The sequence below is a fragment of the Dipodomys ordii genome, unplaced genomic scaffold (assembly GCF_000151885.1).
Source record: "Dipodomys ordii isolate 6190 unplaced genomic scaffold, Dord_2.0 Scaffold227, whole genome shotgun sequence".
Taxonomy (NCBI): domain Eukaryota; kingdom Metazoa; phylum Chordata; class Mammalia; order Rodentia; family Heteromyidae; genus Dipodomys; species Dipodomys ordii.
The window spans coordinates 1547786-1619874 of NW_012267443.1; the positions used below are offsets into that span (position 1 = coordinate 1547786).

A 72089-nucleotide genomic window follows, 5' to 3' on the forward strand; every position below is an offset into this window, starting at 1 on the left:
GTCTTCCAGCATTACTTCTCTCTCTCTCTCTCCCTCTCTCCTCTTTTCTTCTCTCTCTCACTCACACACACACACACACACACACACACACACACACACACAAATAGAGCAGTTCCTGTACCATGTACCATCTGTGCATGTATTGAGGCTTATTCATGCACACAATGCTCTTTGAGATGCCTTACATACCTCATTTCATTTCATTCCCAATGGACCTTAGATGTCAGATATTCAATAATACTTAAGCATATAAACTGAAGGCTAGGGAAGTAGCTCAGTGGTCAAGTGATTGATTAGCATTGGAAAGGACTGTAGTTCAATTTCCAGCATTGCAAGAAAAATAAAATAAATGAAACAGAAAAGCATCTGACATTTAGGTTAAGTTTGGCTCAAGTTTACAAAACCAATAAATGGCACAATCAAGATGAAAGTCCACACCACTGGATCACACAGTCATTATGTGTTCCCCAAACCTCACTGTGGTACTAACACTAGGAGCACTGATTCACTTAGAAACAATGTGCTGATGGCCAGGCTTTCCCTAATGGATCATCTCCAGAGTCTATCATTGTCCATCTGACTCCGTCAGTCTTGGGACATCCAGAGGCCCTGGAGAATTGTGATTATGTCTAGGCTCCTATAAACCATTCATTGTTTAAACACTGCCATGTTGAGAACTGTAGTAGTTCTAAAAACCCAAATTTTGAATTTTGTTTCTATACTGTCATTCTCTGATGCTGTGGATAATAATCTTTGTGTGTGTATGTGTGCATATGTTTCTCTGTGTGTATGTTTGGGGTGGTGGTGGTGGTGGAATGCGTGCCTGACCTGGGATTTGTCCCTGATCTTTTTGTTTGTCAAGATTACAACCTCTACCATTTGAGCCACAGCTCCACTTCTGGATCTTTTTAGTGGTTAATTAGTGATTAGGGTCTTGTGGACTTTCTCCTGGATTTTTCTTCCCAGGTTGGCTTCAAACCATGATCCTCAGAGCTCAATCTCCTGTGTAGCTGGAAATACAGGTATAGGACTGCAGCACCCAGCTAACTTTATTCCTTTTTAATGTAATTAAAATTGGTTACTTTAGATATTTAAAAAGATATAAGAATCAATTAATCAATATGATTAGAGTTTTCTATATGAGAAGGGTTAACTAGAATCACATATATATATATATATATATATATATGTATTCAGATCTCAAACTCCTGAACTGTCCATTTATTTAGGTGTAGAAGAAGAATTGATGTAATGGTAAAGGCAATTATCTAGTTCTAAGAATCATGAAAATGAACATATTCACACACTCTGGAAAGCAGGATGGCGATTCCTCAAAAGACTTAACAGAGCTTCCCTATGACATAGCAATTCCATTCCTGAGAATTTATCAAATGGACCACAAAGAAGGCCACACAAATGCTACCATCACAACCATGTTCATTGCAGTATTGTTACTGTAACCATCATTTTGAATCCATATGCACTCGGTGTACTAATGGATCCAGAAAATGTAGTATACATACAGAATGGAGTTCTACTCATCCATCAGAAAGGACGATATTGTACCATTTATAAGGAAATGGAAATGGGGAAAATATATTAAGTGAAATAAGCCAGACCCAAAGAAACATAGGTTTCATGGTTCCCTTCATTTGTGATAACTAGAATGGGCCTATAAATCTACAATGGTTAATGAAAAAAGAAAATACACTGGGATATAAATTATAGAGGTCTCCAGGCATTCACACAAAGTGAGACCAAAGGAGTATATTCTTTAGAGAGGAACACAAAGATGCAATAGCTGTGTGCATCTGATTGTATAAAATAATATTTATAGAAATGAACTCCAGGAAATGGAAACAAAAGTTTTTTTTCTTTGTTGCTGTTTTTGTTTTCTTCTCCTTTTGGCTATTTGTTCATTGATCTGTCTTTGGGAGGGTAGGGGAAGCAGAGAAATGGTAAGACAAATGCTGAAAAATTGCAGCTGTGATACACACTAGACACTATGTTGAAAATGAACTATACAACTTGTGGTTGGGAACAGGAGGGAAAACTTGGAGAGAAAGAGAAGGGGTGACATTGTTGATAAGAAATGTACTCCTTATCTGACTTATATAACTGTAAGCCCTCTGTGCATTACCTTTATAATAACAATAACAATGTATAAAAATAGCATAAATGAATACAATATAATTTAAAAATCATGAAAACATTTTGAAGTTATAAAGTACCTTTTACAGAATAATATCATAATTAATTACCACAAAAATTATAAGATTGGAAAAGCATAATTTTGGTAATAATAATAATATTCTTTGGTTCACCAGGTTGCTTCTTCATGATTCAAGCCCTTTCATCATTTAGTCCACTCAGTCCAAAATCCCTGACTAGTAATGGTGATGACAGTAACAGAGACAGCAATATTCATAATAAAATATTTTCTGTCTACCATGCTCTGTTCTGTTTGGCTATATTAACAATTTAACCCTCAGAACAATCATATAGAAGCTGTTAAAGAGGCAACATGATTAACCCATGTTGCAAATAAGAAAAGTAAGGCGTGGAGTAAATGTGTCATTTTCCTCTCATTATGGGTTATTAATCTGAAGAAATCTTATCTGAAGATTGGAACTAGGATATAAGCCCAGGCAGACATGCATTGCAGGTAAAACTCTGAGCATTGAACAGTAATTACAGATAGCAGCTTCTTCTCCTATAGATAGGGCACAGTATTCCTTTTAGGCACTACCTCTGAGGTTTACATTTCAAAAACAATGAGCCAATCACTGGACTGTTTTTTCAAAGTTTGGAAAGTGCATCAACTTACAACTTTTTAAGCCCTCCATAATCAGATAAGTAATAAAAATATATAAGGCTCAGCTGTCTTTTCCAACATCCATAACTCTCTGTACATGGTTTGTGACTTTTCTTATCCCTCCCCTCATCTTTTGACTACTGTGCTTTATCAGAACCCACTGGGCTCAGAATGGAAGAACAAGTAGGGATGCAACACTGAGTGATTAAGAAACAGAATACAAGAGTGTGTGGACCTTAAGACTGGAGAAAACTGTCTGGGTGGTCTTTTTCCTCCTATAAAAATGTATAACTCTTGTGTCTCTTTCAGAATAGAGATTATTTTTTTTCTTCAGGACATTAGATGGTATATTTACAGTTCTTCCAGAAAGTAACAAAGCATCAGGAGAACATAAGTATCTCTGATGCTTTTCTCAGGGTTGAGTAGATAATGAGAATGAAGGGAAATGAAAAACCCCAAGATGACAGGGGGTGGTGGCGAGAAGTGGATGGACGTGATTCAGGACCTTTGTTTTTTATCATGAAAGTATCCTTGCTCCTACAGCAATAGGCTGCATTTTATTTGTATTTCAACCACATTTACGCTTTGAATTCTTGTGAAAACATTATTCATTTGCAGATCCAATTCTGAGTTCTCTTTCTTTTTTTTGTTTTTGTAAATGTTGAACAAGTGAAATGTGTGATTTCAGTGTCATTTCTGAAGACTCAGCATTTTGTGGGGGGAAAACATCTTACTGACAAACAAACAGCTCACAAAGTGGAAGAGAAAGTAAAATCCTTTATTTTAGTTCTCTAAATAAAAGTTCAGACATGAAGGAAAAAGATCACCATAAGTCCACAAGTAAACAATTCAAAACAAGTAACCATGTATTCTAGGCTAGATTAATATTAATGCTTAAATACAAGCAATCCAATTGAGAAATGTTTTCATTTTCTTTATGAATAACATCATCTCTTATTTCTAAGTCTGTAGATCACCATTTTTTTCCTGCCAGAATTCTCTCCAAGATGGAAAGAAACTTACAATCTTTCAAATGTTCTGAGATGTGCTACTATCTCTTCCTCAAGCAAACTACTCTGTGCATATATTCAGCAGTACTGGGGTTTGAACTCTGGCCCTTTTCCTTGATAGCCAAGCATTCTTTCACTTGAGCTATGCCTCAAGCTCTTTTAGCAAACTACTCTTTGATGAAACATTCCACAATGGAGAGCTTGTTTCTACAAATTAGCTAAGTACTACTGGTACATTAGAAAGATTATTATATCCACCCATGGTTTTTCCTACAGTTCTGGAAATAAGAGAATCCCAGACCAGGAGCATACCTGGTAATCTAGTAGCATATTTAAATCTAATGACTACTTAACACTCAAACTCCCAAAGTTATATATGAAGGAGGAGCACAAAAATTAAAGAAACCTACTCACAACTAAGCATAGATTTATTTGTACTTCATTGCTTTGACTTTAACCTCTAAAGAAGCAATGACAAAGGCAACAAACTTATCTAAAAGCGATCAGCAAGAACAAGGCAGTAAAGCAACATTGGCCTCATGAACAAGTAGGTCCACAAGTAAACTAGCTATGTTTTCTTTTTTTGTGGGTCATGGGGCTTGAACTTACAGCCTGGGTGCTGTCCTTGAGCTCTTTTGCTCAAGGTTAGCACACTGCCACTTTAAGCCACTTCCAGTTTTTTGGTGGTAATTGGAGATAAGAGTCTCATGGGACTTTGCTGCCTGGACTGGCTTCAAACCACTGATCCTCAGATCTCAGTCTCTTGAGTAGCTAGGGTTATAGGTGTGACCTGGCTTACTTTTTTTTCTCTGCAAAACACTAACTAGCGAGTCTGATTAACACCCCTATCTTTCTGTTTCTCATTTTCAGTCTGTTTACTTTCCAAAATTAGCCATCACTAGCAATGTGCTCCTTATCTTTCAGCTGAGCCACTCAGAAATGTCAGTCAGTTGTATAAAAAGACCAAAGTAATCAACTAAGTCTTTTCCTTCTTTTATTTGGTTTTAGCCATTTCCCTAAACTTCCTTGTCATATACAGCAGAGTAATTGAGGGTGTAACATTTTTCTCAGAGTTTGAAGTATTAGTAAGGAAATGTAGTAAAAATAAACCAATAGCTAGATGTTCAGGGAAACTGAGGCACATTTACCCTCACTATAGCAAGAGATCCCTCTATTTATGCAATCTCTTCACTCTTTCATGCTTCAAAGAAAAATCACACACTTCACTTCAGAAACACAACTTTGAAAGTTACACACTAACTCGAGTCTGCACCTGTACTCTTGCCCTGACACTTTATACAGCAGTCACCTGCTTGTATGTCTGGATCCTTGGCTTAAGGGTGAGACTCTGGAGGGCAGGAGTCAATGTAGACTCGTCTTTGCATCTCCAGTCTCTGGCTCAGTCTGTGTGTGATTGACATGTCCGTTTCTGACTTTTAAGTGGACTTTCTCATTTCTCATTGGACTCAAAGATCTAATTTTGACCATGCTTCACAAAAATAAGGGGAAGGTATTTGATTTGGAGAGTAGGAGTTTGCAAAACTAGTGACAGTATAGGTTGCTAAGTAGCTGAGGGGAAACATCAAGTCTAAGAAGCCATCACAAAATCTGTTCTATTGCAAACTGAACAGTAATGTAAACTTATAATTGAAAAGGTAGAGAATGAGATTGGTTATAAGAAAATGTGGGTCCCATTTTTTATGAAATAATATATGAAGAGTTTTACAAAATATGTCAGACAACTAACAAGGACACTACACACATTACCTACTACTGGTATAACCAATACCTTCTAAATGAATATTTGTCTTTGAAAATTTCTTAGCTAACTTCACATGTTTATTTCTTCTCACCATGATTCTCCAGGATTAATGACATAAGTGTTTGTAAAGTGTTTTGAAATCCCTAAAGTGTCATCATCAGCCCAAGTACCATTTTAATTATGCAAACTGTGTCTACCCAGCGAGTCCACTTAAATATCTAATATTGGGAAGTGCTGTCTCATAAGGTTTAATAAATGATTCCCTCTGGCTCTAAAAGCAAGTACTTTTTCAATGACAATGGGAGGGAAAGCAAAGGAATTGCCTTGTGGCATCTGTTGTGTAACGCTTTTCGAATGGCGCATCTCGACAAATGCATGAGGGTCCTTGGAGTATTACAGCACACCATGAAGAGAGAGTGGTAAAAATCCCAGTATTTCTGAAAAGGAAGGCAGGAGAAGTAAAGTTAGGAAGGCCTCACCATTTACGTTAATAAAAAAACCAACCGGGATGTATTTGGCTTCTGCTTAATAGAGCAGGTTAGCATCACAGAGTCTCCAATGGGGAGACATGATTACACATGAAGCTAAGCAGGGGACGTGAGGAGGGACATATAAATGGAGTGGAGAGAGGAAGAAAAATAACAGGACAGTGTCCAACCCAGAAACTGAAATATACAGTGCACTTATGTGAACTGCCTAGACAAAGTAGAAATCAAAATAGCAATTTAAAATTTGTCTAATATTATTGTACATTATTGTGTATAATTTATGCAGCTCTTGAGACCATATATTGAAATACAATGAGAATGGAGGATTAATGAAATTTAGTTAGCTTAAGTAACTTCTAAATATAAGCTAATAATTAGGGATTACACACCTAAGCAATCTACCTTTAAGTTTAGGGAACTTGGTGTTTTTGCTTGGTTCTTTCCATGTGTTAGACACAGCTTTGGGCTTCTAAATCCAAGACCCAGCTGTTGGGTAGAAAGGGTTGGTTTAGCTGGGTGCAGGTGGCTCATGCCTGTAATCCTAACTAATCAGGGCACTGAGATCTGAGGATCTCAATTTGAAGCCAGCCTCATCAGGAAAGTTCCTGAGACTCTGATCTCCAACTAACCACCAGAAAACTGAAAGTGGTGCGATGGGCCAAAGTGGTAGAGCACTAAACTTGAATGAGAAACCTTGTGGTGCCCATGCCCTGAGTTCAAACCTCATAACCAACAAAAATAAACATTTTTTAAAAAGCACTGGTTTAAGAGGCAGCAAAGTGCCTAAGTCCACAAGTGAGAACCTGAAGTATGACTCACTTTGGGGTTTTTAAAACTCTATTTCCTTCTTAATAAGAATCACTTCAAGATATTTAAAAGCAAGTGAAAATCCATATAAACACTTTAATTTCCTCGTTTAAAAATGCCATCTGAGGAGTCTCAAATGTTATCATTTAATTTATCTAAATTGATGGAAAAGAAAATTGCTATTTTTATATATATTCAACTTGCCATTATGCTTCCTCAAGAGGCTTCATATGTCAAGCATTTGACAGAACTATATGTTCTCAGACTTGCTTTTCATGCCTCTTTTTCTCATTATATTTGTAAAGGCTTTCAAAGCATCTCAAAACCAATATTTTAAATTGAAAAGTTCTGTGCTTGTGTGGCAGTCTAGCATTTCTTGGTAATGAAAACCATAGGAAGTGAATTGAGTATTTACCTCCAAGTCATCATCAGGGATAGCTCTTCTCCACTTTATGTTCCATCTGATGTGTTCATAGGCATTGACTACAACTTCAATCGCTTTGGGACAAGAATGGCAAGCCTGGATCACCTGCAGAGGAAGCATAGAGTTTTCTTTGTTCTGTGAATACACAAAATACAGGCATGCTTCTCTCTGAGACATCAGGAAACTGTGGACTGGTCAGACACTGCACAGCTATCATCTCAGCTACTTTGGACACTAAGGCCAAAGGATCCCCTGATTTTGAGACTGGCCCATAGGAAGACCTCCATCTCAAAAAAAAAAGCCACAGCAATGAAAAATAAAGTTGTAGACATGTTAGGCTCACTGGAGAAATAAAGTGATTTTTGAGAAAGCTCACATCTTTGAATATTCTTACATAATCCCTCCTCTCCCATGGTTGACTGGCAGATTGATACAATTAAACAAATTTAATTTCGCTATCGATAAGCCACAAAAATCAGGCACTAATGAGGAAGGTAGGGATATAAAGTGCTTGCCTTCTACAAATGTTGCATACACCTATAACACTGGCATTTGGGAAGATCTCAAGTGTAAGGCCAGCCTGCGTTCACTAGGAAGACCCTGTCTAAAAACAAACAAAAAAGTTAAGGTATACAATTTTTCAAAGGAACTACAGAAAATTCATGGGGAGCGGTGTAGATTGAGATTGGTGGTTAGGATAGATTCCTGGGATGGAGAGATGGAGGGGAAAGCTGATGTTAGTTTTCAGTCCTAGACAATAGAAAGGTCTTTGTGTGTAAACATACCCATACCTGGCCACTCTGAAGTGTACAATAGAAACTAGCTTTAGTGAAACAACTTGTTTCTTCCTCTTTGACCATGAAAACCTATTCCGTGGAAACGTTCTTCTCTATCCCTGACATGATACCTCAACAGGACTCATACTTGTTTCTAGTCCATTTTTCATAATAACAAGTCCTCTAGTCATTCTAGATACAAGAATAACATCCTATCAGCAACAAAAAGTATGTCCATGTTAATTGAATAACTAGACTCTAAATTTTGTTCCAAGTAAAAGAGTCCTCTCTCACGTAATCCAGGCCTTGCTGAAGCTGGGAGCCTCAGTTGTGGAAGGAGGATTTATGGGAGTGGACTACATAGGAAACTCATGTTTGGTCTTTGTCTGCTGTTCCTTATTCAGAGCCCACTCAATCTTTGGAATTTCCAGAGCAAAAGGAGAATGCCTGGTTGTTCTTAATGAGCCCCCACCAAGCCTTAGTTAAGAAAGTCGTAATTTTCCACCATCATTCCTCACCTCCAAAGAGGAATTGGAAGTGAGTGCAATCACCAATGGCTAATGATTTTGATCCATCATGTCTATGACCTGAAACTTCCATAAAGATCAGGGAGTTTCTAAGATGGTAAAAACATTAAAGTGTTGGCACTATCTACGCAAGGAGGCACAATAGAATTTTTTTTTTACCGCCCTCCGTTCTTTGCTCTGTGGCTCATTGACATTTGATTGCTATTGAGTTGTATCCTTTAAAGTAAGCTAACAACAACTAGTGCTTCTCCCTAAAGCACTTTCCTTAATTCTGGGAATCATTCAAACAAATTATGTAATCCAAATGATCAATCTCAGAGATCTGGAACCTCAAATTTGTTTGTCAACCTGATAGAAATGAGGACAAGCAAAACAACCTTCTTGGAAGCTGGTATCTAAAGTAGGGGCAGTGTAATGGAACCAAGGCAGGATAGGGCCTGTGGAATATGACAGTAAATGCAGGTAGTTAGTGTTGGAATTAAACGGAATGGTTGGATAGGATAACTGGGTTGATGATATAAGAAGAAACATCTCTGCAGGATTCTGTATTTCCTCACTTTGTCTCCTCCTTTTCCTCTCCTACACTCTCCCTGGAAGAAGAAAAACAAAGGAAAGATCTTGGTTGGTACCAATATGGCCCCACAAGAGTGCTTTCTACAGTAGTCTCTTCCTTTCATAGAGAGATTTTTTTGTTTGTTTTACAGAGAAGTCTACAATTGGGAATACCAATCTCTTTGACAAGGACACTTGCTCTCTTTCTATTGGTCCTTACATTCCTCAGAAGTTTTTGTGTCCACCAGAACTCTTCTCTATACACAAATGTCCCAGCCTCTGTAATCCTTTGGATGTGGCCAGATTTCATTTAAAATTGAGCCCAATTAGCTGTCCAAATTGGCCCACAATGGTCCAGGGGAATATCCCATCCTCAGTGAAAGAAAGCTCTCCTCAACCTGTAATTTAATTACGGTTCTCTCCTTTACCACCAGACAAGCAGCTCCAGCCACAAAATTGCTCCTTTAAATTTTCTCATCCTCCGTTATTTGTTAGTGCCATTTATTTCTCTTAGTGTTAGAAGACATGAACCAAACTTTCTGAAAAATCCTACTGACATGCCTCTCACTGGGTGATATGAATAGGATCCCCCACACTTCCACCATTGGCAGGAGGCCAGGTGTCTGCAAAGAAATGTTCTTATTAATTCCATGGTCTACTCAGCCTCCCTCACACTTCTTTTACTAGTCCTTGCATTTTGCAAAGTAGGGTTTTGAGTATGTAATGTCTTCAATACTCAGGCAAAAAATTGTGGGAGAAAGATTATTGTTTTAACACTCAGGTAAGAAACTGAGTATATATGCATGCACATGTGTATGTGCATTTTTATCTGTGTGTGTGTGCATGTGCATGTGTGTGTGTGTGTGTGTGTGTGTGTATGTTGACAGTGTGGAGATCAGACTGCTGAATGGAGAGTTCAAGTCAGGAAGGAGCTAAAATTAAGAGCAGTTAAGATGGAGCTGGCTGAGATGCAAGCAGGAAGATCTTAGCATTGACTTGACAGGCAATAAAAGGATGGTATATACTTTTAAAAAGAAAGTGTTATAGCCAATCTATTCATTCCATTAGGAAGCCTTTATTGAGCATTGTGTTTGGTACTATAACAGTAATTCTGAGAAGTTTATGACCTGTTTTTGTCTTTACGGAGTTTGTAACGTAGCTGAACCAAGAAGACAGATATTTCAGAGTTAGGGAGCAATGTAAGTCAGTAAATACTCAAAGACTAACTTAAAGATCATCAAGCATTGCTTGAGCACCAGGAGTAAATGCACAAAGAAGAAAACAAGTATGTCAAGGACAGAGAGTAGTGAAAGGCTGAAGGCAATGGACTCCCAGAAGCTACTTAGCTATGGTCAATGTTAGTCCCAGGGTATGATGAGTAATGAACATAGGAAACATAAGTGGAGCTTCATAGTGATCAGATACAGAAAATAAGCAATGCAACTTGGACAAAAATGATTGTAACATATAGAAACAGACTTAGAAAGTCATGCAAATTTGAGACTGGACAGATGATGAACAAGAGGATAGCTCATCTGTAAATTCTCAATGGTACACTAGAGATGTAGATATGTGTACCACTGAGGTACATACTGAATAAGCTGTGAGGTTCAGTCATCTTCTTATTGGACATAAATGGCAAAGGTGGAGGACCATCTTCAGAAACCATAAAAAAAGGGAGATAAGAAGAAGAGGAAAATAAAAATATATGTTATATTGATAATATTATATTGATATTACCTTTTGTATATTATATATTATTATAAACATTATATATTATATATCTTATATTATATTTTATATGTTTTATGTGTATTTATATGTGAAATATAAATTATACTATCTAATCAGATTATATAAATATATTATTATATTGAAGATTGACTATGTGCTGGGGATTATGTTGACTCTTTATATACTTTAATTAACTTGCTCAATCTTCAAACATCTATAATGAGTTTGGTCCTATCATCAGCCTAGTTTCAAAGATTTAAAGCCAAAGTCTAAGAAAAACTTAAATTCCCAGTCATCTAACTAGTAGGATCCATACACATGACTGCATGACTCCAAAGTAAGACCCAGACATTGTCAGAGTCAAACGAAGAGAGAATTTAGAGCTAAGTGACCACTAGGACTTTGAAGACCAGAAAGACAATGACAGCTTGAATATTACCAGATTTGATTAGAAGGCCAGTTTACTGAGAGTTAGTAATATGAAGCAGGTAAGGACCAGAACCTTGAAGAAAGTATAGGATAAATGACACCTTGTACCTAACCTAACTTTGTCTTTAAGGCCTTCCATGTCATCATGTGCAAGGTATTTAAGACTCAATAAATAAATTTCTGAACTAAGATTACACTTAAAAATGATATGAAGATAACTGGGAAGATTTTAGGAATTGGAAAAAACTCCCATGCTCCTGGATTGAGAGAACTGACATTGTGAAAATGGCAATACTGCCCAAAGCCATCTACAAATTCAGGTTTGTTTAGCATCATTTTATATGATCATATGTACATAGCTATTGAGCTATTGTGATCCTCTGCTGGGACTATCTTAGACATATACTAATTATTACAAATGAAGGAAACCATGGAGCCTATGTTTCTTTGGGTCTGACTTGCTTCACTTAATAAAATTTTTTCCAAGTATTTCCATTTCCTTATGAATGGGTCAATGCCATTCTTTCTGAAGCATAGAAATTCCATTGTGTATAACACCACATTTTCTTGACCCATTTATCTATTGAGGGGCATCTGGGTTGGTTCCATATCTTAGCTATAATGCTACAATGAACATAGTTGTGCTGATAGCTTTAGTGTGGCCTTGTTTGTGTTCATTTGGGTAAATGCCCAGGAGTAGGCTTGCTGGATCATAGGGTATTCTCTGTTTAGTCTTTTGAGGAACCACATGATCATCTCAAAGATTCAGAAAAAGAATTTGACACAATGTAATGCCCTTCTATGATTAAAGCTCTGGAGAAACTAGGAATCCATTGAACATTCCTCAATATAATAAAGACTCTATATGACAAACCTACAGGCAGTATTATATTTAATGGTAAAAAGTTAAAACAATTTCTTCTAAAATCAGGAATGAGACAAGGATGCCTGCTCTCTCCACTCCTCTTCAGTATTGTATTGGAATTCCTAACTAGAGCAATAAGGCAAGAAACAAACATAAAGGGGATCCAGATAGGGAAAGTAGAAGAAAAATTCTCCCTCTTTGCAGATGACATGACCCTGTATTTAAAGAACACCCTAGACTCCTCTCCCAAGTTACTTGAGCTGATCCAAAAGTTTGGCTAATAATTATTTGAAAAATAGTATCTAATAAAAATCTCCAGATATGTACTTTCTAGAAGAATGATCTGTAGTAAGAAGTATGGTGATAATTCGTTGAGGAATCAATAAAAGAGATAAATTTAAGCAATCAATACAGAGACCATAGGTTAAATGAGTCCAATTCTTGTACCAACACATACTATTTATTTTAGAATTTAAAAAAATAGAGAGCATATCCTGGCATCAACAGGTGATTCCAGTAATCTTAGCAACTCAGGAGTCTAAGACTTGTAGAGTTGTGGTTCCAAGCCAGTCTAGGCAGAAAAATCTTATCTCCAATTAATCACAACATAAAGCCAGACTGGAAGTGGTGGTAGTACATCAGTCATGAGCAAGAAAGCTAAGCAAGACATTGAGGCCCTGAGTGCAATCACGACTACTACACAATTTTTTTAAGTATAGAGTAGCAGCTACTAGTATTTATCTCTTTTATGGATTCCTGTTGATTTCTACATTCTGCATTAATTCCCATACTATGCTGCCTCTTTTCATGGGGACCAAAATGGTTATCAATCAAGCTATCCCTATATACCCTTAGATATTCCTTATCTCCCAGCCTTGGTAACCACTAAGTGCACAGAGAAATAGAGGCAGAAGAAAAATGCAGCCAAATGTCATTCTCTCCTTGAGAGAATGTGAAGAACACAGTTAGAGGGATTCCAATCATAGTAAATATTCATAATAACATTAATGCGAGGTACCCAGTTGAATTTGATACAGTCTGATAACAAATAATTTTAAATCAAGTATGTTCCAAATACTGTTAAAATATGCATTAACAATCACTTATTATTTATCTGAACTCCACATTCAGCTCAGCTTTCAATATTTCACTGGTAACCCTACTTCTCTTATTCAGAAAGCCACACCAAGTTGCACGTGCAGAAATGTGATGGATCTGTAGTTTAGCAACCCAACATCACATACTTCTTACTTCTATCTCACCTGTATATCACAGGAATATGACTTCTCATTTTTCATTAGGGTAAAAAAATAGGTAGTTTCAAATCCTAATCTTTTGCTGTCTTTAGAATCACAAACTCTATACATTCCAATTGTTTTTGTCATTAGCTTTTGCTGACACTCTGACTACTTCATTTTCTGTTGACAGAAGACTTGATTATCAAAGTGTGAATGTTCCTTCAAGGATGGTAGCTCCTTCTACACGAGCATTTTAGGCTTCTTCTAGAACTAAGACAGCAGGACACACGTTCTCAGACTTGAGAAATTATTTCACTAAGAAATAACTAAAGAACCTTAAGAGGCAGCAAATTGTAAGTCATCACTCTACATTGACTTCCAGGAACCGAAACCATTAAATAGCAAAAGTCCATTGAGGATCACAAAGCAGGAAACCACTGCCACCTCCGTGCGCTGGCCAGGCTGGGAAACAGAAAACATACAGGGATCTTCATGTTCTGTGAGTCTCTGTGACTCTCTTCCCCCATCATAGAATAATGGGAACCAAAAAATCCTTTCTACTGCACCAACAGGTAGAAAGAATTTTAGTCCCCTCCTTCACCATCCAGCAGGGAGGAAGACACCACATATTGAAAAGCAGATTCAAGATAAGTCTCCCTGCCACTCTGCCAATCCAATGCTACTTTGAAATCACTTCAGTGAAGAAATCCTAAAGCTACCTCTGCCTTCATATATTGATATAATTGTACATTGTAAGATACTTAAAAAGGGAACTTCTTGTTCCCTGGGCTTCACACAAAGCCTTGTTCAGCAGCAAAAATATCCTTACCTTCCCCAAATCCTCACATTCCTACTTTCCCTCCCCAAGAAAAATGTCTTTCTTGCCCTCGAAGAAAGCCCAATCTTGGTTCCCTGGGGTGTCACTTCCTTCTGAATTATGCTTGGAGAAAAAAAAATCAAATGTCCTTTTGTACCCTGGAAAGCAATTGCAGACCCTATAATTCTCTTTTTCCCCTTGCTTATATAATTTATACATTGGCTTTCAGTGAAATACACCCTGCACGTATTTGCCTTATATTTGGAAGACTGCATCTTCAGCTCTGACCTTGCTCTTGTAAATAAGGAAACTGAATTCCCCATCCACGAAAGAACAAATCACTTTATCTTCTGGATAAATGAGTCAGTCCTTTTGCTTGTCGTAAAAATGACTTTCTCTTTGAAAGTCTGGCTGTGGAATTGTTCTAAATCACTTTCAAGCATCTGCATAGTAAATTGAGTAGGTTTTCTTTACTTTTTCTTTGGAGAGTGGCCAGCTGTCTGGCATATTCTTCTTGATAGCAACAAAAAAATGTTTATAATACCAGCCATCCATTAGTAGCCAGCCTTACCTTAAATCTCTTTCATATATAGTCAATCTAGAGGAAGCTGGAGGAGCAAACAGAAGTGAATAGGAAAGTCTTAACCTAGATAAAAAGTTCCTTGAGATAGATACTTGTCAGCATATTTACAGACTAGTGAAGCCACTAAATAGAGCTAGTGAGAGACTTCTACACTTCAGCAAGAGCATATCTTGTGAGGAAGAGGAGGAAAAGAAATGGTTGGTTGGGTACCACAGCTGGTCTCCTGGCAGAAATACTTCCTGCTCAGATGTTCCTGAAAAGTTCACATTACCACCTTTACTGATCATATTAGAGATTTGGGTTCTGGGACATAAAGGAACACCATCAAAAATTATATAGTAGGTAAATGGCCAAGCCAGGACTCATGACCACAGCCACCACCCTTCTCTTTCTTTACCTTCCTCACTGGTATCTGTCAGAGCATTTCCTTTGTCAAAAAGTCCTGAGGACCTCCCCACACTGGAGGAAAGAACAGAAATACTGTTTAAAAATGTCAAAGAGAATGAGAAGAATTTCATTAAGCTATGTTGATCAAAAACTCATTTCACATCAGCAACAGTGAGCTTCAAGACACAAATCAATACTGGGTCTCTAGCTCATGTATATCATGTCTCTACATTCTTAGAGGGGGTCAAGAAGGCTCGGATTCCACTAGTTCTACTACTCAACAGACATGTGATGCTTGTCATAATCATACCCATATTTTTTATAATAGCTACCAGGCACTCAACACCAGACTAAACATTTCTCAAGTGTTATTTAATTCTCAAAACAACCTAATGAGAAGGCCGCCATGAGTCAGGATAAGTTATACAGAATGCTTCTCTGACATCATCGTGCCCTGTTTCCCTTCCATCTTTCACTTTGGAAGGATGGCAGCCTAACAACAGCATCAATACAGACTAAATATGATTTATGGAGTGAGCTGTATTTATCATCTAGAAGTTCCTCTATGAAATGCGGACAAAATAAAAGAGGTGGAAGTAGAGAGAGAGAGAGAGAGGGAGGGAGAGAGGGAGGGAGGGAGGGAGGGAAGTTGATAGATGAAAGCAAAGGGTTGAGGCAAGAAAGGGAACACTGCAAGAATGAAAAGTGCTCTAAGGTCTAAGGAAAAGAGGGAAGAATATGGGGTGTCATCCTCTGGACTCTGAATGTATTTATGTGTGTTCCCAATAGATTTAATTTCTCTTGGGTGAAGGATTGTGTTTGCACTCTACTGCCAAAGCATAAACTCATGGTGTATTTATTTGTCAGGAGAGGAAAATGGGGCTTAGGAAATTTAAGTCATTTGCTCAGTCCCCCATTTTTGTAAGTAGTACGACCTAAGTTTGACTCCAAAATCCATTCCTTGGATAAATAGGGTGACTAAGTCTAGAAAAGATGATTGCAGATGACCAACAAAGCAAAGATGAAAATGACAAACAGGAACAACTTTATGTATAACTTATTAAACTACTGTGTTGTAGATTCACCATAGAGTGTGTTCACATTGGTTGTCTCGGTCAGGTCAGATTGCCAATGTATGATTCAGAAAATCAATGCGACTTCAAGCTGTAGACATTCAGAAAGCTAAAACTTATTGACTACTATGTACTGGGAATCTTAGCTACAGAGGTTTACATAGCTTCTACTAGTTTAACCTCACTTCCAAGACTGTAGCTTTCATACGAAAACATTCTCTGCATCCAAAAGCATTGTTGCTGGGGTCAGCAACAATTCCCTGATTATCACCTCCCATGTAGCTAGAACTACAGGCATGAGCCACTGGCAACTGGTAAGTTGAATTATCTTTAGACTAAACCATTCGTTACAAAGAGTTAAGAGCAAGTGTGGCTGTCTGGGTCCTCACTCATCTGTCTGGAAGAAAACTTCAGTCCAGAAAGCCACTGTCAATTCACACCATGAGAAAAAAAGAATGTTATTTGCTACCCTTGGGCTCATTCCTAGGTCTGAGGCCCAGATTTCAAACAGACCTGGCCTAGGACGAAGTAGCTCAGGTTAGGTACTTAGTCCCGGGACTTCAGCTTCAAACGAACTGTCCATTCGGGGGCCAAGCTGCCACTTGAGCCCGCGGCCCCAGGCCCCAAGCCTGACTCACCTTGTGGAACTGTGGTGGGTAGATCCTGGCCGCCCCGTGGTTCAACAGCAACTGGTAGCAGACCTCGGGCCGGGCCGCAGGTCGCACGGAGGTGACCTTCAGCACGTACTGGATGGCCGCGCAGCCGTTGATGTCCATGAGGTTGGCCTCGGCGCCCGCCTCCAGCATCATGTGCATGAGCACGTGGTCGCAGTTCCAGGCCGCCTTGTGCAGCGGAGACTTGAAGTCGTCGTCGCGGGCGTTGACCTCGGCGTGGTGGTCCAGCAGCGTGCGGCAGATGAGGTGATGCTCCCTGCTGTACTCCTGCTCCTTGAAGCGGAGGGACCAGTAGGCAGCCACGGCCAGCGGGGTCTCCATGTGGGCGTTCACGCTGTCCACCACCGCGCCGTGCTCCACGTAGAAGGCCACCAGCTCCGAAAGGCCGAAGTGGGCGGCCGTGTGCAAGGGCGTCTCCTCGTCCTGGTTGTTGGTCTTCATGTTCACGTTGGCGCCTGCGGGGAATGGAGACAGGCAGGAGTTGGAAACCATGCTTTGTCTCACTGACTCCCCCTCTGATCCCCCCAGGAAGCCACGCCCCCGGAAGCCACCGCGCGGTGGGGGAGGAGGCAGCACTGCCGCCGGAAGTTCGGGACAGCCCTGTGCTGACCTGCGATGCTCACCTTCCCGGCAGATCTGCAAAGACCAGCTGCTCTCTGTGCGGAAGCAGCTTTTATCAATAACAATGCGAAACACCACCGCAATAAAGGTTCTATCGGAAATTCTGAAGCTCATGCAAGTGGGTTGGGGGGGGGGGAATCAATTGCTTTGAATGTTTTACAAAATGATGTTTCTCTTCCCTTTTAAAGCAAGTGAACCTCAAAGTCTGAGCAGGCAAACTGGAAGGACATGACAATTTCCCAGCTCTCAGGTTGACATCTTAAGAGCTAATTCTTTGGAATACAATGAACATGTACACACACACTCACACACACACGCACACACACACTGCCAAGCGAGTGTAAAGGTCATATTTTGCATTGAAAAGGGTAGAAGCTAGTAGAATAGAAATAGTTATTACAAAAAAGAAAATCATTCAGAGATTGTAGCGTATTCGATTTGGGGTTGACAACAAATGTTAGAAATGCATACTTTTTGTGCTTGAGAAGCTCCTTAGAAATTATTATTTTAATCCAATGCACTATGTAGCTGACCAAGAAAGTAAGGTGCATTTTGTTTTTCTGATAAGGAATGTTTTAATGACTGGAATGGTCAAATTGAGAAGGTGCAGTTTTCCTTCTCTGCCTGATTTAATGGGGTGAAGTAAATGTCTGCTATGGGGCCAGATCTATAATGAATCCTGCAAGACATTTTCTAGTGGCTTGAAATTTACATCTGAAGAGATCTTTTATTGTTGTTATTGTCATTGTTGTTATTACTCCAATAAAAAATATTCACTTGTCATTTAACCATGGGCAACATTGTAAGCTAAATGCTTTTCATCCACTACCTTGTGAAATCTTTCCAGCAACTCTGCCATATGCACAGTTTTAATCCTACTTTTATGGATGAAATTTGTACTTAGGCGAACAATTGGCCAACAATACACTAAGCTAGTAAGCAGAAGAACCAAGATTTGAAATCAGACAGGTTGGCTTCAAATTACTGTGCTATTCTACCTCATTATTACTTTTCTGCAGGAAAGGAATTTGTGTATATTACTCTTACTTGGTATATGAAAACCAGAAAGAAATTTAAAAATTTAATGTTGCATTTTGTAATTTTAAAATACCTGTTCCCTGTGAAATGCTCCTCTATTCCCTTATTTATGCCCCACCCCCACTCCCAGTATTTGAACATATTTAAGAAATCCAGTTCTCCTGTAAGCAAGCTTAGTCAGTATCCTATGCAGGATTAACCCTCCAGTGTGGTTTGCAAGAACACGTAGTTCAGAATTTTGAGATTGTGGACTCTCTAACTTGCAGAAAGCAATACTGTAACCACAGGCCGTCACTCACAGCGGCTCTTTTCATCAGTATTCTGCCCTGGAAGAGTTCTGGGTAAGGTCTTCATTCAGGTCAAGGCTTTGCTCCTGACTGAAATGGAATAAATAAGGACGTCTTCCCAGAAGCCATGTGTGGGGTCATTTTGGACGCTGGAGAATTTCCAGTAAGGAAGAGAATCAAGGGGTCAGAATAAAATTTTTACAGGCCAACCTGGAACAAATCACATCCTTTATTTTTTAATGGACTTGGACATTTACAATTGATCTTTGACCTCTTGGTACAACTAGATATGTAGCCTGGTTGGCTTTTCTAAATGGGAGATCTTTATTTTTATGCTTTGAGTTGTGTCTTTTGAGAATAACTTTGCCTAGGAATATATAATGTAGGAAGAATTAACTGTTTTTTTTAGTTTTGGGGTTTTATAATTTATTTAAGAAATTAGAGCTCAGAAACATAAACTCCTGGGAACTTTTACAAATACTTTTAATTTGAAAATATAATGTATTCATTTCCAAAAGCTACTACAATAAAATATCCCATACTAGATTGCTTAGAATAACAGAAATTTATTCTCACACAGCTCTGGAGACCAGAAACTCTGGAATTAAAATGAGGACAAGGTCAGTTCCTTCTCAGAGCTTTGAAGAAGCATCTGTCTCCACCTCTGGCTAAGATTTTAGTGGTGACCACTAATTCTTGCTATTCCTTTGCTTGTACACTTGTCACTTCATGCTCTGCCATGGTCATTCCAGGGCAGCCTCCCTGTGTCTGTCTGCACATGTCGTCATCTTCTTCAGAACTCTAGTCTGAATACTGCAGTAAGGACTCACCTATCCTTGTACAACCTCAGCTTTATGTAAGTAATTATTTTTACAATCATCAGATTTCCAAACAAATTTACATAATGATGAATTGAAGATTAGGACTTCAACATAAACATAGGTCTTTTTTCATTGAGGAGGCATACAACATATATGAGAATAGTTTAGAAACATATGTAGATATAGTTTTAAAATTATTGTAAAGTTACCACCCATGTAATCATATATGAGGTTAAGAAATAAAATACTTCTATCAGGAAAATGAACCCTTAGATATGTATTTTAATGTTTTTTCTTTCATGCATGTGTTTCTAACGCATTTATAAGATTATCTCTTTGTTGCTTTGTACAGTATAACCCCTGCTTTCACTATATTTCTGCTTTCACTATATTTGATGTCAGTATAACTTGTGGAGGAGATGGGGAAAAACCAGTTGTTTAAGGATACAGGTGGATCTGATGCAACAATGAGAAGTACAAGTTGTCATGTCCAAAACGAGCTTTACAACGTCGGTGCGGGGGGGGGGGGGGGGGGGGGAGGCTGGGAAGGGATGGGAAGGGTAAACAAAGGAGGAGGCTGCAATGCTTGGTAAGAAATGTACGCATTATCCTGCCCATGCAATTGTAACCCCTCTGTACAGTATGTTCACAAATAAAATAAAATTAAATTAAAAAAAATAAATAGACACTTAAAAAAAAAGAAATAAAATACTTCTAGACACAGAACAACATTCCACTCTCCTGCCATCTCCACCATCACAACTCCAGACTGACAGAGAAAACTGTTATCAGGTAATTAGGCCTATCAGAAAATCAGATCTATGCATTTCTATTTTGTTTGACCACTTTTGTACATATGTGTAAACGAGTTCAGTTTTGTTAATTTTGAACTTTGTATAATTAGAATCATCAGTGCATACTCTTTAATGGTTTGTTCCATCATTCAATATTATATTGGTGTAAACAACCTTTATTATAATGTGAAGTGTTTGTGCCTTTTATTATGTTCCATCCCTATTCGATGGACTTTTCCAATCTCAGGCTACGCCAGACACTGTTGTTGGAATCAGTCTATTATGTTCTTGTACCTCGGTGTGCATGTGCAAGAGTTTCTCATGTAGCTTATGGTTATGGATTATGTAACTCATGAGTTACAAGACTGCAGCATCTTTGTGTATGAACAGCTTCAATTTCATTAAATAGAGTTAAGATAGATTGTTGGAGCAGATTATAAGCTGATTCTCTAAATGTGAAAGTCTTACTTGGCTCAGAGGCCTGATAGCCTTAAAGATGAACTATAACCTAGTTGTTTTTTAAAAAACGATTTTTAAGTGCTTATAATCTGGACTTTAATTTTAGCTACACATTAATATAGGAAGACTTGGTACTACATGATGGAGTCTTCCATATGGAAATATGTTCTGTTTTTTTTAAAGATGTTTCCTTACATACATATCCCAAAACATGTTTGCAGGAATTTTTATCCTAGGTAAGCCAAATGTATATTGAACTCATAACGGATATACTGCATTTGCTAGGAAGTCTGCCATTGCATCTAACAAGACAGATAAAAATTTAAATGTGTTCCTTATGATAAAGTACAAGGAATTTGCACATTATACCTGTGGGCTCAGATGACTGAGCTGTGGTGATTTAGTCAAGAAATTAGAGCTCAGAAACATAAATTGCTAGGACCTTATATAAGTATTTTCTAATGTGAAAATATGATCTATTAGTTTCTAAAAGCTACTATAATTACATATCTAATACTAGGTTATTTGGTAACACAGAAATTTATTCTCCCACAATCTCTGGAGACTGGAAATCTGAAATTCAGTTATCAACAGGGTCAGTTTTTTTCTAAGGGCTTTGAGAGAGAATCTGTCTTTACCTCTCTTAGTTTCTGGTCAGGGCCACTAATCTTTGGTGTTTGTTGGCTTGTAGACATGTCATTCTAGTCTCTACTATCCATATGTGGCATTCTTCCCATGTCTGTGTGTCTTCACATCGTCAGCCTCTTCTAAGAATACCAATCATAACACAATAGGGATCCATTGCTCTAATACAACCTCATGTTTGTCCAAGTGATGTTCTATTTCCAAATAAATTTACAGGCTGATGTATTGGAGATTAGTATTCAACATATTATTATTAATAATAATATGGGTATTATTAGTATTAGTATTATTGCTGATCTTGGGGCTTAACCTCAGGGACTGGGCTCTGTACCTGAGTCTCCCTGTGCTCAAGGGTACTTCAGCACCACTTCCAGCTTTTTCTGAGTAGTTTATCAGAGATAAGAGTGTCACCGACTTTTCTTTCTTTTTTTCTTTCTTTTATTTTATTTTATGGTCGGTTGTGGGGCTTGCACTCTGGGCCTGGGCACTGTCCCTGAGCTCTTCAACTCAAGGCAAGTGCTCTACCACTTGAGCCACAGAGCCACTTCCAGTTTTCTGGTGGTTAATTGGAGATTAGAGTCTCACGGACTTTCCTGTCTGGGCTGGCTTTGAATCGTGATCCTGAGAACTCAGCCTGCTGAGTAGTTAGGATTACAGGTGTGAGCCACCAGCACCTAGCTCAATATATTGTTCTATAGATATAGACCAAACAGTTAAGATAAAAGAACCGCACTCAAACACATGGGATCTGGCTATGAAGAAAGAGCCCAGACTCCAAGGAAGATAGCTGTGAGAAATATCCTGAAATTAGGATTGCAGACTTTAACACAATAACATTAATAGTACATGTTCCATTTCTGCCATAGTGTCTTGTCATTATCTCCAAGACAGGTGATCATCAACCTTAGATAGACATCGGAGGCTGGTTGAGACCTCTTGAGACAACTTGCACTGTGGCTCCTCCTGCTGGGCCTTGATACTTTCTACAGGGCCCAGCAGTCATACCCCAAAGCCTAAGCTTTGTCCAAACCTGTCAAATCCAGACCTCTGTCACTGCCTGTGTCTTCCCAAACTCAAGGACTACAGTCCCACTTCGTATTCTAAATCTTCTCTCCTCTCCCTGAAGAATTTATAGAAAGGGAGATGGTGCTGAAATGGACAATGAGCCCAAGTCAGTGTTTTCTCAACACTCTAAGAATTAGATGTTCCCTTTCATCTTCTGCAGAGACATTCGTACATAATATAATCTATTATAGTATTAACACAGGCGAACACACTCAGGAGTCCAGAAAGTATTTGGTACAATTGACTAATATAAGGTAGAAGGTTAGAGTCTCCATTATGCTGCCTATATTATCTGAGATGTTTTACCATAATTAGTTTAGACGTGAAGTTCATCAACTTGAAATACACCTGTCTTCGTTTAAAGGGCTGACATAGGTCTCAGTGTAGGTGAAAGGCAGCATGCTTGTTCTCTTACGAAAATGTTAATAAAGTCTGATATTTTGAGCACTCTCCAAGAATTTTATATATATTGTCTCACTTATTATTAACAGTAAGCATTCTCTTGAAGTATCTATTATTCAAAGGTTAGAGCTCTCTTTTCCTATTCAGACCTTTTCATTTCCTGCATGTTCTGGAATTGTTTCTCAAGTAGGCTTCTTTGTCAAGGATGCAATTTTGTAGAGTGTCAAGTTTGTTATTAACTGTCACCAAAGCATATTTTCAGTTGGCTGCTTTGTTCTTGTTTCAATTTTGACCTTTCTGTCTACAATCTAAAGCAAATATATTTTCTTGTATCTTCCATAGTCTTGTCTTAAATGAAATCTTAAATGAAATACCATTTTCCTTAAGGTCTTATTTCTCAAATACTCACATTCTCTCTATAGTCTGAAGTTGGGCACTACTTTCTTCTAGATCAACAAGAACAGTTCCTTCCTTCCCTGGGGTACTTCATCCTTTAAAGTGCTTGTTATCTGATTAATATTGATCCTTTTGCATATATGGACTCTGCCATTTTCAGCGACGATGGGGGTATTTTGATCCATCTCTTATCCCCATCCTGACAGTGTCCACAAAGTCCCTAGGAATTTGCCACCAGACATGCTTATACTCCACTTCCCAAATCCTCAGGAGAAAGTCTCAGTATCATTACCAAAAGTCTTTTGGGACCTTCTGCATACATTTTCTGTTAAAGGCCTATACATCTCTATCCTGAAAGACTAAGAATTACTGGCTCTAGTTACCCAGTTGTATTTTCATGTTACATGTAGCACAATCATTCAAGAAGTCCTCAACGAACTAATGTGCCATATTTTCTCCTTGAGCTAGGATTTCATCAGGATAAACCAAGTACGCTATTGTAATGACATTCAAATATCAGAGGGTCTAAGTGAAAGTTTCTTCCCCATTATCCCCAATTATACATGGGATAGTCTCAGGTTGACATTCAGAGAACTAAATGTCCTCTCAGTAATGCTGGTAGACTGTTGCATCTTGCGGCTAAGCCATTTCTACCTGTATGTTTTGTTTTGTTTTGTTTTTTCAACCATCAGGACATCAAAGGGAACAATAAACTAAAATTCTACATGAGCTTTCACTGTGACCTGGAAAGTGACTCACAACTTCCATTGACATGTCATCAGCTAGGAAAGCCACATGCCTGAGGATGTGCAAGGGAACTAGAAAGTGTGAACTTCCATACCGTGAGAGGGCAAGGAGACTAAACGTTGTGGAACTCTAGGTATTTCTACCATGGCCAAATCAAATTGACTTTCTCTGATTTATAGATAAACATACAGTGCTGAGTCAGCTCTTATCTTCACCTCCTCTCTTTTATTGGGGGGGGGGAAGTGTCTTCTCCAATTCAAGATTAACGTCTCTTCCTATTGGATCCAATACCCAGCAGTAGACAGCGCCCAGACAAAATTCCCTATGCTATTTATCTATGATCTCCCTTCCCATGAGCTCCTTGCCCTCCTTCTGTAAGCATTCTTTGTTAAGTGTATTTTTTCCAGCACTGGGTCTTGAACTCAGGGCTTAACAGTCTCACTCAGCTTTTTCACTCAGGGCTAGTGCTCTACCACTTGAACCACAAACTCCACTTTCAGCTTTTTACTGGTTATTTGGAGATTAGAATATAAAATATTTGTCTTCCAAGGCTATTTCTGAACCTTGATGATCAGATTTCAGCCTCCTAATTAGCTAGGATTATAGGCAGGAGCCACTAGTGCCACCTGCCTCAATGTCAAGCCCTTTCCAAATGTTTTAATTTTGGCACTCTTGGGGTTTGAACTGATTACTAGGCAACCACTCTGCCACTGGAGTTATACTCTCAGCCTATCAACATTTCTAACTACCCCTGATTTTCTTTGAAGACTTTTTGGACAAACTTCTTAAAAGTGTATATATTGCCTTCTGTATCTACTTTCTCACATCAAAATCTCCCGCACTCTCTAACTGGAACTACCATGACAAAGGTTGCGCCCACCACCACTTTTCAACAACACCTTCTCTGCTACCTCCACCAGTGTCACTGATTCTTCTCTTGAAATTCAACATTTCTCATCTTCTTGTTCCTGCTTGGCTATTTCTCAATGACTTTCCTTAAAAGTCCTCTTCATTTTCCACATATTCTCTTCATTGCAAACATGATTGTGTTTCACTCTGGCCATCGTTTGTTCCAGGGAAACATTCTTGAGCAATCTTAACTACTCATTTCATTTTTACCTATGAACAAACAACTCAACATTTCATGAGCATGTATCCATCCGATAAGAGAGTATTGCCAGAATATGTCAAGAACTAGGCAGCTGGTGAGCTTGAGGAGGGACCAGAAACAGTGTCACAATAATCTGCTAAATTTGAAACGATAGTTAAAAATCCAGGGAGACAAATTGTGCAAAGTGTGATGGATGGGTCTGAGGTTCAGACTGGAGTCACAAACCTGGTGTGAATACCAATTGATGATATTTGAGCCATGAGATCACCCAGATGTAAGTTTAGATCAGGAGAACCATGAGATACAAAGACACTCCCATAAGACTGAGAAAAGGCCAATGAAGGAAGAAGAAAACAATTTGGCTCTATGAACACTAGCTACATCAAATTCTTTCTATTCTCATAGCAGCTCTCTGCTTCATTAACAGCTACCTGTAGGGTGATTTTTTTTCCATATTGAAAACAGGAAGCAAATACCACAAACTCTTTCCCTGTGTCTCCTGAAGCAAATATTTTTTCATATCACAGCTTATCTGCCAACTCCCCAGAACGCTATTTCTCATCCCCTGGGAGGCAGATGTGTCTCCCAGATGTGTCTCCCATGTTTATTTATCATTTTGTTTATTTTAAAGTTACTGAACCTTAAAGACAAGATGTTTTCCTAGATAAGTTATTGGAGAACACAGAGGTGTAGCCACTGAGCTTAGTCATCTTACATTTCTTTATTTATTTATTTTGTAAAAAAAACCATCTTTTTAATTCTAGAAAATGTTGATTAAAATTTAGAAAAGTAACTGTAGATAAGCCTGAATAACTGTAGATAAGCCTGAATATGACTCTGGAAAATAGACCATTTAGCTCTTTTTTGTACTAATCTCGTTGGACCCCTGGAGTCAGATCGTATCTTACAGCTGGAATGGTATAGGAAATGAATACCATTGTTGTCATTCGGCTGAGAAAAAGGACAGTCCTGGTGAGGAAGAAATAAATAAGCTATGAATTTGGAGAAAGTAAATAAGGACTTCTTGCTCAACCTAGGGACAAAATTCTGTTTGTTGTGGGGTCAGACATAGAGGAATCCTGGCCTGGTCCTGGCTACACAGATAAGAACAGGACAAGAATAAGACAGGAAGATGACTTGGTATGAGTGGGGAATTAAGATGGCAGAAACAATCACAGAAGAAGGAATTGGTTCAGTCACAATACTCTCTCTTTTCCAGTTGCAGCTGCTATAATAATAAAGCTCATCTCTGGTGAAGCTAGTATCCTTGACCTTAAAGGAGGAGGTCATCTATCCAAAGAGAACACCTGTGTCCTTCCTATATCATTGGCATATACAAAGAACCTTTGCTAAAATCACATGAATGTAAAGAGAGGCTGTTTGGGTATGGGACCAGCAAGGAGGGGAGGGGAGAGAGAAGAGAAGGTGATAGGGAAATATGACTAATGTATCTCATGGACATGTAGGAAAATAGAATAATGAAACACATTAAACATTGTAAGAAGGAGGGGAACAGAGGATCAGAAAAAGCACTAGAGAAGGTGAATTTGAACATAGGGTATTATATGTATGGATGGAAATACCACAAGAAAATCCTTTGGTATAATTAATAAACCCTAAGAAAAAATATGCTTAACAGAGTTTGTCTCTGTTGGAGTGCATAGGAGGAGAGAGGTCTTGGGAAAAGGCTTCCTGCTCATATGCATTTGGGAATTATGTTACATCAGTGCTGCCTGTTGTGTGCCCATAGTGTCTGTATTCCCAGCTGGTGAAACTAGACATACAAGGAAGTTTAGAATAGCCTCAGAGATGGAGGAAAGATGAAGACTGTCTCAGAGTTCTGCAGGTCAGAAATCTGACACCGATCTCAGTAGACATGGTGATTGATTTTATGTGTCAACTTCACTGCTCCGATATTGGATGAAATATTTTTCCAGGGACTTGGCAAAGTGGCACACACCTGTAATCTCAGCTAGGTAGGAAGTAAGTAGAAGTAGGAGATTCATAATCTGATTCCATCCCTGGCAAAAAGTTCTCTGAAAAATAAACTCAAAGTAAAAAGAAGTAGGGGCCTGGCTCAAGTAGTAGAGTTCTTGCCTAACAAGTACAAGATCTTCAGTTGGGGATAAATGAGGGGAAAAAAAGAGAAAATTCTAGAAATTTCTGTGAAGGTGTTTGTTAGGTGAGATTCACATTTGAACCCAGTAGACTGTGAGTGAAAACAGATTACTTTTCCTAAAATGGTGGGCTTTATCTAATCAGCTGAAGACCTTAACAGAACAAAGAATGATCTCTGACAGACAAGACTTCAACTGCTCTGTCTTGTCCTCCTTCCATTGAAAGTGTGATTTACAAAATGCTTCATGCAGCTCTTGCTGTACCAAAAGAGTTTCTTCTCCCACCAAATTCACTCTTCTAAGCCAGCATTTCCCAAACTCTGTTCTGTGACATATGAATGCTGTCTTAAAAAGAAAAGCTCTGTGGTAAGATAAACAAGCAGATTCTTTGACATTCTGTATATATACAATAGACAACAACATGCACATGGTTCTCAAATAAGAAAATCTAATTTTAAATGAATGTCCTCAAACCTATTTGACCAAGAACTCTCTCATTTTTAAAACAAATGTTCATTAATATGAACAGAATCAATGTTTAATATAATCAAAGTATTGGGGAGATGTATTGCCAGGCCAAACACAAACAAATAACGCTCCACAGCCCCAGGGTGGGGAAAAGAAAGAGCCAGTCATGAGCCTTGAGCGTCACTGGACCTTCCAAATGGAGTTGTCAGGTTATTAAGTGGCCCCATCTAGGAGGTGAGGGAGGAATCTCAAAGGAGTTTCCACTCAAGTTGTCTTACTTTCCAAAGCTGGTGAATGGAAGAGTCTCTTACTCCAGAACTTAGGTACTGAAGGAACCACTTGGAGCTCAGGCCGACATGAATCCAGTCACGTGCCCTGCTCTGATCTTTGCTTTCTCTTCATCAAAGGCTGTGAACAAAGCATTCTAGACAACCAAAGAGTTCAGATTCACTGACTGACATTTTGAGTGTACACAGTAGAGGCAAAAAAAAGAAAAATCCCGGAATAGGGCAGCAGTAACGTCACAGGACAGGCCCAAGACTCATTTAGTCTTGCAGGCCAGACAATCTCTAGTAAAAGTGAGGCAGCACCACCTAGTGGATAAAATCGGTACTCTTCATTGAGAGCAATCAACAACTAAAATCCAGCTTCAACAACTACCTACCTCATGCTCCGCGCTTTAATATGCAAATGAGGGTAGCAGTTTTAACCTCCGGGCATAATTGTAAAGATTAAAGTGAGCATGGCATTACCAAGTATGAAGCCCTGCCTCTTTCCTCAGGGATCTCCTGACCTAACCTGGGTTACAGACGTGAATTTGCTTCCTACTATAGTCCTTTGCTTGGTGTGATGCTCTTCATTAAAAAATATTTCAGTCCTATAATAATTCAGTCCTATAATCCTACCTACTCAGGAGTCTGAGATCAAAGTGTTAACCTGAACAGAAAAGTCTAAGAAACATTTTTCCAAGTAATTAGCAAAAATGCCAACTGGAGGTATGCTTCAAGTGGTAGAGGGCCATCCATGAAAGAAAGAGCCAAGTGAGATCTCAATGCCCTGAGTTCAAGGTCTGGTACCACAGAGAGGAGAGAGAGAGAGAGAATAATAACACTACTGATCATAACATTTCTGAGGGCTACTACCCTTCTACGACCAAAAGTATATAAAGGCTAGGAATACTAGGCAGGCTCCAGAGGTTTATTTTCAGTAGTCTCCCTTACTGTACATGCTAAAAGTAGTCACCACTCAATGGCTGTCATGGATACTGGATAATACTTCTTCTGACTGCCAGGCTTGTTTTGTCTTAGAAAAGAGAAGGGTCCACTCTTAATCCATTCCTATTGGCCTACTAACCAGTATAAACTTTTAAAAAGCTGGCTTAGGCTTGATTTTCTTGCCTCATTTCTGATGTTTTCTGCATCTTCTATATGTGTGTGTTTCCTTGGTTTGCTTAATGGAAATCTGTGATTGGAGCCTCAGGCCCTTGTCTGATTTAACCATTACCTCCAATCCTGGACCCTTGAGTTCCTTCTAAAATTGTTTAGATTATCTCTAAAAGTTATTACTTAGGGAGGTCACAGGGAAAACACTCCATTTCTGTTTCTCAACTTAATATATTTTTGCTAAATGGTGTTTAAAATGTTCAGAGGATAATAAGATCCAGGATTCTCTAAGCAAGAAGGAAAAATAAAATGAGAGAGAAGTGCTGATAGGAAAAAAAAATGAAGAAGTACAGGCCCAAGGAAATGTCATCTTTTAATTTCCACTTTCAGATGCTTGTAGTTATAAAATAAAGATGGCACACCTAGGCTAAAAACTTAGCACACATGTCACACGTATGGTTCTTGCTAAAGGGACATGAAACCAATAAAGCCAGTTGAGAAAAGGAAGTCTGTAATACTGATGCGGGGGAGAAGGGTGAGTAAAAAGTTGTCATTATTACTTCCGCTGTGAAAAACCTCTTAGGAATAGTCTGGACATGGTTAAGCAACTTAAATGGGAGAAAATAGACCATAATAGTCTTACCAGTAAAGCGAGATGAAGAAAAAGGAAAAGAAAAACTGTTCAGTGACTGGGACATTTAACTTGCTTGCACCTAGCTATTCCTATTATTTTACACCTTGCTATATCCCACTGCTGGAGGCAAAAATTAGAATTGATCAAAGTAGTGCTTTTAATTAAAGAGTTTAATTTTAAGGAAAAGGAATGAATGGAATGTTTAATATATCTTCTTCAATTACTTATCTCCACTGATTTGCCTTGGAGAAATTCAGAAAATCCAAACAGAGGTTTTGTGCTGTTGAGGAGGAAAACTTAGCTTCCAGGCTGAGAGGCTGCCTTCCTTACGCTAGGGAATTGCAGAGTGGGGAGAAATGATAGTGGAGTGGGAATATATTTTGAAAGAAACCTGGGATGTTTTCCACATTTTTAATTAAACATATATTTATATATTCAGCTGCCTTCCCTTAATTTTTTTTAGAACCCGTAAAAACATCTCACAGGATGAATTGTTTCAAGCTGATGGGACTTTCCTCTCCTATTGTGTCACCCGAACACTAACTCTTCTACATTTTTTAATCAGTAAAATGTCTCAGAAGGCTGCTCAGTGTGCAATTTCCAGCAAGACAGCAAGATCATCATGAACTCCAACCAAACAGAAACAGCTTGCTCACAGTGTGACAGGCTGTGTGAACCGAGACTTCATTGAAGTTCTCTGAGTTTCTGATGCCACATCTATAAAAATGTCAACAACGTGTTCCTTACTTGGTTGTTGCTGAGATTAAATGAGACATTTTGTTTTAACACACCTGATCTATCCCCATGGTGGATATTTAATATATGTTATTTTCCCTCCTATTCTCCTCTTCATATACATTTTTTACTGGGAACATCAATTTCCTGTATATGTGGAGCTGATGCTGCTAACTTTATTAAGCTAGATTTTTCCATTAAGCATTTATCCTTATTCATTAGCTTGGAGGACTGGTGCACAGAGATATTAAATTATTTACTCAAGTTTAATGAATGAAATTGAAAACCTTTTTCCCCTGCTTAACATGAATGTGCCCTTTTCAGTATGCAGAGCTTTGTTGCATTTATTCAGAAGCTATTGCTAAGTGCTTAGTTTGGAACACAGGATTAATGAGCCTGGAGACATGGCGTTGGTCACCATGACAACCAAACTAGCTTTGCTCTGCTGCAAGCTCAAACAACAGATGCAGGATGTTTAACTCTGGCCTGCAGTATATAGCTGCAGTATAGAGGTGTTTTTTTTTTCCATATATCTAACTCCCCATTGCTGTGTCCAATTACTCCTTAATTCCCTGGGAAAGATAAATAAATAAAAGAACACCCCTGTTGCTTTAGGGCTCTGCTTTTTTTTTCCAGCTATACCACCAAGCCTCCTTCCAGAATACATTTATCTCTCCATCAGCTCCTGAAAATTGTGGCATCTGATTCACATTCTACTTCTGAATACCAATCCCTGCCATTCTTGTGGGTATGGATGAAGACCCAATACCCTGGGATCTCATTCTCTTCAGTGACTTGCTCCTCCAGCCCAACTTTGTGACTCACACCACGGTCATGTCAGGACTAAGGCATTACCTGAAACTGAGGAGTCTCCAAAAATCACTCATTTATACACCCAGTTCTCTGCTCATCCCCTCATGCCTTTTAGCTTGCTTGCTACATTCATTCTGTGAATTTCTCTGTGTGGTCTCTGACCTTCCTCTCCCCACCCACATCCAGTTGTTCCATATGCCATCATTTCAAAAACCCTACTGCTAAAACCTTCGCCTCCTTCGATTTCCTCATAAATGTATCAGTGCTAAGAGTGACCTTAATCGTGAGGGAACCTAATTATCTACGGTCTCAGTCAGTGCACTCAAGCGACTGGGTGCTACAGCTGTACAAAGACTGCTCTCATCACTAAGTCAGTTATGAAAACCCCAGAACACTCAGCAATCCAATGCTTCTTTTCCTCACTTATTTCCTAGTGCGCTAGAGTAACTATTTCAAACTGCTTTCTTTCTTCAAGTCTTTAATCCTTTCCTTATCCAATATCCTCCTGTTTTGCTTTACATGGTAAATGCTCTCCCTTCAAATGGAGACTTTCTCAGAGCTCTATTTCTTTACCCATTCTCTTCCCTTTGCCTCTGGCTATAGCAAAACTGGGAATCTGCTCTCTAGTACCTACTTCCCAAGATTCACAGAATCCTGACACCATAAACGATGCCTCCTCTCTCCTCTCTTCAATCTATGCCCTCTAAGTCAATTTTTCATCCATTTTTGAATTAAACTTATAGGCAGACACTAATCAAATAATCAAACAAATAAAGTCTAAGTGTGAAAAAGGAAGACTATAATGTGCTCTCAAAGTATAGGCATTGAAGGAGTTCAGGAAGAATGGTCTTCAGAAATGAAGCCTAAACTTAAATCCTTTATAGGAGCATATTTTGGTTTACCAAAGAAAAGACAGTAGAACACTCTAGACAGCAGCAATATTGTATTTACATTCTGTCTTTGCTCCATGCCTCAATACCTGGAATATCAGCAATCCGGCCTTAAGTCTAATCAGTTTTATTTTCTTTTGAGACATTGACTATCATTCTTTTTTTTAAATCAATTTTAAATAAACAAATAAGTCTCAGGTGATTATGTCAAAGATTTCCCAGATGAAGAACCTACCCTAAACCCCTACAGTACAGGTGCTAGTCAACAAACTTGGCCATTCCACCTCAGGCACAAGCAGATAGCCAAGCATTATAAAACAGCTCAGGAAAGCTTAAAATGTAATAGATAGGCATAATAAAAACAAAGAATCACAATCTGGAGTAAATCTCTCAGAAAGGAGAGCATAAAGATAAATGTAAAATAGGAAAGACACAGTAGGGTAATTAGAGGAACTATCCAGGAGGTCTGATATTCAAATAAGACAGCAGAGGGAAATCAGAAGAAAAGAATTTGTGCAGAACGTAATTCGGGAATATGTCTGGGAATTAATAGACAAACGTTTGGGGGGATTGAACAGGCCAGGACAGTGGAGGAAAATAAACTCACCAAGGCAGATGGAGCCATGTGGAAGTTCAGAACATGCAAGAGGAAAAGAAAACTCGAAGTTCCCCAGGGAGTAAGATAATAGGTTACACATAAAGATAGGGGAAATAAAAACAGCTTCAGATTTTCCAGCTGCAATGTTGGAAAACTAGAAGCAATGATGCAGGGCTCCATGTGAGAAAAAAACAAAACATAAATTTAGACTTCTGTGCCAATCAAGGCAAAATCCATGCACTGCTTGCTCCACATGTGTAGTCTCAATTTAAGAAGACTTGAGATGTTGGAAACAAAAAATTCAGCATAGAAGACAGAAAAAGAAAATGTCTGGAATAATATGGAAAAAGGATTCCAGGGTGAAAGTAATGCACTAGAAGTGGGGGTCTAAAGGTTCCAGAAAAGACTTCAAAAAAAATAAAGCTGATAGACACTCATTTACTGTTTTTTTTAATATTTAAAATATTTAAATATTTCTTTTTTAAGGAAATATTTTAAGGTAAAATATGGTAGAGATAGAAATAGATGTCTATCTGTCTACAGATATTTACTTATTCATATGTGTACATATAAAGATAGAGAAATATATGGAGGATATTGTAAAGGGAGGACATATACTTTTACTTTTTTAGTTTTCTTATCTTTCAGTTGCTTTCTAAAGGGGGAGTTGGACATCTTAAAAGATGTCAAACGTTGGCAAATGTTTTAAAGTAAAAATAGCAATGAGTACATAGAAAATAAGCAAAAAAGAAATGGAAATAAAATAAATCAAAATAAATAAATAAATCAAGCAGAGAAAACAGGCCACTGTCATCCTTGTCATCCTGATTTGCTGTAAGTGTCCTTGTTACGATGTGAGTGTGCTGTGGGGCTGGGGAGTGAGAACAATCCTGAGTGATGGCGGGTTTGAGTCAGGTGCTCCTCTTTGCACTTCAGCCAAACAACTCATTAACAAACATTGTTTAGATTGCTATTTTGTCTTTTCCCTTTTCTATGCATAGTTGGTCTAAATATCCAACAAATCTGATTAAGCAAATAAATAGTTGCCCCTGAGGAGGTAATAATTGAGTACTATATTTTTCATAATCAACCTGAAGTGTCTTATCTTTTTACTATCTTTCAAACAGTTCTATATATCTTCTACGTCTTTTATTGAGCGTATTTTTAACAACTCTTGAGTTTCCCGTGATAAAATATATCTTTTTTTACATTTCAGTCACTAACTGAAATGTATGTGGAAATGCCATTGTTTTTTTTTTGTCCATTGATCTTAAATCAAGTGTTTCTGCAATATTCAATGGCAAATTCTAACTATCTGAGGATAGTTTTTCTTGAGGTTTTTTTTTTCTGTCGACAAATGTATTGTGTAAAACAATGGCAGTTTTTGCTTATTTCTTTCCACTCTTCTTCATACATTATTTATTTCTCCTTTCTCTTTGTATGGGTAAGGACCTCCGGATAGAGCTAAAGGGTGGTGGCCAGCTTTTGTTCAGCCCTGACCCTAACAGGGATGCTTTGAACATTCTACCACTAAACAGACCATAAGCCTTTCCCCAACACTCCCCAACACTGCTTGAGGCTGCTTGTGTTTTATAAAGTGTAGGATGATTTCTTGCTTGGGCCGTTCTCTAGGAGTTGCAACAAAAAAATCCAAACAAACTGCTGTCTGTCAGGGTATAAATGAAATATGGCCTCCAAACTAATTTCAAGTTTTCTCATTCATTGCAGAATGACTGGAGAGACAGTGTTTCTAGAAAAATCAGTGACCAGAAGACAAAGCTTTTAGGAGGCATTTTCTGCTAGCTGAAAGTGTCTGAACAGGGAAAGGTCAGCAGTTCCCATTGCTTACAATTGCTGATTACTGTTTCCTGTGTGTAGCAAGGAAGTCTCACTTTTAAGTTATATAATGAAATGCAATTTTGTTTAAAGTTAATTTTAATAAGGAATAGCAACTTCAAGACAAAAATCCAAATCCTGGTGTCATAGGTACTAACAATGAGAGATGTAGCAGAAATCAGAGTGATTTCCAAATGAATTAAATGATCAGACTTGGGCTATGCCAATATATAACACAAGAATGAAAAAAATGGAAAGCAATGAGATGGTCTGTCCAACAGGCAGATCTATTTCTTGATTAAAGTGAAGGCCAGTGACATCTTGCCTTATTATACCGCTTCATTGAACAAGGAATTTCCTAACATGCTGTATGACTGTGTCACTGTCATACTAAGTAACAGAGGACAGTCTTTTAAAGGGCATGGTTTTACCCGGATGCTACATTCTATAGAAAACATTTGAATTTTTATGGCTTTTTCTGCAGTAACAGTTTTTCCTCCTACTGTCAGGATTTGCTTCATGCAGAGTAAAGCAAGCAGCTTTCATTTTCTTCTTACAAAAAGGAAGAGGTAGAATAATAATATGCAGCTTAGCAGCCCACTAACCCTGACCTGACTCTTCCGTGCTAGGAGATGCAGGATGCAAAGAGAGAGAGGTTTGCACTGAGGTAAACAAGCCCTCGTTACTGATTGCCATTATACTAATACCAAAGGAAACAAAGGCCAGAAAATGGGGGGTGTTAAGTAGAAAAGAAAACAGAAAAATAGCAGACACATCCAGCAAGGGGACAAAGCAGGCTGTGCAACACTGACAAAATAGGAGAAAAAATCCTTTAAGAGAAAATTGCATGCAATTTTTTGGACTCAATTAGCCTTTTCCACAAAGAGCACTTTTCTACAAAGAGCCCATTAAAGAGCAAATGAAATTACATCAGTTTTCAGTTGCCATGGCATTGCTTCTTCCTCTAATGGACCTCTCTGGTCCTGAGTTTAATGTTAGCCTGGCTTATTTTCTTTGTCTGTGTGCTGTCTCAGTTCCTTCTGTCCAGCCACCAAGTGATGTATATGATTTCTCCCCCAAGGTGCCTATGACATGATCCCAGAGAAAATTCAGTCCTTGGCTCTATTACCAGACTGGAAACATGAAACTGGCCGCCAACCTAACAGTCCCCATTCACTAGATGACATAAAACTCTATTCATGTTCTCAGGACTCCTGAAGTCCCTGAAAGGCCAGTCAGGAATTGTGACCCACGATTTTGCTTTTCTATTGATTCCTATTTGCCAAGTACCATTTATACAAACATATATATATATATATATATGTATACCATACATATTAGACATGTGTATAAATATATACATTTCTACAAATAAATAACTTAAGTAAAAGATTTACCTTTATGAAACTAGGTAGAGTTAAATATAAGCTATGCTATAAAATATGATTGTTTTAAGTATTACTGAAATATTATTTTTTGATATTCATAGTCATGTACAAGGTTTAGAAAAATGAATCCATCCTGTTAATACTCTTCTCATTAAAATGTGTTCGTGTCAACCATCAATTTTATATCCTTTTGCAGGTACTGAGAATTGAACTCAGGGCCTCATGGTCTGCCACTTGAGCCACACCTTGGTCTTTCTTTTATGTACTTTGTTTTGTACAAAGGCTTTACACTTTTGCAGAGAGGTAACTTCCAGTGGAAAACTTCCTATCTGTACTTCTACTTAGTTGGGATTACAAGTGTGTACACTCATACCGTGCCTTCCATGAACAACATTATTACTTTTCACAACAATTATTATTATTAACAACATTATTTTGAGTACCTGTATGATTTGAAAATAGTACAATTTAAAGTTTTATTAGATATATGCATATTTCATTTTTTTCAGTAATATTGGTGACTGTGTACAACATAAATTTTCTAGGAGAAAATGTTATTACCTGATATAGGAAAAGATTTCTTCAAACATAAAGGGCAAAGGAAATAGTATGGCAATTATAGTCATCAAAGTTGAAAAATCACTGGTAAGAAAATGAAAAGGAAAGCAAGCTACATATTTAAGAAAGGATTAGTATCTAGAATATGTAAAGACAAGTATGTAAACAGTGTATGTGTAACTATATCTATGAACAATAATATGTAAACCTTTCGATAATATGAAATCAAATAACCTATTTAAGAAAAAAAAAACTGGATGCTGGTGTAATCCCAGCTACTCAAGAAGCTGAGATCTGAGGATTTTGGTTCCAAGTTAACCAGGGCAGAGACTCATATCCAATGAACCACTAGAAAATTAGAAGTAGAGCTGTGGCTCAAAGTGGTAGAGCACTAGCCTTGAGCAAAAGAGCTCAGGGACAGTGCCTAAGCCCTGGGTTCAATACCCACGAGTGACAAAAGAAAAAAGCAAATAAGAAAGACATGAACAGCAAATTAAATATCTCTGCCGGCAAATAAATACATGAAAATATATCGTAGGGAAATTCTATCTGAAAACACAATGTGACATTAGTTATAGCTATTAGATGGCTACAAAAAATTAAATATCTTCACATATTTGAGTTTGGGAAATGATGGGGACCAACTGGAGTTTTCACACATTGTTGGTGGAAATACAAATTTGTATAGCCACTTTTTATTGTAGTGTCTTCTAAATTAACCATTCATCACATCATCTCATGGGTATTTGCCCTAAATAAATAAGGCATATCCATATAACACTCTGTATGTAAATGTTAATATCTGTATTTTTTTCTCTTATTTTCAGAATTGGTAAGAATTAGGGATATCCCAAGTGGCCCTCTATTGGCAAGTAGATGTACTGCATTACAAGTATACACAGCAAATTATAAAGTAAGATTTATTTGCAACCACGTGGCTGAATTTTAAATGCATCATAATTACTGGAAGATAAGAGTCAAAAGCCCAAATATTATATATTTCAACTTATATGATCATTTTTTGGGGGGAAGCCAACTATAGGGTCAGGAAATCACAGAGGTTAGAGGGCTTTGGGAAGAAAAAAAAAGACCCAAAGAGTAGTACAGAACTTTTAAGATGATTATGCTGATGGTTTCATAAAAAATAGTGTTTCTCAAAAATAATGAATTTTGCTGTGGATCCTTCTGTGTGAAAATTGGACTCTGGTAACCTGACTTTTAAAAAATGCTAATCTTGCATCTATTACCACATGCATGCTTTTTCCTTAGGTTACACAATGAAAAATGAGAGAGAGAGAGAGAGAGAGAGAGAGAGAGAGAGAGAGAGAGTTAGCAATCTTACTATCTGCCCCTTCCCTAAAACTTGACAATGAAACTCTGAACCTACTTATCCTTTACTTCTCCCTGATTCTCATCCGAATCCATCAGTTTGGGATTTTTCCAAATCCTATGAACTCTGTTTCCACATTCCTCTCTTCCTACCTGGCTTGGCCCTGAGGGCAAGGCCCTATCCTCTATCAACCTAGACCCCTAGACTTTGGCAGCAGCTTCCCTGCTGGTCTGCTGCCCCATTCCTGCGTTCCTCCTGTCATTCTCTGCATAACTCAAGAATGAAGGTGTGAACAGACCATGTCATTGTCTTGCTTTAAATTCTCAATGCGTGTATTTTCAATCCTCACACCTTGGCCTCCATCAGAAGGCCCTGAGCCATTTATCGTATACAATATTACCATGTGGCACGGGCCTCTGCCCTCTTGTCCTTTGACCCAACCCTAAGCCTTTCATACTGAGGACCATTTGTTTAGTAATCCAAGCCTGTGGTCCCTTGCACTTTGCCCTTGAACTCGACTCCTCTCCCACAGTTCCTGTATAATGCCTCCTTCCTCCTCATTCTTGTGGTTACACATCATATCCTTAAGGAAATCTCTACTCATTTTATAATAGCTCACCCTTAACATTCTAACATTCATTCATAACTCCTGTTTCCTCCTTCATAGAACTTTTCTTCCTTATAATTATATATTTAAGAATTTACATACTGAAGAACTAATTTTGTTGATGCTTATATCCCCTGCTGGACTGTATTTTCTTTTGAGTGAGGAAATTACATTCTCTTCTTCACTTACTTAACCTCATTTCTTTTTTTTTATTTTAATTTTTATTTTTTGTGAACATACTGTATTAACCTCATTTCTTGACTGAGCAGGAGCTAAGTAAATATTTTGTTAAGGAAATTAGTAAATTGTTATACTTCCCATACTTAAAAAATAAGAAGGTTCCAAGATCATCCCTGAATGACCTCAGCTAAAAGAACTAACTATATATGCCTATGTGCGTGTGTGTATACCTATAAATATGTGTGTATGTATATACATGTCTGTATGTGTGAATATATGTGTATATATATGTGTGTGTATATACATATATATGTAAAGGTATTTAGTTTGAAAGCTTCAATTAGGTGACTATTTCATTTTACATAGGTGAACACACACACACACACACACACACACACACACACACACACACAACTTAGGGCCCCTGAACTAGGCTAAAACAGGAGTATAAATAACATATATCCCATTGCCTGAGTGGGAATCTCCAAGGCTTGAAACCATGACTGTGCAAACAGAAAGGCTTACCTTTCCACACCAGCTGCTTAGCACAGAGAATGGAGCTTGGTGTGGTACAAAAGTGCAAAGCTGTGTGCCCACTCAGGGAATAGCAATTGAGCTTTGCACCACGGTCACAGAGGATCTTCACGCAGTCTAGGTTGGCCATTTCGCAAGCCACATGGAGAGGAGTCTTCCCATTGGGTCTACAGTTGATTGTAGCATTGTGGTCCAGAAGCACCAGGAGACATTCCACGTGGCCAAACAAGACTGAGATGTGCAAGCCTGTTGCCCAGGAAGACTTTAATTTATAACTAGGCAACCAATAACCTGAAAAATGAAGAAGAAGGGAATTTTAACTTATTTATCCTAGGATGGTTCCTGGTTTTAGGAGGATTTCAACAAAGTATTTTATTTGGATCAAATTTATAAAATTGAGAGGAAGGCAGCTCAGAAGTTTCAGCACAAAGATTTTAGTTGTTCTTGTTGTTTTGAGACAAGGACCCACTACAAGCTGGCCTTGAACTCTTGATCTTTTTGCTTTAGCCTTTGAGGGCTGGGATGGCAAGCATGGCCAACTATGGCTGGCCATAGTAGGTATTTAGTATCAACTTTATTTATGGGGGATAGGAGAGAATGATGGAAGTTTGACTCTTGTCAAGAAGCACGGGATGTGTTAAATTGTAACCCTTCTTGTACAACCTTTAGAAATTCAGGAGGGAAAAATAGTCACACCAAGATTTTTTTCTGTGTTTGCCTGTTGATTTATATGAAATTTCTTTTCATAGAAGAATTTAAGGCAAATCAAAAAATTTTAGAGAAAGTTTTGTTTTAAAATGTCTTGAATATAACATGGCAGGGTCAGGAAAGAAAACGAAAAGAAGTCAAAAGGTAAGAGAAGCACATGAAATAGAAGTTATGTCCTGCACAACTAAATTACAGCCAAGGCTAACAGGAAAACCTGATTGATGTATGGTACACTTAACTATGCCCACAAACTATGAACACATTCATTAGTCAAAACAAGAAAAGAATTTGTTCCTAGAGCTGAGAGCTTAAATAAATATTTTCCATTACATGTTGGAATCTCTCTCATTCTCTCTTCTTCCTCTCCTTCTCCTCCTTTTCCCTCTCCTTCTCCTTTTCCTTCTCCCTATCCTCCCCGTCCCTCCCCTTCCCCTTCCCTTCCTCCTCTTCCTTGCCCCCCTCCTCCTCCTCCTCCTCCATCCTTTTTAATTGCCATATTTGACCAGCATAGCTCTGGTGACTTTATAAAATTCTCATGCAAACAGAAGCCATGAGCTGCTGCATTTAAACTCATGGAATGGGGAATGAAAATTCCGTAGAGAGAGGACATAATGATGGCGAGAAGATGAGGCTATAGCAATTGCACCATGGCCTAAGAGAACTCTAGGGCTGAAATAACAAAATGAACTTAAATTTGAATGAATCAAAAGTTTGCTTTTAGGCTGTAAAAATTCCACTTAAAAGTATAAAGTAAGCAAGATGTGATTTAATGGTCATTTATTTAAGAGAAGACCTAGGGAGGGATTTGAGTTAACACTACTCTTAAAATGAGCCACCAGGTAAATGGAACTGACAAAATACTAATATAATCTTAACCGCATTAATAAAAGCCCAGTACTCAGAAGATGAGAAGTGAAAGTTGTATGCTTCATTGATTGCATGATATCAGAATGAATCTAGTGTATTATGATTGCTTCTGGCACCAACCCTTACAAAGAGTGAGGAGCAACTACAGGGCAGTCTGTAGATGAGGACCACGTTAAAAGTGAGCCTGTCACATCTCTAATCCTGGCTACTCAAGAGACTAAAACTGTGGTTTGAAGCCAGCCTAAACAGAAAAATCTGTAAGACTCTTTTCTGCAATTAACCAGCAGAAAACTGGGAGTGGCGCTTGGCTCAAGGTCTAGCCTTGAGCAAAAAAGCCAAGGGACAGTGTCCAGACCCTGAGTTCAACCTCTATGACCAACATTAAAAAAAAAAAAAGTAAGCCTGGTGGTCAGGTCTTAAAAGTTTCCCATTTAAGCAAATCTATGACACCCCTACAAGTATAATGGCTCACGTGTGAAGTGCCACAAAGGGGCACGGTATTGCAGACTCCAGTGAATGCTGCTCACAGTGCATGCTGTGAAAGGCTATCCCGTAGTGGTCAGTTCTGTAACCTGGCCCACATGGAAGAGTTTGCACACTCTACAGCATTGTTCCCAAAGGTTAAACAATGGAAAACAACTTCATATTTTATCAATAGGAGAATAAATTATAGAACCTGTATACAAGTGCATACTCAATGGCTATTAAAAGGAAGCAGGCAGTTTTATGTAGACTGAAATGAACAGAAGATTAGATATATTATACAAGATACAAGTTTATGTAAATATATATACATATATATATACATATACATATATATACATATATATATATATGTATATTGTCAGTTGTAGGGCTTGAACCCTGGGCCTGGGTGCTGTCCTCCAGCTCTTCAACTCAAGGCTAGTGCTCTACCATTTGAGCCACAGCGCCACTTTTCGTTTTCTGGTGGTTTATTGGAGATAGGAGTTTCACAGACTTTCCTGCCAGGGCTGCCTTTGAACCTCAGTGCTTAGATCTCAGCTTCCTGAGCAGCTAGGATTACAGGCATGAGCCACCAATGCCCAGCTTTGTCTTTTTTTTTTTCAAATATATTTTAAACACCTAGAACAAGAAACTGATTGTAGTAATAGCTTCCCAGAATATGTGGAGTGGAAATCAAAGGCATAAATATACTTGTTGCTGAGTTCTTCTATTGCATGCATTATTTTTATTTTTATTTATTTTATTTCCTGTGCCGGAGCTTGAACTCAGGACCTTACCTACTCAGTTGGCTTTTACTTCTAAGAAAACAAACAAATAAACAAACAAGCTAAACTAAATCATTATCTCGCTCTCCAAGATAATTTAAGTTAAAGATACCATTTACAGAGTTATAGATAATACTGATCTATCACACAGGAATGAATGAACTTAATCCAAAATTTGTCTTTCTTTAGCACATCCTTTCATCTAGTTTCTCTTTCTCTTTCTCACTCCCTCCTTCCCCCTCTGCCTCTCTCTTTTAATTCTATTCAGAATTCTATTCTCACTTGCTTTCTTTCCTTCCCACATTTTCCCTGACCCAAATCTAGTCTTCCAAAAGAATTCCATTTATTTCACACTAAGGCTAATGGGCTAATGGACTTAAGATGGGGACTCTCTTTCAGGAGTATCTTAATAGATGTATGCATCTGTATTCAGTCAGTAGAATTACGTTTAAGATAGTAGCTTGCTATCTTGGTCACTGAGAAGATAGTATTTGGTTGTGTGCTCTTCCTGGTAGAGCCACAGGTGTCCCTGGGTCGACAGTATTCAGTCTGAGCTAGGAAGTATCAAGCACAGACTACTAATGCTTGTGCATATGAGCACGTGTGAAGAGAGATAAGCACACAATAAAGTGGTGTGGTGTGTTCATACACTTCTATTCACAGTGTACACTAAAACCATAAGGTACGTGGCATGCAGCTTGTTTTTGATAATGAGTGTATCACGCTAATACAAATATATTATCATTTAAATAGTTTCTTCAATGAGCAACTTGTGAAAACAATTGCTTCTGTCTTGGAGAGAAGCTGGTTCCAGATCTGAAAACCATGGGGGAAGCTTCACGCACTGATAAGCAGTGAAGATCAGGTAGCTCTGTGCTGCCACTGATTGGAAAGCCCAGCCTGCTTCTGCAATGGGAAGAAAAATGATTTCAGGAAGGAAGCAGCCTAGGGCTGATGAAGAAAACACTATTTTGATGTAAAATCAAAGAAACACACAATGCTAGTACTAGAGGGAAGATTACCCAGTCCAAATCTTTTATTTTTCGTATGAGAAAACTGCCACTTTTTCAGCTTGCTAAAGTCATCAGTCACCTGCTCTAGTCCAACTTAGAATATCTGCAGTGTGAATGTTCCATCTGTCTTTGTCTTTGTGGAAGCAGAGCAGGTTTAACTCCAAGTCTGCTTTGCAAATCACAAAGAAAGGAAGAAGATCCTGAACTCATGTATAATATGTCACATCTCTGATATGGAAATACAGTTGCTTGTTGATATTTTTTTCTTGCTCCTAAATTCCCAGCAGCACCTAAGGAATTTCTCCTACCTGTTTATGATATAAATCCTTGGCTTCTCAGTCAATTTTGCCCGTGTCTTTTATAATCATAATCATTAGCTAGTAACCAGGTTCACAGGCCACCCTCTCCTGGATTGAAGCCAGTCCTCACAATGGAACTGTGCCTACAAGGCACTTCTCCTAGCTTAGCATGGATTTAGGTTGGGGGACGACAAGGTACCTTAATGCCCCTCTGGGAACTGACAGGAGAAAAAGAGGAATAGACAGACTAGAGGCTGGTGTGTATCATTAAGCTGGGCTGCAGAACTTTGGTTTTAAGTGTAGGGGAAAGGGCTTTTGGATAAGTCAGTCATGAGCAGAATAGGAAAGCCTACTGCACTGAGCAAAGAGCAACCCTTGGCAAAGGGGCGATGTGTATTATAATCACGGCTTTAAAATGAGGCTGGACCTCCAGCTCAGCAAATAGCTGAGTATACCTATCTTCATGGAGGACCAAATCAGGTCCTCCATTGGATAAAGTGGTCTCAACATGGAAGATGAGGCTGTACCTACTAACATTAACAGGCTAGTGTTGATTCAGGGTGTGTCAAGGAATCAGAATTTTCCCTCAGCTATATCCACCAGTGGTCACAGAATGCTAGAAACCCAGTTACGCGATCGGTAGATGCACTGCTTGACACTCTCCTTTCTTCGCGCATCATCCTTTCCCAGGGTTCTCAAGCCTACATTGTGATTTCTTCTTAGTATTCCTTTCAACAGTTCCCCCCACCCCCCGACCCCGACTTTACCCTGCTCATGCCATGCTGCCCTACCTTTGTGCTCAGACTGCACAAAGAACAGCGGTATCAGGAAGTGGGAGATAGTATCATCCTTCGAGGAGCTGCTGGGTAGATGTGGCAAGTAGCGATTGTCCCCCCCCCACTTTAAGTATAAGTCACCCACAATCCAGCTCCACGTAACAGGCTAAGTTCAGCAATGGCTGCTTTCAGAAGAGCATTAGCTTCAGGGAATGGAAAAGTACAGATCCGTTCCCCACGTACAAATCCCACAGGAAAGGCTCAAATACAAGCCACACCTGTATGTATTCATAATCTCTATATTTACCTTTATTTTCCCCACATCTTCATGCATAATCTACTTATGTTAGTCTCATCATAATGTCATTAATTATCTGCATGCTGGAGACTTAGTATCTCAGCAAAGCTTGCCTTACACAGCTGAGGGCAAATGTATAAATTTGTCTGGTATAGGTTAAGTAAAATGTCTTTATTCATAAAATCAATGCTAACAGAGATCAAACTCTCACACTCAGTCCCCCTAAAACTCCTACGTAGCAAGCTATGATCTGAAAGCTATGAAGTTCACTTCCAAGCTGATATTGCTTGTAGCTAAAAGTTCCAAAGGAATCTCAGAAGTTTTATCCTCTCAAAAAATATGCAGACTCATTCCCCAAGTATTGCTTTGTGTGAGTTGAATTTAAAGCAGAAGCCAAAGAAAGACAATTATGTGGCTGAGTTGAAAGCTCACTCTGGAGAAATAAGGTAAAGAAATAGAAAAAAATGGATACAAGAAACGTTAATAAGGCGTTTTGGCTACCTTCCGGAAGATGGCGCTGCTTCTGTTCCAGAGTTTGGGAAGAACGTACACATTCTCTGGTAAAAATTCAGCTAAACCAGGGCTCTGAAAAAGTTATCAACTACAAGGTAATCTAAGCCCAAGAAATGCCACAAAAGCAGAGCCTGTCATTACAGCCAAAGGTTGCACACACTGCTCATGGCTGGATTAGCAGACATTTACTCTGCTTGTGTCTGCTTGTTTGCAGAGTCCTGGAGGATTATAGACTGACACACCACTCTTAATTATTTTTTAATATCTAGTATTTTTAGGTCCCCTCTGGGAAAGGAAAAAGGAAGACAAGATTAACATGCAAAATTTTAAAGAAAAGCAAAAACTTAGCATTTAGAGAGGGAAAGGAACCCCTAGAGTGGTTATAAGATCACAGGAAAGCAAATTTCTGGCAAAGGAAAACAAAATTAGGTGATAAAGAATATTTATTAGGAGACTGGAAATAAAAGCTTTTGTGATATTTGGATAGCAGATGTTACTCAGTGAAGTAGCTAGAGTACTTGCCAGAAAGTTTTTCAAGGGAAATCATTCATTGGTTATTTTAATTAAAAATGACTTACCACAAAGGAACCTGAGGTTATGTGTCATAAATGGAGTACTTTAAGTGAATTAAACTGATTGATAAAAGGACTCCGATTAACCTTGCTGAGTGAAGCATTTCATACCAAAGAGATAAGTATGTTGGTCTGCTTGTATTGTTAATGAGTCAGAGCGCACAAAACTGAGAGTCAAAACGTATAGTTAGAAAAACTGTAGGTACAACTCTTTACACTCATTGCTCATACTGCTCATTCTGTAGTCCACCAGAGAAACAGATTGGATGAACCTTGGGAATTAACGCAGAGATTTCTTTCCAGTATGCTTTCACTCTACATATTGTCCCCTTGTCTCTGAGTCAACTATATATCCGGATATCCTTTCACTATCCAAGTGCTCATTATATCTGGTTGTTAAAAAAAAATCATTCAGATATTTGTGTTTGCTTTATGCCATTCCTGTTTTAAAATGGTCATCTGGTAAGCATTACTTTCCTTACTTGGTTTTGCTTTTTTTTTTTTTTTTAGTTTTGCTTTGTTAAAACACAAATCTTTGCCAGCTATTTCTTAGGAGGTTTCTCAAATGCCAGCAGGCACATTTTTTAATTCCTTATTTTACGGAATAAGAAAGGTTTGTTTTTTTTAAAAAAAATAATACAATATGATCTTACCTGAAGATCGATTATGAAACTTAAAATAACTTGAAACTATAAAACAAAATCTGTTTAATTTTAAGAACCCTTGCTAGGCGCTTACATAGGACCACCATAGGACTATGGCTGTGGGGACTAGCTTCTAAATCTGGTTCTGCTGGGCTGGTGGGAAAAGCTTCTCCCTGAGGAGTTTAGCACTACAGGCAGACGTAAAATCCAGTTTCCAAATTTCTTTTATCTTCCTCACAAAATGCATATTGGCTCATGAGGTCAATTTTTAATTATTGATTTACTTACTAGATTGTGGAACAATATTTAGAACCTAAATTGATATTCTTGCCAGTGGAGGTCTAAGAAACCTTTCCAAGAATTCCATACTGATTTTCATATTAGCCTAGACTTACTATACTTAGGAATAAAATACAACCCCTTTTCAAAGTCCCATGAAAAACGTTACAGCATATTTCAGAGGAAATTAAAAGTGGGAATTGATTGTAGCACTGTTAATCTCTTTCAGGATAATCAAATACTTAATACAGAATGTATTAGAAACAAAAGAAAATTCAAATTGAACATGCTATTTGCTAAAGTTTTAACACATTGTCATGCTTAGTAAGCCAAAAACAACTAGAAGCTGCAGGTTTTCATCCTTTAAAAGTAAACAGTATTTCAGTTTCTCCGTGTAGATGATAGTTATGTAAGCTTGTTTGCTTGTTGAAAACTCATCAAGCTACATGCAAAGATTTGTATATTTTTCTTGTTCACTTTTATTTGCAGAGTTTTTAAAACATACTTTAAACATCAAAGAGCAGTCTGAACAAGTATTCAATATCCAAAAGGTCTGATTTTATTGAATAAAGTCTCAAAGACTTTATAATCTATACAAATATCCTTCAGAACTATTCATCAGAACCATTCAAAAAGCTCTGACTGACTAGTTAGTGTACTAACCAGCTACTCTCCTGACAAAGAATTCCTTTGTGAGTTAAGAAGTTGATATGATCACTTAGGTTAAGATTTACTTTACTTCATCAGCAATTCTTCCATTCTCCACCTTAATATTGAAAGGACTGGTAGTTAGGCTGCAGTGATGTGAAAAAAGAATATCAGCAGTAACTTCCAAGAAAATAAATGGAGCTTCAAGACTAAAGAGACACTCTTTTATCCATGTTCCTATTTAACAGACATTGCCTTTCCACATGCCCATGTGTGCATGCATACCCATGTGCTTGTGTGCACACACACAACAATGACTCCCTGTGCAATCCCTGAAGATATGACCACAAATCCTATTATTTCTGGGTAGACACCCACTTGGCATACATAAGACTAGAACTTTTCCTTTTTACTCAGACTCTGTGTTTTGCTACCTCCTAATTACAAGCCACATCCCACAGTCCAGACGCTGAAAACACCATTAGTGTGAAGGAAAATTCAGCTCTATGAGAACTATAAATGCTCATATTGACAAGAAAATTAAAAAATATATTTGTTCTCATTCAAGGGTGATGACATCATTAGAAGCAGAAAGAAGGAAAGAAGGAAGAAAACACCCTGCTGCCTGAGAAGCTGCATCTCAAAGTTCCTTTCTCATAACCTCAGAATCATCGCAGGACCTGTGCAACTTGGCTGTGCAGGAAATGAGAAAAGGCAGTCTTTGTGACTCAAGGTCAAATAAATTACTCACTGACCCAGATCTGACTTATTTTACATTAAGCACAAATATAAGTTTTGAAATAACAACAACTTTTAAATGCAGTTAGCATTCAGACATTCTCCACCAAACAAAGCCTAATTATATCTCTGATTTTTCTTAACAGAGCCTCTATCAACCTTAAAAAGTGCATATATATACATATATATATGTATATATATATATGTTCTTTTATCCTTTAATCCAAACAGCAATGCCAACTTATGATGACTCCCTCAAGCACAAATCACAAACACAGTAAGAAATTGGCCTCAACTTATATTCTTTATAACTATCAGAAATTAGTGAAATTACTGTAGAAACAGATGATTAGTATTTATGTCTGGAAATCGGTGGCACTAATAGTTTTATATAGGAGAGAAAACATTTTTAAACATAAAACATAATCACGCATTCTCTCTCTGAATGTGCTACACAAGAGCTTATCATCTAATTTATTTAAACAGAAGTGATGTTGAACAGGGTTTTGTTTGCAGCCCACTCACCAGATGGCCTGACTCCTCAAGTTCCCCTATTAACTAGTTGACTTGGAAAATTAGAATCAGCATGTGAATTTATTTCTGATTTGTTAAGCATATGTTCTAGGACCAAAAAAGAAAATCCCTTACTAAAACAGTTTCATTCATATTTTTGTTTTTCTTCGTTTTGTATAAAGCTGATACTTTGCACCAAGCACTTGTACAACTTTGATTTATTATTTCAGGCCAGGGGCAAAAAAGTTAACTTTTTGGTTTTCTGACTTTAGCTTTTGTGCTTGAACTGAAACTCATTAAAATGATGAAGATTATCAAGGTGCTTTCGGCATAGATTTCTCCATTTATTAACCCTTCAAATAGTGAAATAAAATCCTCTTTTTATCCATATAAACATAGAAATGATATATCTTTAAGTGGCTGATTAAAGAGAAATTAACAGCATGTCCCCAACCAGCCAAATTGTCTAGATAAGGTCTAAGTTCGCTTAACCATAATCTAGAGAGATTTTATTTATTCTATGCTATCATAATTAGAAAAGTTACAAACACATGGTTGCATTACTAAATATGATTGTCCAGCATTCCAAATTCTAAGTACAGAGGAAGAGACAGAAAATAAGAGATGCAAGTGTGTAGAATGTTGTGTGTGTGTGTGTGTAAAATATATATACAGAGAAATATATACAAATAGAGAGAGAAAGACATGCATATATATAATCCATATGCATTCTAGTTTAAAAAGAAACCATAGATTAAAATTGGGAATATTACATAAACATTTAAAGAAACATTAAGAGCTACTAATTTAGTTCATTTAAAAAATCCATTTTTATCAATTTTACAATTATACCCCATGTTTTTTCATTACCTTGTTTGTAAGACGCCAAAACCATATTCTCATCTTCAACTTCGAAAACTGTGTCCACATCTATTAGCCTTTGAATTAAAATAGCCTTCAATTTTCCAAAATCATTTGACTTTAGCGCCTCCAGGAATTTTCTCTTAACTAACTTGGCAGCTCCGGATTTAGTGATAGGGGCAGTGTTGCCTTCCATCCTCTGCTCCCTCGGAAAGCCTTGCTGAGATTTATCAGGAGAGCAGCACCCAGCAAACTGACACAGACTGAAGAGTCCACAAACTGTTGGCTAATTTTATCCCAAAGTTATGCTGATCTGTTCTATTTATATAAGGATCATTTCAAACTTCAAAATATCCTTCTTGGCTGTGACTGTATTTTCAGGTCCTTTAAAGTGGTTGTATGGTAGTTAATCCACTCAGCAATATATTGTCAATATGAAGGAAGGCTCCGTTTCCAAGCATGAAATGTCACTATTATTTCATATATGATCAAAGTGATAATGCAAGATTTAAAAGCTCTTAATGTGCTTTTTTTTCCTTCTCAACAAAAAACATCTGGTGCCTGGCTGGAGATCCAGTGACTTGCTCTGACTAACCAATAGCCAAAAAGGAAAATTTGTTGCAGTTGTTGATACATGTGCTTCTAAAAACCTATAATAATTTGTAATATGAGCCTGCAAATTCAAGCTTGGTTACTCACGTTTGAAAACAAACAGAACATTTTCCACCAACCTAGACTTGAAAACAAAAACAGGATGGGAATATGGGGGTGGAAGTAGAGGTGGGGGTGTTCTAGGTTTTTGTTTCTTTAAAAGCCTAAAAAGACAAAACTGCTAAGTGCAACAAGTGAAATAAACTTCATTGAATTTTATATTTTTCCCCAAGTTAGTTTGAAAAGACTGTATTGAAACAATATGGAAGTGCAAATACAGACTAATTGTTACTTGATAGTATAGAACTACTGATTTTAAGGTGTAATGAAAGCATGATAGTAATGTAGAAGAATACTCTGTTTAAGTGGTGAGTTAAAGGATGAATTATCAATGCTGTCTAAACTCTTTTTATGGTAATGGTAATCAAATCCAGAGCCTCATATTTTGCCACTGAGCCATACTCCCAATATCATAAACTTCTTTTAAAATACTTCAGCTAAAGAGATAGGTAGGTAGGTAGTGAGTGGATGTGTTTGGGGTATACCTGTGTGTGTGGGGGGATGGGGTGTGTGTCTGGGGGGCATGGGGTGTATGTACAGGTGAGTGTGTGGGTGTGTGTGTGTATAGAAAAGCAAATGTGGCAAGAAGTTAAAAGCTGCTGAATACAGTGAATTATATATGGTTTTCTTTTTTTTTTCAGATTTTTGGTAAGTTTAAATTTTCCAATGCAAAAAGTTGGAGAGGAAAATGTACAGTCATATTTTTATTTTATAACCACTTAAAATTAGAAAAATGATAGCTAGGACTGGGTCAAATGTAATATTCAAAACATAATTTATACATTGTCACATGTAACATACATACATTTATATATAAATATATAAGTCACATTTTGCATGTTGTGATTTTAATTTTTTTCATTTAGAGATGATCCTACTTGATTATTAGAATTTACCTAAGTACAGAAATGTGAATGAAAGAAAACCTCCTTTACCTTCTCTTCTAATTCAACACCCTTCCATGTACCATCTATACGCATTATCATGACTACTAGAATTTTACATAAGTTTTGCTTGGCTTTTATTTGAATTTAAATTTTTATGCTTATTTTTGTTAAATAAAAATTTAAGCTATATAATTATTTAAAAAATAGTATCAAAAAGACACACACACATGGAAATGCCTTCTCAACCTTAACCCAGGGCTTTGTCCCGCCCCACTGCTTTTGTTGAAATTATATTGAGATCCTCAGAGTTGTTTTGCAGATCTGCCTGGACTACTCATGGCTTCAACAAATGCCTATTCAGTCCCTACCATAAGCCAGACACTTATCCAGGGCTCTGGGGATACAGTGATGAACAGACAAAGAACAAATTTAGCCTGCTAATGAACTTAAGACATGATGGCTCTTGTCTATCTCATGTCCATTGGAGTTCTTCACACACTTAAATTCACTGAACTACATGCAGACATAATACAATTATTTCTAAACCATACCACCCCATCAAAGTGCAGCCAGGGAGGAAGTGTGCCAAGAGAAAGAAGAACAGGGCACAACGCCTAGATCAAACTATATCTCCTCTCATAAGGCGTCAAGACTTTCAGTTACTTGGCTAGAAGAGTCTAATTGGTAATTATTATATCCTCGGGAACTTTTCTTTTTTCTCCCTACATCAATACCTTCTCTATAGATGGAAGAGTCATCGTCTTTATACTTGGAACAAACTTTATTATTTCAGTGTTCTAGGCATGGTTCTTGATATGCTAACGAAAAAGATAAAGTAGTTTAGAAAAATTATCTCTTCCTGTCTCTCTGTCCCTCCCTCCTTCCTTCTCCCTCTCTCTCCACCCCCCCCCTTGCTCTTTTGATCATGCTCCCTTGCTGGCTTGCTCTGTTTCTCTCCTTCCTTCCCACCTCTCTCCCCCTCCCCCTCCCTCTCCTCCCTCCCTCTCCTCCCTCTCTCTTCCTCCCTCCCTTCCCCCTCCCTCCTTCTCTCTCTCTCTCTCTCTCTCTCTCTCTCTCTGGGTGATATAGGAAACTGAAGCCAGGGCCTCACTTATGCTGGGCAATTCTGTTACCAGAGTTGCACCCTCCAAAGGAAATCTTGATTTTCTCAATGCCTGATTGCCAAAATAGTGTCTTTTAGGATGTTCTGTTCACAGGTATGAAAATAATTGAATCTAAATTTTATGGAGTGATTTGAGAAAGCAATGCAATTTTTTTAGAAGAAATGCATAAAATTTAAAAAGTTATCTCCACTCTTCTGCTAAAATCAATTATTGACCAATTTATTCCAGCAGCAGAGAGTAAAACATAGAGGTTATTTGCATTTAAGAAACAAATAACAGTTTAAATGAATTGCTCATCAAAGTCATCTTAATGTATAGGAAGTAATATGACCAATGCCAATAAAACAGACTTGAGAGCCCCACCCCTTCATTATCTCGAGAATGACTTAATGCAACGTTTTTTAAGGCCACAGGAGGAAGCCACACTACATAACAACCATGTTCCACACTGTCTAGTTAGACCTATCAGGGATTCCTGTCTTCTTTGCTCTTAAAATTGAAAACTTTGCATCTAATGAGATGACTTTTTCGATCAGTATTTCATGACAAGCCCAGGACAGTGTGTTCTACTCCTGCAACTGTATAAAGAGCTTCCTGACAAGTCAATAATGTTGTGACAAGTGGCCCAGAACACCCCCTCAGATCCTCTGGGGACCCATAGCCAAGGTAGAGATACAAAAGCTCCACTTCTTGTTTTCCTGATGGCTGTGCACCACACAAGCTGTATATTGTCACACTGTCTTGGAAACACAAGTAGCTCCTTGGTTTATGACAACACTTAAACACCAATCTGGGGTGATTATTAAATGCAACAATAGAGAAGAAACAAGCATTGCTTTGAAAACAGAATCCCTTGGGTCCCCTTGACTCCCAGTAGATGAGTTAGGATGCCTTCACTGTCAGCTTACAGACATAGATGATAAGATTTTCTGACATCCCTTTCTTCTTATATGTCCCTCTTAGGTCTAGCATCTTGCCATCATGTCATATATGCATGCATCTCAGCGCTTTGTATGAAGATGCTTTTGGTTGTAGGTAGCTCCCACAACAGGAACTAACTTACACAGTAAGGATTTGGTGCTTCACACCATCTGTAGAATAGGTAGCAAGGGCTGATGCAGACAGGCTTGTGCCAAAAAGGTGGTATTATTAGTAGTATGATTGTAATTACTCTCATTATTTTTAGTTTACAGAAGAGGAAAAATAAAAACCAAAGATTATAACTGAACAACACAAGGTTAGGCAGCAAATAATTAGTGAATGTTGAGACGAGAGCTTGATGCCAGAAATAAATGTTTCTGTTGCTCAAAAAAATAATTTACATAGTTTTATTTTAAATTAATTGATCACTGAGTGGTCCAGGTAGAAATTTGCTTATATTTATCCCCTTAGTCAAGAAATATTTGAGAATAATTTAGTACGTACCAGTGCATAGTGAATTACCTCCACATACATTGGCTTAAGAAACAATGATTGTTTACCATCTCAGGTGGGTAAAACAATTAGAAAGGCTTGTCTCTGCTCAGTGATGTTTAAGGCCTCAGTTAAAAGGGTAAGTTAGCTGATTTCCTTTGAAAATAACTAAGACGCTTGGCTAACATCAGCAATTTGGTTTCCATCTATGTAATCCTCTGCATAAGATTGTTGAATATCCTCCCAATATAGTAACTGGTGTCTCCTAGAATGAACAGAAAGGGAAGTATAAAAGTGACCCATGCTAGTATCTAGTAAAAACAAAAAAAGACGGGGGAGGAAGGCCAAGGGAGGGCAAGGGAGCAGCAGGTATTTATGCCTTAATATTGATAAATAAATGAGAGCCCTCTTCATTCAAATGCCACCATCTTTTTCCAGATGGTGGAACCCAGTCCTTTTCCTACTTCTTTAAACAGGTCCAGTTCTCTCAGACTTGAGCTTCAACAGCATCCTCAAAGCTTGTGTGCCAGACCTGAAGCATAGTTGGTTGTCCAAATGATACCTCTTTGGTCTCAGGGCAAAATTTCACTTTATTTTTAGTCCATATAATGTTTTCTGATTTAAACAGAAAAAATCCAAAGTTTTCATTGTATAAGAAAAGAATGGCCCAGAACAATGTTATGTCATACTTTAAGTTTTATACCAGAGGCTCATACCTACAGTCCAACTACCCAGGAAATTAAGACTAAGAGGATTGTGGTTTGAAGCAAGCCCAGATAGAAAAATGATTGAGAGTCCATCTCCAAAAACAGCCAAAATCCAGGCTGGAGGTGTAACTCAGGTCACGTGTCAAGTGCTAGATGAGTTGAGGTCCTAAACACAAAACAAAAGAATGAGGAGAAAAGGAAAAAATAATTAATTCGGATTTTCCTTTGTTTTATAGGTAAGTAATAACTTAAAGTAGAGCAACTAATTAAAGTGGAAGAAACCAGAATTTTGCAAACCACATTAAGAGTTTGATTAGTTCTTCCAAAAATCAAAAAAGTAGGTCATCACCTTTTATTGTGAAGTATAACAACACAACTGTAATAAATCTAAGATATTAGCACAATTACAACTATCCTTTTATAACAGTACAGATGAATTCTGAGTACTGAGCATATCACTTCATAAAACTATTCACAGGATTATAACAATTAAATGAAATAACAAAGGCTATAAAGCATTAGAAAAAGAGGTATAGATTACTACTATCAAAAGTAACATAGGCTAGTAAGCCAGCATAATTTTCTGGAGAAAGATTGGGTGGTGTAACTTTAAAGTAATATCAGACTTAGAGTCCTGGATCGCATTCCTGGCTCAGATAATATCAAGCTGTGTCTTTTAGATAATTCAAAAATAGGAAGTGGCACTGTGGCTCAAGTGGTAGAGTGCTCGCCTTGAGCTGAAGAGCACAGCCCAAGCCCAGAGTTCAAGCCCCACGACTGACCAAAATAAAAAAACAAAAAAAAACTAGATAATTCAAAAATACCTCTCAGTAATTCTGTTTTGTCTAAATAAAATGAAATCCACGAGACCTCTCCTCAACCTTTAGAGATTTTCCCCTTGCTGGATGCAGTGTCCTGAACATTGGCAAAGCTTGGCATTATTTTGGAAGATCTTGTCATGATATTCTGAAAGACTCACCCAAGAAGCTTCTTTAGGGACTGAATTTACCCATATACTGGTTCAGATTCCGTCTTCAACCAGTTGGGGGCGCTGAAAGAATTTGTAAGAGGCTTCTAGCTCTAAACAGCTTCCTGTGTATGCTCTTGGTTCTAAGTACAAACCTGGAATCTTGTATGTTTTACTGCATTAAAAAAATACATTAAACAGTTCCCATAAATGACTGAAATGATTGTTTTTTAAATGGCATGGCACATCTTTGCTTAGAACTAGACTGGCATTCCTCTCTTTAGAATGCTGAAGTGATCATTTAGCCACTACTCCTTGGAACTGGTATCAGCTAACAAACCAGCTGTCTTTCCTGCAGGAATATTTAAACTGAATTTGTAGCTAATTACCCTGGATGTCTCCGGAGAAATCACAGTCTTTAGCATGGTGTTATATTTTTTCTTTTTAGAAATCTTTGTGGAGAGTGGGCATCAGAATGGCTGAGTTGACACCAGCAATAACCAAGCATTGGTCTGCCTGCATTTTGACAGACTATACATTTTATATCATCTATATCATCTTTGTGAGAGATGAGGTTTCGTGAAACAAAAGACGTACATGCACACAGCGTTTGTGTGAGGGTGACTTTAGTTTTGTGCACTCTGGGTTTCCTAGCAACTGACCTGCATTTATGAGCCCTTCCATCACAGCTGAAATATCAATCACAGCTCGTATTTTTGTTCCTCAATCCTGTAACAAACACACTTTACAAAATCAACTCAATGGAATAATTCACCATCATTTCATCTCATCAGAACATTAACCCTACAATTGTATCCCAGGCATAATTTACATTCTTTTTTTTTTTTTTACAAATGTATGAAGCAAAAGATATTATAGGGAAGAAAATCACCTTACCCTTTCAGGAGGTGAAGAAATCAGACTGTCTTCTAAACTGTCTTTTCTAACAGCTTTACAGTGCCCTTCAAGATCTATAGTTTCTCCAAAGACAATAAGCTATTTTCCAAGTGGAAAGACTCATCAACTTTATTTTATGTTTGTGAAGATGTCAAATGCATGAAAGCTACTTGAGCTGGAGCAATCCTGAACACAAAACACAATCTTTGGGTTCCTTGCAGAGAGTTTTCATCATGAGTCACACAGACAAAGCTGTATTAGGCAGGGTCAGAGGATGAAGAGAAGCAGAGGAAAAAACTCTCTTAAAGAAAGTACTTCGCTTGTTAAGGACCTTGTTTACGATCAGGTAGCATCACAGAATTACAGCTGAAAACAATTTCTTGTTCATCAGACTTTCTTATTTAAGAAAGAAAATACACTCAAAATTACATAGTGAATTACTGGCAAAACAGCAATTCTTGCCTAGAGTGAAGCTTCATATCTTAATTTTTGGACAATATAATGTTGCTCTCCCACAACTTGTGTTCTGTATCTCTCTCTCTAAACTTGTGATTTAGGTGTAAGGTAGCTCATTAATGCACATGGAGAAAACATTCTACTCCCTTTAAAGTGGATTAATGTGTGAAAACTCTACATATGTATAATATGTCCCGGATTAATTATTGTTTGCTATGTGCCATATTTAATATGATAACTAGATACCTGATAGGATCAAGAGCTGGCAAAAAAGACAACCCTTTGGTAAAATTTCAAGGTTGCTATTATAGAAAAGAATCTACAGATACAACTTTAAACAACAAACCATGTTTTAAAGCCGCTAACATTCTGAGAGAATCCAAATTCAACATTGCTGATCTTTCTTGAGCTGTCTGAACACATCCGACCACATGATGGCAGTCTTCCTTGAAAAATGGACCTGGAGAACAGCTGCAATTTTTTTTTCCCAGAAAAATCTGGGGGTGGGGGTAGGGACACCAATGCAGATAAAGCATGATTTAGATGAAATCACAAATTCAGATACAAAAACCTTGGTTTTTAATTCACTTGAACCCTATATTTCTTGATTGTATTTTTTCCCAGTGTACCCCTCTGCTGAAATTTTGCCATTGATTTAAGATTTTATACGATTAATTTTGAAGTGGGGGCATCTAACAAACATATAAAAGCAACTAAATGTGGTTTGGAGGAGGAGGGTTTTCCCTTTTTGTTGTTGTTGTTATGCTGATACTAAGCAGAGCACAAGTTCAGTAAATATCTTGTACCATGTAGCTTCAGGGTCTATCCATCATGTTATCCTCTGATGAGTCTCTCTCTTTGGCTGTGGGAAAGCAAAATGAGTTTCCTTCTCATGCTCAGCTTCCCTCTTAGGCTGAAAATATTCCCTAGAAGACCAGAGTGAGATTTCCTGAGTATCTTCTAAAAAGGCATGACACCAAGGAGACTGCAGCAGCCACTGCCAGTCAAGGCCCCAGGCAAGACTGCGAAATCAAAGATTTGTTCTCCTCTTTGGGCCCAGTTCTTTCTAGTGCCTATAGCTGCCCCTTCGTGGTTCCAGGCAGCAAAAGAGCAGGGCTTGTCCTCCAGCCCTTCCCACTTGGTGCATTGTGTATTGGAAGCATAGATTACAAGCTCGAATCTTGAAAGAGTGAAAAGTCGCCTGCAAAGGTATAGTGTGGGCCAGACATACAACAAACACGCTTGTCATACAGCAAATAGACTCAGACAAAAGTTATCTGATGACTTTCTGGGCTTGACTGGAAGCCCTGTCTCTGCATAACATAATTCAACTATGATTGATTGAGCTCATATGATATATCCAAGGCTATGATGGGGGGCGGGGGGAGCCAGAATCCCAGCAAGATTCAGTCTCAGTCTTGAGAATTTATAGACCAATTTTTAAAAATTACACATTAGGTGACTACACAAAGCAGAATAGACTACAGCATTGGAGACATTCTTTAAAAGACAGGAAGTAGTGTCTGAGCCATTTTAAACCCCATTTATAATGGTTTGGTTTGAAAAAAAACAAGAAAGACTTCGTAGAGGAGAAGGCATTTATTTATTTTTTCAGGCAAGATTTAACTACATGCCAAAAGACTTGGGTAACTCCTCATGTAACTGTAACCCCTCTGTACAATATTTTTACAATTAAAAAATATAAAATAAGGACTTGAGTGACTTGATATCTTTATTTATACAGTGACACCATTCAGGAGTGTTACTGTAAGTCTTTATTTAGATAAGACTCTTCTTAGTTTTTGAACTCATGCAATGATGCGAAGTAGAAGATGACATTGGAGGCAGATTTGGGTTAAATATGCAGAGGGTTGTAGCCCTCGGCAGCACTTCCAACTAATTCAACCTGCTATGGGGAAATCAATGAACACAGCACCTACTCAGCATCATGATATTACTGCTAAATTCCACATCCCGCCGAGCCTAGGGAGGAACTATGTAAGGCAAGTCAGTCCCTTCTTTGTTCCATAGAGAGCTTGGCTTATATAGCAGTTTTTAAACCTTAAGGTACGGACAAGCCTGCTAGGCCAGCCCTTTCTTCAGTGCCAAGGTTGCTGGATCAGAGACCATACTTTTATAAAAATGGGCCTACAAGCTCTGTAGAATATTTGCCATGTTATAGGAAGCGAACTCATTCTAAGACTCACTCATTCTGCACAAGTACCTCCTGAAACCCACCTCTTTCATTATTATTTTTATATTGCAATGGTCAGAAATATGTATGTATGTATGTATGTTTTGTTTTATTTTTCTTAACTAAATGCTTATTGGGGGTAAATCTATCTTACAGTTAAAAACATGTTATCTGGGGTAGGGTTGGGAGAGATGGGAAGAACAATGGAAGAGGTGGAATTGAGCAAGAGGCACCAAACTCAAACTGACATGTTGAATGGAAGCCCTTTTGTACAACTGCTTGAAGATAAATATTTTTTAAAAGTCAATGAGGATAAAGGCTATGTTTTTAACTCCCCTTTATATCTCAATCCCTGTCACATAGTAAGGCCTTTATTAATATTAATTAAATGAATCTGGAAATGAATCCCAGGTCTGACAAAATTTGAAAAATTATATCTGTAATGATATATAAGTAATTTTAATTAACTTAATCTCTATCACAGAGTTGATCAATTTTAAGTTGTATATTCAGCCAGCCATCATAAGTAGTTGTTGAGGGCTAAAATAAATTTAAAATGATAAAAATAAATAAATACACACGAAGGCACAGTCAGACAAACTAACTGAAAACAAGTGAGATAAATGATTACCCCACTTGACAAATTTTGTATCTTTGAAAGATCAAAACTCAGAAGACAGTAGATAGCCTGCATTTAAATTTGGCCAAATTAAGAGAGAGATGTACATGAGTGAAATTGCTAAGGCAATCGTTAAATTGAATTGCCAAGAACAGTGAGAATAAAGTCCAGCACACACAAGCTCTGGTGAGTCACCTGAAGTGGAACCGGTATCAGCCTGACCATGTGATCTGTAATCTGAGACCCATCAGTGACAGGCATGTTCTAATTTTTAGCAACTGCCATCATAAAAGCCTACCTTTATGAGAAGGTTCAAGATCTATTGAATGTGAAAGCTGGAGAGTCTTGAAGATAATTTATGGCTTTCTTTGCAGTTGAGGAAAGTAAAGTCTGAAGATTGAGACATGTGCCCCAAACCATCGAGTTTCTTCCCTCCATCCCCCACTCAGACGTAGCTTGATAACCAGTAAACAGCCTTCCCACCTCTTAATCCCCATACATTCACAGCACAGGCCACAGTGAGGCATTGGCTTACACCAGGCCTTGAATCCTTCTCCATTGTTCCCCATCTGTTGGTTCTGTCTCCCCCAACAATGATTACAAATGCCTCAAAAACAGGAGCGGCTTCTTCATCTTTCCTGAATTCCCTATGGATACATTAGGAGACTGATTATTCCTTTTTTTTTTCTTAAGTAAAAGGAATCTCCCTATTACAAAAGCATTTACAATAGGGTCTATATTCTATAGGCTCTTTCAGATTTTAAGAGCAAGGGAGACCAATAGTGCTTCCCTCATTAATGGGAGCTTATTGTGAGGATAAACAGGAGGCAGGCTCAGCAGCTGCACACCCCAGCCATGCCCCACCGGGAACTCATCACTGCTTGTCATTGTCCTGGAGAAACCTGTAGCTCCCAAAGCCAGGCAGCTGCTCTCCTGACTTAACTGCTTATGCTCTCTGTGCTCTGGCCCTTCACCTTTAAAATGGAGATCATAATAACACATACTTCATTGAGCCGTTGTGAGGATTAACTAAGCTGACATGTGTAAAGCCCTTATAAGGATGTCTGGGACAAGTAAATGCCAGAAGATGTTAGCCATCATTACCAATTCAGTACACACCTAGAGATCTCCTTGAGTACGAAGGCTCTGATTTCTCTGGCCAAGAGGTATAAACTTGTCATTTTTGTCTTCTCTGGGAAGTTGGCCTTTTCTTCTCCGTTTTTACTCCTCCAGAGTCTCTCCTCCCTGGCACTATGGTAGAACTCAGTTCACTACTCTTCACTTCAGAAAGAAAATAAAAACACCATGGGCAAGTGATTCCATGGAAATTCACCACTGTGGGCAATTGTTTATTCTGGTGCCAAATGCTCAAGCATCGAAGGAAAGAAAAGAGGCCTGTGCCAATTAGCTTCTTGCTTACTGAAGCAGTTAGCCTTGTTCCATGGTCGTGTCAAACCTTGACTTTAATATAGCATGCCTACATTGTGTTGACTCTGTCAGGTAGAAAGTATACATTTCCCTGTACTTATACCCATGTGACTGTAACCTCTCTATACAGCATCTTTACCATAAAAATTTTTTTTTAAAAAAGAAAGTATACATTTCCAGAAGGATAAGGACTGAAATTTCATACATAGACCAGTTTTGCAGAATGCTCCTGGGGGCTAGCTGCAAATCCCGCTGTGCTTAACCAAGTTGTATCATTTTGTAAAGAGGCTCCCTCTGTAGTTAACCCTGCTGTTGGAATTCAGAGCCTGACCTGAGCCTTTCTCCTGGAAGTTGTGTACATGAATATGTGAGTACTACATGAGCCTTCACAAAACATCATTAAAACCCTTATTGGTGGGCTGGGAAGGTGGCTCAGTGGTGGAGCGCTTGCCTTGCATGCATGAGGCCCTGGGTTCAATTCCTCAGCACCACATAAGCAGGAAAAAAAAAAGCCTGAAGTGGCACTGTGGCTCAAGTGGTAGAGCGTTAGCCTTGAGCTGAAGAGCTGAGGGACAGTGCCCAGGCCCAGAGTTCAGGCCCCACGACTGGACCCTCCCTTCCCCCCAAAAAAAACCCTTATTGGTGAGCACCAACTTCTTGCCCTACAATGCAAATCCAATAACAGGCAACTACAACTTTCTAGAATTACAGTTCCTCAAGAGTTTTTCCCCTGGTTGATGGGGGCTTCCAATATCTATAGATTGCACAGGATTGAGTCCATCATTGCCAGCACCCTGTGTAATAAAAACATAAAGCCCCTTGTTCAAAAATTGTTAAGACTTTCAGGCTGGCATGAACAGATCATTAATCAAGTGCTGGATCATTCGGAGCACAGAGCCCTGTGTAACTGCCCTGTGTTACTTCAGAGTGGCATCTTGAGCTTTGATTTGGAAATGAATACAGATATGAACATGTTTACTCAATTCTTTCAGACCGGGGCCACCTTGGATTGCAGGAGAACCAACACACCATGACTTTGCTATGCTCCTGCTTTATTACTGACATTGTAAACCCCTTACCTCCCATTCCTCCACCTTACCACCCCTTGCCAGGTGTCTGAGGATATTCATATTCCTCTTCTGGTTCTTATGCATCAAGTAAGAAACAACAGGCATAATACTCAAGAGTATTTAGTCAATACTATTGCTAGTTTTACAGCCATGGGCAAGTTATTTAATTTACCTGTGCCTCAGTGTCTCATCTGCAACAACATGGATATTAATATCATCTGCCTTATAAAGCAGATGATATTGACATGCATGAAATATCTAGAGTTTTCCCTGGCACACAATGAATACTCTGGAAGAATGAGTTGTTACAAACCTGCCATCATTTCTTCCATTGAAGCCAATTCCTCTGCTGCTGACACTTCCAGACTCCTAGTATTTAAGTTAATGTATTTTTCTATTGAGAAAGAAGGATAATGGCCATTAAGGGCAAAGATATAGATATATGTTTTTATTTCCAAATGAGGAAAGACTCCGATGGTGTTAGAAGCGCTTCCCTAGCCCTAAGAATGTAAGCATTTTTAAGAACAGCACAAACCTATTTCTTCATTTTTAAAAATTTATTTGTAGGCTGAACAAATGGAAATGGCTTATTATCCTAACTCTCCTCCTCTTTCCACTAATTAAAAGAGACAGAAAAAAAAAACCCAAAGGAGAGGGTAACAATGCTTGACAAGAAATGTACTCATTACCTTACTCATGTAACTATAACCCTTCTTTAAGTATCTTTACAATAAAATATTGAGAGAGAAAGAGAGAAGAAGAAGAAGAAGAGGAGGAGGAGGAGAGGGAGGAGGAGTCGAAGAAGAGGAAGAAGAAGAAGAAGAAGAAGAGGAGGAGGAGGAGGAGGAGGAGGAGCAGAAGAAGCAGAAGGAGAAGCAGAATGAGAAACAGAAGCAGAAGAAGCAGCAGAAGAAGCAGAAGCAGAAGAAGATGCAGAAGGAGAAGCAGGAGAAGCAGAAGAAGCAGAAGTAGAAGGAGAAGGAGAAGTAGGAGAAGGAGAAGGAAGAGCCACAGAAGCAATAGGAGAAGCAGAAGGAGAAGCAGAAGCAGAATGAGAAGCAGAAAGAGAAGCAGTAGAAGAAGAAGCAGGAAAAGCAGAAGCAGCAGAAAGAGAAGGAGAAGAAGAAGGAGAAGAAGAAGAAGAAGAAGAAGAAGAAGAAGAAGAAGAAGAAGAAGAAGAAGAAGAAGAAGAAGAAGAAGAAGAAGAAGAAGAAGAAGAAGAAGAAGAAGAAGATTATTTGCAAATGAGAGTCAGTATTAAAAGCATGGGATGATCCCATTGGCTCTGGGGCTCTGGGGAAATCAAGCCTGAATCAATTACTGCCCCCTGATTTCTATAGGGAGCTGCTGCAGCTGAAGGGACCATGTGCCTTTTTCCTTCCATCAAGCAGGGTTAATAATGTGGGTCCACCCAGAGTTACAGGGCTGCTAGTCACTATGTAACAAGTGTAGATGGAAAACACACTAAGAAGTGAGTCAAAGGGGAAAGGGAAAGAGGAAATGTTCGAAGAATATCAAGAGCTAAATCAGAATGCCACCAAAGACAGCTGAAAATAGAAATAGGAACTAAATAAGCGTTGAAGATAAGCTTTAAAAGAAGATAAAATCAAAGCTGAACTTACTTTGTTAACAAGGAACTACCCTGTGAATCACTGGGTGAAATTCGTTCTCTTGTCTGGTGATGGATTACAAGGGAATTGTAAACAAAGCATGTAAACATCTTTTCTTACCTTTAGTTTGAAATGAGTTAGCAGATGGGGCAGGGCCTGGGGAAGTCCTATCATGTGCTGGCCCAGCATTATCAACCATTCTTCTTAGAGTCAGTTGCCACAGCTGCAAAGCCTGTCCCAACAGCAAACAGGAACCCAGAAAGGAGCCATCACAGTAGTCCCTGCTTGTTTTTAGTGGCCTCCTGAAGGGGTGTACTGAGGGAACCTAGCACAGATCCATGTACTTTGCTTCGTGGATTAAAAAGAAACTGTTTATCAATCCAATCCTTTCAACAACTGCTTGTTCATTCTTTCAGAATTCTTAATAGAAAATTTATATTTTATTTGCTCATATCTTATGGATTTTAAGAGTCTTCTAAAAATAAGCAGAAAAGTACTTATAGCCTTAGAGAGATCAAAAGGGAACTGATTTTCTACTTTAGCCAACCTTTCAGGTACTTTTAAACAAATTCTGAAAGGTTAGTTTCTTCTTTTCCAAATGGTACCCAGAATAAAAACGCTATTTAAATCTTTGCATTCTTTTTCCTTTGTTATTCAAGAAATTGTGTGTGCCTAGACATTTAGTAGTCACATTATACTTATCAGAAAACTAGAACAAATACTCAGGAATTGTGTATCTGTAATTCAGGGGCACATGTTTAAGATGAAAAGAAAATAAAACTTTCTTTTCCAGGAGGATGCTCGATGCAGAGTATTGGGATGGGGCTACTTCATTCAGAATCGGTTGCCATAGTGACCGACCTGGGAGCCTCATAGGCTTGATACAGGGAGGTTTGTGTGGTAATTATATAAGCTGAAGTGCTGTTGAATAACCCCAGGAAGACAAGACTGCCACAGTGCAATTTTTTAGAAACCACTATTTTAAAATTCATACATCATAATGCCTTCTTCTTTTATATGGAAATCTACCATTTAGGTATTTTCCATACAGAAATCTGATAGACTGATATAATGGGAAATAAAGCTTACTAAATTCTAAGCATCAGAGTTCTGCCAAAGGAGCCCTGTTATATTCTGATGAATATATTTCCTATGATTTTTATTTTTATGAATGAGCAATGAACGAGTAATGAAATACCTTACTGCTCTCAATGCCAGCCATCTGTGATTTACTCCTTTCCTTTAATGTATATTGTACTATGTAGTAATTATAAAACTCTAAGTCAGCAATTGATTGGAACAATAAATCAATATCATTTAAACTGCATAAACAAGTTAAAGTGATTGAGTATAAAGTGCAATCAATATTTTCTAACAGAAAATATATTCAAGATAAGGAATTCCTACAACTTTTTCTTTCTTTTCTTTCACAAGTCACATATAATCCTCTTGAGGGGGATTGATCAGCAGTGGACATATCACAAAATTAATATTTGGTAATTGTGTAATGTTATTCAAAAATAGTTATTAACACTAAGTGTCAGTGCTCACACCTTTAATCTTGGCAACTCAGGAAGCTGGGAACTGAGGATCCTGATTCAAAGCCAGCCTAGGCAGAAATATCCTCAAGATTCTATCTCCAACTAACCAACAAAAAGCTGCTGAAGTGATAGAACTCTAGTTATGTGTGAAAAGCCCACAGAATACGAGCCTTGATGTCAAGCCCTGGTACCAGCACATGTACACACAGTCTTAAAATGAGAAAACCAGACATCAGATCTTAGCCAAGCTATTTTTTTACTCTTCAGGCCTGCAGTTACCTCATCTGAGGGTCTTCCTACTTCAAAATGTTCATCATTCCAGAACTCACAGACCGCATGGTTTGTGAAACAGCCATTTGTACTTTTACCTTGTATCAAGAGAACTACCTTTCAGTACTGACCATAACACCATGCGAGACATTTTTCTTAGGTTATGTATAACACTTGATGGTAGGTACTACTTTCTGGCTCATAAGTGAAGAAATAGATTATATTACTTAGAGCCATCTGTATATAGAATGGACTTTGTACTGCTTCCTGCTGTCCACACCTGGTCAAGAGCCTTCAGTGATCTTTTTACAGATGAATTATTTTCTGTAATGGTAAAGATACAGGAAATGTGATTGGATGATATGTCAAAACTCTAAGCACACAGATTTTTTTTAAATTATTAAAGAACCTGAAGTCAAAGTGACAAAAGACTAAATTGAACTGTCATGAAACACTGATTTCCAGATCCATCCAAAGTCAATAGAATTTAGACAGTGGCCACTGCTTAGTGTAAGAACAATGCTAAAAATGGGTCTTGGATATCCACTCACTACTCATTAGTACCCACTGACATCCAGTCTTACTCGAGTGATTAATCATGTCTCTAGGCTTGATCAATTGAATTTTATACAAAATTAAATGCTGGTTAAAAACAATCTTTGTACTGAGCACTTAAAATGACAGATATGACTTAGCACAGGCTTTCTTCATTAACCTGAGTGTTTTCCCTACAAATCTGAAAGCTCTTTCTCTCCCTGTATTTGAAGATAAGGCTGATAATGATGTTCCCATTCAAGTGTCTATATTTATTTGTGAAACCATTGTGCACTGTACATTGTGCACTCTTCTATTATGTGCATGAGTCAGTACCTCTATTGGCCCTTCCCTGCTCCATCCACAGAAGAGCCCCCCACCCCACTCCCCCCATGTTTTCTAAGTCCATGAATGCAATTCTGTCTTTTTGTCTTAAGGGTTTTTTTTATTTTTATTTTTTTTGCCTCAGTCCTAATGTTCTACCCCACTTTAGTTTTTGTTATGTGAAAAGCGTGTTTGATGACAGATTTCATTTCCCAGAATTTATTACCTATTGTGTATATTGCAGTTCATTCACAATGACCCTGTCTGCATTTAGGTTGAATGGGGGGCCTCCACCCTGACCCAATATAATAAAAAAAATAATAATGAGGCTACTCAAAGCTCACAGAGGTGTCAGCACTGTGAAAAGGGCCTATAATCAATGCAAATAGGATATTTGCCTGCTTTGTGAAGCACAGAGCTTTGACACCCAACCCTTTTGCTGGATCAAATCAGCCTCCCTCTTTGCTTTGAGAAGCTAATGAAAGGTATGGACTCTCTTCTTCCTTCAAAAAATTGCATGTAGCCAGATAATTTATGGACATATTAATTGGTAGCTTGTTTCGAGCTCCATTTTTAACTCTTTCCTTTTCCAAGAAGCTGATCAATCCACTTGAGATATAAATGATGGCCCAAATATGTGCACAATCCAACTTACACAACCCTGCACTGACCCTCTCCCTGCCTCCAGAAAGCTCAGGAACCTTGTCCAGGAGAGATCTCAGTAATGACGGAGTTTGGATTTCCTACCATCCCAGGCAGAATGGCAAGTTAAGGGTAGGCTTAATTTTACTTAAACATCATATTAAATAATAGGGTATTGGGCATATTAAATTATATGATATTTTGCCTCTCTGTAGTTCTGCAAAACACATATACACAGAATTTTACAATTTTTTTTTAAAATAGTGATTTCTATTTCTAAATCCATATGGCCCCAAACTGAGGACTAATCACAGGTACTTTATTGGTTATTAAGTGTATTGATAGAGTGAAGGTAACAGTAAAAATAAATTTCCACTGCTCAGTGATATTATCCTCACATTTCTTTCATGGTTAGTCTTCTTGAGCCTCTTACCCTCTTTAGTAGTCTGTAAATCTAAACTTGGACACAATGCGCCCAATCCCTATGTAGAGATCAGTCATCATACATACTTTGCTCCAATTGAATAGCATTACCTAGTCTACCCAACTCCCCAGCCCTCCATCCCATAGTTATTAGTGACAACCCTGGCTGTCTGTCACACTCCAGACTTCAGAAACAGGGATGATATAAGAATGCCCACGACATGAGATAGTTGTATGAATTATATAAAAATCAGGACACATTAAACAAGTGGAACAGTGGTATATAACAAGAGTTCAGTAAATAAGTTCTTATGATGATGAGAAATTCTATTTTGTTTGTGAAGAACTGCATTCTGTTGATAAATCTATAGAAATCAACAGTACTGTAGGCTGAGGAGGACTTCTTAAGACTTGTGAATTCTTCCTTTGTACTATCATCATGTTTTGAGAATATTTATTATTATGTTTTTGTATTCCATAAAAATCATTGTTTTCAAATGTGTTTTCCTAACCAGACTGAGATCAGCAAACTGACCTTTGACATTTCAGTATCAAGGCCAGAAGCCAAGGGACTCCAGGGAGCACTGTTCATATTGTATTCCTTATAAATGGCTTCCTGCCAGCCTACATTGTGCTTTGCTGTGCTCTGGGTATGCTCACAGTAAAATATGGCTGTAATAAGAATGATTCTGTCTGTTGCAAGCTAGATAAAAAGTAATATTTGGAAAGGAGTAGGAGTCAAGTGATGTGCTTTCAATTATGTTTTCTACTTAGTATCAATCTCTTCCTAATTTTTCAAAGGTATCACTTAATTTTTGTTATAAGAGAAAATTTGAAATATAGCAGTATCCCAAAAGGCAGAACACATTCAGTTATGAAGTGAACTAAAGATTTTATTAGATGTTCTTTATAGGATTTAATTTAGAATTTAATATTGAGAAAAATAACTTATCACTGACAATAAACAAAACCTGCCTTACCTATCTCTGGTTTATTTGAATTGAGATCATTATAAGCCAAGATTGGTAACATGAAGCGAGGGCGCAAAACTCCTGTACCAATTATTTAAATGAGTTCTCAAAAACTAGAAGAAAGACCCAATTCCATTTAATTAACTATTGATGTGTCTCATGAGGAAAAACAGTTAAATATTAACAAAATAGTCTTGAGGAAATCTTTCAGGGAAAGAGAATTAGGTATTAAGAATTTCAAAGGTAAACTGTGAAGGTTTAGAACAGAGTAAAAAGGCATTCAAGACTAATTTCAAATTTAATAATTTCATTAGGCCCTAAAATTGCCTTCGTTCAATCAGCAAAAGAGTTGTTTGCTAATTAATTTTTTGTGTTCAAACATCTTGCTTACTAGCTTCTAATTCTCACCTTTAACAAAATCTCTAGTAACTTGTTACTCGTCATTATTAATGTCTCTGTAATTATTTACAGAGCAGTGACTCAGCTGGTAGAGCACCTACCTAGCAATTGTGAGGCTCTGAGTTCAAACCTTAGTACTACTTAAAAGTCTCTCAAATTCAGTATTTCTAAGGTAGTTAAAATCCATCTACTAGTACAGGCTGTATGCCAGATTATAACATTTTTATCTATCTGTCTGATATTCATACTATAGTTTAACAAAATGAATACCAGGATGCTAGAATATGTGTTGAAGGGGTGGGGATAGAATGAAGGAGAGGGAGGATGGATACAGGAGAGAGGACAAGTGGGCAAATAAGTCATAATAGTTCACATATGCGAAAAGAGAACCAGGTCATGAGGAGATGCGTGGGGTGGGAAAGAAGGGGGAGAAGGAAGAAGGGGGGACACCGATCAAGATGCATTGCACTCATACGCTCACATGTTGATTTGAAACCACTTTGTACAACTACCTCAAAATAAGAAAAAAAATTAAAAGAAATGATAAAGCGTTATTTCACAAAAATCCTTACTTCTACATAGTTTTCATAATTTATTTTCCTTTCTCAACTGTCTGTGTTAATTTCAGTGGCAAAATAATGAGTCTTAGCAATTATTACAATAGATGATTAGATTGATGCTAACTTAGATCAACCTATTTGCTTTTCATAATGAATCTATTTCATCTATCTCAATATTAACATTTAATTCACTGATTTTCCAGTCTTAAATGCCTGATAAATCTTTTTTAAAGTGCCCCTCCCAATTCCTTCTTTCTCCATTTTCTGGATTTCCCTGGGGGTTCTCACCTAAATTATTTTCCTTCTTTTTTATCTCCCTTTTCTAAAATCTCAACTGTTGTAACGGAATTGACCATAGCAAGAATTCCCAAATCAATTGTGATTGATGTCTCACAAATGGCTCAATTGTATAGTCCAGCTTGCATCTTCTATATTTTTCATATATGTAAAACCAGAACAATTCTACTTTAATCTCTTAAATGCATATTAACTACTACATATTTTTTCCTGAAATTAATATTAGACATAGGTAGATACTATATCTACAACATATAGAATTTGATTGCAAGAATAACACCTAATTTGAATAATAGTCTTGTGATTCTTTTCCTTTTTTTTTTTTGTCAGTTGTGAGGCTTGAACTCAGGGTCTGGGCACTTCCCCTAAGCCTCTTTGTGCTCAAGGGTAAGGCTCTACCATTTGAGGCACACTTGAGGCCAGTTCTAGTTTTTGAGTGGTTAATGGGAAGTAAAAGTCTCATGGGAACTTTTCTGCCTGGACTGGCTTCAAACTGCAATCCTCAGATCTCAACCTCCTGAGTGGTTTGGATTACAGGCATGAGCCACTGGCACCATGCTCAACTTTAAATGTACTATTATTTTATTGAGACTGTTTATTTCCACTAACCAAAGATGAACAGAATTTAAGAATTAACCATTTATAAATACTATTTATTTTACCTGTGAGTTTTTTACATATTCAGGAAAATTTGTTCATTAAATCAGATAATGTAGAACTTACAATAAAATTTAAGTTTCATAAATACAGTTTGACATAAAGAAATTCAGAAGACTATATAGATAGGGCTTAATATCTGTCAAAACATTTTGCCAATGATTTTTTAAAAAATTTCTGAATTTATAAACAGAATTATAAGACTTACTAATTCTGTTTTAAACATAAGAACTAAGTTTTGTAGCCTGTAATTTCAATAAAGTAAATTTTAAATTAAAGGTAAACTCTGAAGAATGTCTTCGGAGTACAAATATGTCCACAAGGCACTAAAAAAATCAAGTGACAATATGACTTAGGAAACATACATACTAATATCTCATGTTTATAAATAAATACATAGGCGTGGAAATAAGGCTCAAATGATAATAAGTAAGAAAATAACATGAAAGAGAAGAAAATTGGTTAAAAACCACATATGGAACTGCAATATATCTTCACCTGAAAATGTCAGGAAGACTTTATTTGGTCAGTAACCTTTACATATTTTACAATCCCAATGAGTTCATGTATTGCTTGTGTACATGAGCATCACGTCCTCTGCCAAGTCATGTGAACCAAGTTGGGGTTCAATAATCAGGGTCAATATACATCCAAATCTTACCGGTCTCCAAACAAAACTGTTAGATTCAGTTAATGGTACTTTCATCAACAGAATGCCATTGTGCTAGCACTACCATTTCCAAACACCTTTCCTCCTCCTTGAGTGATTTTTATAATGGATAAAACCAAGATACACAAACAAGAGTCAGAATGTGGTTTGGTCATTAATGTTGAGAGTTCATTTCTGTTTAATAATATTATATTTGTACAATATAATATTATGAGAGTGAAGTGAGACATCTTACAATAATTACAAATGTAGATGCAAGAGTGAGAAAGCATGTTAGACAAGGAACAGTAGAGTGGGAAGTCACTGTAATATAAAACTAAATTTTCAAAGTATAGTCCAGACCTGAACACTTGCTATTTTTGAACAACTGGAGACACAGTTCCACTTGAGGGGCTAAGACTCTTGTTTGTTTGCTAGCAAGAAAACCTGTCAGACTGGCATGGAGTGATAGCTTTGCATATGATCCAGAGGGCAGGCTAACATGTAAGGGAAGAAGATTTATGTACTAGGGCCAAACTAGAAAGATCTGAATATTGAAACTGGGTCTCAGTCATTTTTAAATTACTATTTTTGTCATTGCTGGAGTTTATATTCAAAGGCTTTGGAACATGGGCTATTTAATTAAAATGACTGCTTACCTGTTCAGAACTTGTGCTAAGAAAATTCTATTAAGTGGAAACTTATGGGACTTAATTTTTTTTCTTAAGATGTAGAACAGTGATATATTCACTGCTTTCCCTACAAAGGCAACTGCTTATAGATTGCATAACTTTGCTAATTAATCCATGTAAAAAACTCACTCAGCTCAGGGGATAGCCAGCAGACCTGAAAACCAGCCAGGAACTGAGCAATCTAATCCAGCCTTCCTTTTGCTCCACATACTAAGCTCCTACAAGTCTAGAGTCCAAGATGTGACACCCAACTTGTAGACAGAACTAAAGAAAGCCACAAGTTACACAGGTGAACTTTGATTCCTCTGGGCCTGACCAGAAAATTCTGTCAAGGGCAGCTGTAATAAAATGAATTTCTTTTACCACATAGGAGGTTAGGTATAAAAAGAAAATGTAAGGGTAAGTTTATGGGGAATAGTTAAAGAAATACATCCTTCAGTACTCTCCTGAGACAACAAGAAAAATGGAAAGAAGTTTGATTTTGCACTTTAGAGACCAGGGAGAGAAAGAAGTGCTGTATAAGTGGATTGATGACCCAACAGAAGGGTAGAACCACTGAATGTAATGAAGAGATGGGGCCAGACAGCAATGTCCAGTAACAAAGATGACTGGTGCTGGGAACGTGGCTCAGTGGTAGAGTGCCTTGCATGC

General features: G+C 37.9%; 1 protein-coding gene across 1 annotated transcript; it reads right to left on the minus strand.

Moving 5' to 3' along the window:
* Positions 1 to 5835: 5835 nt before the first annotated feature.
* Asb4 (ankyrin repeat and SOCS box containing 4) lies at positions 5836 to 49784 on the minus strand. Its single transcript, XM_013035865.1, has 5 exons — positions 49406 to 49784; positions 39409 to 39708; positions 16926 to 17416; positions 7298 to 7411; positions 5836 to 6024 (listed from the first exon to the last, which is right to left on the minus strand). The coding sequence occupies exons 1-5, from the start codon at positions 49590 to 49592 to the stop codon at positions 5836 to 5838; spliced, it is 1281 nt and encodes a 426-aa protein (XP_012891319.1). The 5' UTR covers positions 49593 to 49784.
* Between the last annotated feature and the right edge of the window lie 22305 nt (positions 49785 to 72089).

What these genes read in the sequence shown, in the direction of transcription:
- Asb4 (XM_013035865.1), bottom strand. Translation starts at nt 49,592, where the DNA reads ATGGAAGGCAACACTGCCCCTATCACTAAATCCGGAGCTGCCAAGTTA. An exon ending in TTTGGCGTCTTACAAACAAG is followed by an intron (nt 39,709 to 49,405) that starts GTAATGAAAAAA and finishes TTCATTTTTCAG; the next exon opens with GTTATTGGTTGCCTAGTTAT. An exon ending in TCCCTGATGATGACTTGGAG is followed by an intron (nt 6,025 to 7,297) that starts GTAAATACTCAA and finishes CTTCCTTTTCAG; the next exon opens with AAATACTGGGATTTTTACCA.